Raw genomic sequence first — 56,946 nt, 5'->3', positions numbered from 1 at the left:
CAGGCCAGCCACGGGCCAGCCACAGGCCAGCCACAGGCCACGGGCCAGCCACAGGCCACAGGCCAGCCACAGGCCATGGGCCACGGGCCAGCCACGGGCCACGGGCCAGCCAAGGGCCAGCCACGGGCCAAGGGCCAGCCACAGGCCACGGGCCAGCCAAGGGCCAGCCACAGGCCACGGGCCAGCCACAGGCCACGGGCCAGCCAAGGGCCAGCCACGGGCCAGCCACGGGCCAGCCACGGGCCAGCCACGGGCCAGCCACGGGCCAGCCACGGGCCAGCCACGGGCCAGCCACAGGCCAGCCACAGGCCAGCCACAGGCCACGGGCCAGCCAAGGGCCAGCCACAGGCCACGGGCCAGCCACAGGCCACGGGCCATTCACAGGCCACGGGCCAGCCACAGGCCAGCCACAGGCCACGGGCCAGCCACAGGCCACGGGCCAGCCACAGGCCACGGGCCAGCCACAGGCCACGGGCCAGCCACAGGCCACAGGCCAGCCACAGGCCACAGGCAAGCCACAGGGCTTTATTTATCCCAGAGGGAAATTAAATGTTGATGTAGCTCAATTAAATCAAGGAGTTATTATAGATGCTGATGGCTGTGGGCAGGAAAGATTTCCTGTAGCGGTCCGTTTTGCATCCAAACTGAAGAAGCCTTTGACTGAAGAGACTCTGTTTTCTGATAACAGTCTCATGGAGAGGATGTTCAGGGTTGTCCATAATTCTCTTGATTTTATGCAAAATCCTTCTTTGCATTATTGTCTCCAGAGGTTCCACAGTCGTCCCCAGAACAGAACCAGCCTTCTTTATCAGGTTGTTGAGGCAGCCACAGGCCACAGGCCAGCCACAGGGCAGCCACAGGCCACAGGGCAGCCACAGGCCACGGGCCATTCACAGGCCACGGGCCAGCCACAGGCCAGCCACAGGCCACGGGCCAGCCACAGGCCACGGGCCAGCCACAGGCCACGGGCCAGCCACAGGCCACGGGCCAGCCACAGGCCACGGGCCAGCCACAGGCCACGGGCCAGCCACAGGCCACGGGCCAGCCACAGGCCACGGGCCATTCACAGGCCACGGGCCAGCCACAGGCCAGCCACAGGCCACGGGCCAGCCACAGGCCACGGGCCAGCCACAGGGCAACCACAGGCCACAGGGCAGCCACAGGCCACGGGCCAGTCACAGGCCACGGGCCAGTCACAGGCCACGGGCCAGCCACGGGCCAGCCACGGGCCAGCCACAGGCTAGCCACGGGCCACAGGCCACAGACCACTGGCCACTGGCCAGCCACGGGCCACAGGCCACAGGCCAGCCACAGGGCAGCCACAGGCCACGGGCCAGCCACAGGCCACAGGCCAGCCACAAGCCAGCCACAGGCCAGCCACGGGCCACAGGCCAGTCACAGGGCAGCCACAGGCCACAGGCCAGCCACAGGGCAGCCACAGGCCACAGGGCAGCCACAGGCCACGGGCCAGCCACAGGCTAGCCACAGGCCACTGACCAGCCACGGGCCACAGGCCACGGGCCAGCCACAGGGCAGCCACAGGCCACTGGCAAGCCACGGGCCACAGGCCACAGGCCAGCCACAGGGCAGCCACAGGCCACTGGCCAGCCACGGGCCAGCCACAGGCCACGGGCCAGCCACAGGTCACAGGCCACAGGCCAGCCACGGGCCAGCCACAGGCCACAGGCCAGCCACAGGTCAGCCACAGGCCAGCCACAGGCCAGCCACGGGCCAGCCACAGGCCAGCCACAGGCCACGGGCCAGCCACAGGCCACAGGCCAGCCACAGGCCATGGGCCACGGGCCAGCCACGGGCCACGGGCCAGCCAAGGGCCAGCCACGGGCCAAGGGCCAGCCACAGGCCACGGGCCAGCCAAGGGCCAGCCACAGGCCACGGGCCAGCCACAGGCCACGGGCCAGCCACAGGCCACGGGCCAGCCAAGGGCCAGCCACGGGCCAGCCACGGGCCAGCCACGGGCCAGCCACGGGCCAGCCACAGGCCAGCCACAGGCCACGGGCCAGCCAAGGGCCAGCCACAGGCCACGTGCCAGCCACAGGCCACAGGCCAGCCACAGGCCACGGGCCATTCACAGGCCACGGGCCAGCCACAGGCCAGCCACAGGCAACGGGCCAGCCACAGGCCACGGGCCAGCCACAGGCCACGGGCCAGCCACAGGGCAACCACAGGCCACAGGGCAGCCACAGGCCACGGGCCAGCCACAGGCCACGGGCCAGCCACAGGCCACGGGCCAGCCACAGGCCACGGGCCAGCCACAGGCCACGGGCCAGCCACAGGCCACGGGCCATTCACAGGCCAGCCACAGGCCACAGGCCAGCCACAGGCCACGGGCCAGCCACAGGCCACGGGCCAGCCACAGGCCACGGGCCAGCCACAGGCCACGGGCAAGCCAAAGGCCACAGGCCAGCCACAGGGCAACCACAGGCCACAGGGCAGCCACAGGCCACGGGCCAGTCACAGGCCACGGGCCAGCCACGGGCCAGCCACGGGCCAGCCACGGGCCAGCCACGGGCCAGCCACGGGCCAGCCACGGGCCAGCCACAGGCCAGCCACAGGCCACGGGCCAGCCACAAGCCAGCCACAGGCCAGCCACGGGCCACAGGCCAGTCACAGGGCAGCCACAGGCCACAGGCCAGCCACAGGGCAGCCACAGGCCACAGGGCAGCCACAGGCCACGGGCCAGCCACAGGCTAGCCACAGGCCACTGACCAGCCACGGGCCACAGGCCACGGGCCAGCCACAGGGCAGCCACAGGCCACTGGCAAGCCACGGGCCACAGGCCACAGGCCAGCCACAGGGCAGCCACAGGCCACTGGCCAGCCACGGGCCAGCCACAGGCCACGGGCCAGCCACAGGTCACAGGCCACAGGCCAGCCACGGGCCAGCCACAGGCCACAGGCCAGTCACAGGCCACAGGCCAGCCACAGGCCAGCCATGGGCCAGCCACAGGCCACGGGCCAGCCACGGGCCAGCCACGGGGCACGGGCCAGCCAAGGGCCAGCCACGGGCCAGCCACAGGTCAGCCACAGGCCAGCCACAGGCCAGCCACGGGCCAGCCACAGGCCAGCCACAGGCCACGGGCCAGCCACAGGCCACAGGCCAGCCACAGGCCATGGGCCACGGGCCAGCCACGGGCCACGGGCCAGCCAAGGGCCAGCCACGGGCCAAGGGCCAGCCACAGGCCACGGGCCAGCCAAGGGCCAGCCACAGGCCACGGGCCAGCCACAGGCCACGGGCCAGCCAAGGGCCAGCCACGGGCCAGCCACGGGCCAGCCACGGGCCAGCCACGGGCCAGCCACGGGCCAGCCACAGGCCAGCCACAGGCCAAGGGCCAGCCACAGGCCACGGGCCAGCCACAGGCCACGGGCCAGCCAAGGGCCAGCCACGGGCCAGCCACGGGCCAGCCACGGGCCAGCCACGGGCCAGCCACAGGCCAGCCACAGGCCACGGGCCAGCCAAGGGCCAGCCACAGGCCACGGGCCAGCCACAGGCCACGGGCCAGCCACAGGCCACGGGCCAGCCACAGGCCACGGGCCAGCCAAGGGCCAGCCAAGGGCCAGCCACGGGCCAGCCACGGGCCAGCCACAGGCCACGGGCCAGCCACAGGCCACGGGCCAGCCAAGGGCCAGCCACGGGCCAGCCACGGGCCAGCCACAGGCCACGGGCCAGCCACAGGCCACGGGCCAGCCACAGGCCACGGGCCAGCCACAGGCCACGGGCCAGCCACAGGCCACAGGCCAGCCACAGGCCACAGGCCAGCCAAGGGCCAGCCACGGGCCAGCCACAGGCCAGCCACAGGCCACGGGCCAGCCACAAGCCAGCCACAGGGCAGCCACGGGCCAGCACTTTTCAGCGCCACCATGAACAATTTACCTCCATTTCAGGCGGTTAGCAGGAGATGGCGGCTCGTCATGATAACAGATTATTTCTGTGGAAATGATCACAAAGCTGAGCTGCAACTATTTTTTCAAGAACTTTAGACATAAAAGGGAGATTGGATACAGGTCTATAATGAGCTAACACTTCTGAGTCAAGAGTAGGTTTTTTAAGTAAAGGTTTAATTACAGCAACCTTAAAAGTCTGAGGTACATATCCTGTCAACAAAGACAGATTGATCAAATCCAATATGGAAGTGTCAATTAATGGGAAAACCTCCTTGAACAGTATGGTTGGGATTGGGTCTAAAACACAAGTTGATGGTTTAGAAGAGACTATTGCTGTTGCGGTTTCCTGCCCATCTCCTCCTCACCTGCAGTCTATTTGCTCATTAGTTCCTCAGTGTATATATACTAGTCACTTTCACTTGTTTCCTGCCAGATTGTCTTGTGTTTGTACTTTGCCAAGATCTCCAGCATTTCCAGTCCTGCCTACCTGTTCTGACTCACTTTTGCCTTTCCTGGTTTCCTGATACCTGCCTGCCCCGTGTCGGATTTGTTCGCCTTACTCTGATCGCCTGGTTTTGACCCTGACTGTTTTTTGGACTAAGTAAACTGATCTTCCCTTACTAATCGTCTGCCTCATTGTCGTGTTTTTGGGTTCAGTGACCGTGACAGAACAATCTGGCCACCATGAACCCAACCGACACTGACTCAATCCGTAATGAGTTGAGAGCACAGGCCAGCCACAGGCCAGCCACAGGCCACGGGCCAGCCACGGGCCACGGGCCAGCCACAGGCCACGGGCCAGCCAAGGGCCAGCCACGGGCCAGCCACGGGCCAGCCACAGGCCAGCCACAGGCCACAGGCCAGCCACAGGCCACGGGCCAGCCACGGGCCAGCCACGGGCCAGCCACGGGCCAGCCACGGGCCAGCCAAGGGCCAGCCACAGGCCACGTGCCAGCCACAGGCCACAGGCCAGCCACAGGCCACGGGCCATTCACAGGCCACGGGCCAGCCACAGGCCAGCCACAGGCAACGGGCCAGCCACAGGCCACGGGCCAGCCACAGGCCACGGGCCAGCCACAGGCCACGGGCCAGCCACAGGGCAACCACAGGCCACAGGGCAGCCACAGGCCACGGGCCAGTCACAGGCCACGGGCCAGTCACAGGCCACGGGCCAGCCACAGGCCACGGGCCAGCCACAGGCCACGGGCCAGCCACAGGCCACGGGCCAGCCACAGGCCACGGGCCATTCACAGGCCAGCCACAGGCCACGGGCCAGCCACAGGCCACGGGCCAGCCACAGGCCACGGGCCAGCCACAGGCCACGGGCCAGCCACAGGCCACGGGCAAGCCAAAGGCCACAGGCCAGCCACAGGGCAACCACAGGCCACAGGGCAGCCACAGGCCACGGGCCAGTCACAGGCCACGGGCCAGCCACGGGCCAGCCACGGGCCAGCCACGGGCCAGCCACGGGCCAGCCACAGGCTAGCCACGGGCCACAGGCCACAGACCACTGGCCACTGGCCAGCCACAGACCACTGGCCACTGGCCAGCCACGGGCCACAGGCCACAGGCCAGCCACAGGCCACAGGCCAGCCACAAGCCAGCCACAGGCCAGCCACGGGCCACAGGCCAGTCACAGGGCAGCCACAGGCCACAGGCCAGCCACAGGGCAGCCACAGGCCACAGGGCAGCCACAGGCCACGGGCCAGCCACAGGCTAGCCACAGGCCACTGACCAGCCACGGGCCACAGGCCACGGGCCAGCCACAGGGCAGCCACAGGCCACTGGCAAGCCACGGGCCACAGGCCACAGGCCAGCCACAGGGCAGCCACAGGCCACTGGCCAGCCACGGGCCAGCCACAGGCCACGGGCCAGCCACAGGTCACAGGCCACAGGCCAGCCACGGGCCAGCCACAGGCCACAGGCCAGTCACAGGCCACAGGCCAGCCACAGGCCAGCCATGGGCCAGCCACAGGCCACGGGCCAGCCACGGGCCAGCCACGGGCCAGCCACGGGGCACGGGCCAGCCAAGGGCCAGCCACGGGCCAGCCACAGGTCAGCCACAGGCCAGCCACAGGCCAGCCACGGGCCAGCCACAGGCCAGCCACAGGCCACGGGCCAGCCACAGGCCACAGGCCAGCCACAGGCCATGGGCCACGGGCCAGCCACGGGCCACGGGCCAGCCAAGGGCCAGCCACGGGCCAAGGGCCAGCCACAGGCCACGGGCCAGCCAAGGGCCAGCCACAGGCCACGGGCCAGCCACAGGCCACGGGCCAGCCAAGGGCCAGCCACGGGCCAGCCACGGGCCAGCCACGGGCCAGCCACGGGCCAGCCACAGGCCAGCCACAGGCCACGGGCCAGCCAAGGGCCAGCCACAGGCCACGGGCCAGCCACAGGCCACGGGCCAGCCAAGGGCCAGCCACGGGCCAGCCACGGGCCAGCCACGGGCCAGCCACGGGCCAGCCACAGGCCAGCCACAGGCCACGGGCCAGCCAAGGGCCAGCCACAGGCCACGGGCCAGCCACAGGCCACGGGCCAGCCACAGGCCACGGGCCAGCCACAGGCCACGGGCCAGCCAAGGGCCAGCCAAGGGCCAGCCACGGGCCAGCCACGGGCCAGCCACAGGCCACGGGCCAGCCACAGGCCACGGGCCAGCCAAGGGCCAGCCACGGGCCAGCCACGGGCCAGCCACAGGCCACGGGCCAGCCACAGGCCACGGGCCAGCCACAGGCCACGGGCCAGCCACAGGCCACGGGCCAGCCACAGGCCACAGGCCAGCCACAGGCCACAGGCCAGCCAAGGGCCAGCCACGGGCCAGCCACAGGCCAGCCACAGGCCACGGGCCAGCCACAAGCCAGCCACAGGGCAGCCACGGGCCAGCACTTTTCAGCGCCACCATGAACAATTTACCTCCATTTCAGGCGGTTAGCAGGAGATGGCGGCTCGTCATGATAACAGATTATTTCTGTGGAAATGATCACAAAGCTGAGCTGCAACTATTTTTTCAAGAACTTTAGACATAAAAGGGAGATTGGATACAGGTCTATAATGAGCTAACACTTCTGAGTCAAGAGTAGGTTTTTTAAGTAAAGGTTTAATTACAGCAACCTTAAAAGTCTGAGGTACATATCCTGTCAACAAAGACAGATTGATCAAATCCAATATGGAAGTGTCAATTAATGGGAAAACCTCCTTGAACAGTATGGTTGGGATTGGGTCTAAAACACAAGTTGATGGTTTAGAAGAGACTATTGCTGTTGCGGTTTCCTGCCCATCTCCTCCTCACCTGCAGTCTATTTGCTCATTAGTTCCTCAGTGTATATATACTAGTCACTTTCACTTGTTTCCTGCCAGATTGTCTTGTGTTTGTACTTTGCCAAGATCTCCAGCATTTCCAGTCCTGCCTACCTGTTCTGACTCACTTTTGCCTTTCCTGGTTTCCTGATACCTGCCTGCCCCGTGTCGGATTTGTTCGCCTTACTCTGATCGCCTGGTTTTGACCCTGACTGTTTTTTGGACTAAGTAAACTGATCTTCCCTTACTAATCGTCTGCCTCATTGTCGTGTTTTTGGGTTCAGTGACCGTGACAGAACAATCTGGCCACCATGAACCCAACCGACACTGACTCAATCCGTAATGAGTTGAGAGCACAGGCCAGCCACAGGCCAGCCACAGGCCACGGGCCAGCCACGGGCCACGGGCCAGCCACAGGCCACGGGCCAGCCAAGGGCCAGCCACGGGCCAGCCACGGGCCAGCCACAGGCCAGCCACAGGCCACAGGCCAGCCACAGGCCACGGGCCAGCCACGGGCCACGGGCCAGCCAAGGGCCAGCCACGGGCCAGCCACAGGCCACGGGCCAGCCAAGGGCCAGCCACAGGCCACGGGCCAGCCACGGGCCAGCCACGGGCCAAGGGCCAGCCAAGGGCCAGCCACGGGCCAGCCACGGGCCAGCCAAGGGCCAGCCACAGGCCACGGGCCAGCCACAGGCCACGGGCCAGCCAAGGGCCAGCCACAGGCCACGGGCCAGCCAAGGGCCAGCCAAGGGCCAGCCAAGGGCCAGCCACGGGCCAGCCACGGGCCAGCCACGGGCCAGCCACGGGCCAGCCACAGGCCACGGGCCAGCCAAGGGCCAGCCACAGGCCACGGGCCAGCCAAGGGCCAGCCACAGGCCACGGGCCAGCCACGGGCCAGCCACGGGCCACGGGCCAGCCACAGGCCAGCCACGGGCCACGGGCCAGCCAAGGGCCAGCCACGGGCCAGCCACGGGCCAGCCAAGGGCCAGCCACAGGCCACGGGCCAGCCAAGGGCCAGCCACAGGCCACGGGCCAGCCAAGGGCCAGCCACAGGCCACGGACCAGCCAAGGGCCAGCCACGGGCCAGCCATGGGCCAGCCACAGGCCACAGGCCAGCCACAGGCCAGCCACGGGCCACGGGCCAGCCAAGGGCCAGCCACGGGCCAGCCACGGGCCAGCCACGGGCCAGCCAAGGGCCAGCCACAGGCCACGGGCCAGCCACAGGCCACGGGCCAGCCACAGGCCAGCCACGGGCCAGCCACAGGCCACGGGCCAGCCACAGGCCACAGGCCAGCCACGGACCAGCCACGGGCCAGCCACAGGCCACGGGCCAGCCACAGGCCACGGGCCAGCCACAGGCCACGGGCCAGCCACAGGCCACGGGCCAGCCACAGGCCACGGGCCAGCCACAGGCCACGGGCCAGCCACAGGCCAGCCACAGGCCACGGGCCAGCCACGGGCCAGCCACAGGCCACAGGCCAGCCACAGGCCACGGGCCAGCCACGGGCCACGGGCCAGCCACGGGCCAGCCACAGGCCACAGGCCAGCCACAGGCCACGGGCCAGCCACAGGCCACGGGCCAGCCACAGGCCACTTTTCAGCGCCACCATGAACAATTTACCTCCATTTCAGGCAGTTAGCAGGAGATGGCGGCTCGTCATGATAGGAGCATGGACAGCATTCAAGAACTTCTCCAAAGGTTCTCGCTGTCAGATGGTGATCCGGACCCTGCATCGGCTGTAAGCCCTCCTGTCCAGACTCCTCCAGTGTCGGATGCTGGTTTGCCTCCTCCAGAACGGTATTCCGGTGCTTCGGGTAGCTGCCAGCCGTTCCTCGTACAGTGTTCCCTCGCTTTTGAACTCCAGGCCTCCGCCTTCCCCACCGAAACACGGTGAAGTTCATCAAATTGTTCAGTTAGAGCCTCGTTATTTTAATTAGTTGGGCTGCGAGTCAGTGTAAAGGTCTGTATAGCTTCTTAATAACCTCTAGTGTAATGACTCAGTTGATCCACTCGTGTCAAAAGTCCTAATTCCCTTGTCAAAGTTAATTATTTGAACTAAAATGAGACTGAACAGTAATCAAGGAGTGCATCCAAAATACTAGAAAAGGTACAAAGATTGTTGTGAGAGCTTGGTACTAGAACAGTGGCCCCAAATGAGCTTCTTTAAACAGTGATGTAAGGCAAGGCAAGGCATCTTTATTTATATAGCGCATTTCATACCACAGGCAACTCAATGTGCTTTACATGAAGACAAGGCATTTAAAAGAACAGCATAAAGCAGCAATTTAAAGAGAAAAAAAATAGAATAAAAATTAAAAGCAATCAAAGAAGAGGGGAAAAAGAAAGATATAAACTCAACCATAAGCACACCGAAAGAGAAATGTTTTTAACCTGGATTTAAAAGTGCTTACAGTTGGGGCTGATTTCAGTTCTGCTGGTAGTTTGTTCCAGTTGTGAGCAGCATAACAGCTAAAAGTTGCTGGTAGTTTGTTCCAGTTGTGTGCAGCATAACAGCTAAAAGCTGCTGGTAGTTTGTTCCAGTTGTGTGCAGCATAACGGCTAAAAGCTGCTGGTAGTTTGTTCCAGTTGTGTGCAGCATAACGGCTAAAAGCTGCTGGTAGTTTGTTCCAGTTGTGTGCAGCATAACAGCTAAAAGCTGCTGGTAGTTTGTTCCAGCTGTGTGCAGCATAGCGGCTAAAAGCTGCTGGTAGTTTGTTCCAGCTGTGAGAAGCATAACGGCTAAAAGCTGCTGGTAGTTTGTTCCAGTTGTGTGCAGCATAACGGCTAAAAGCTGCTGGTAGTTTGTTCCAGTTGTGTGCAGCATAACGGCTAAAAGCTGCTGGTAGTTTGTTCCAGTTGTGAGCAGATAATCCATGATGTCAGGGAGGGGGCCACACCCATACCTAGCAGCTTGTCTTTCAGTATGGGAGGCCGTATGGTGTTGAAGGCACTGGAGAAGTCAAAGAACATGACTCTCACATATGAACCAGGCACATCCAGATAAGCATATGCCCGATGCAACATGTACAGAATCAGGTCTTCCACTCCTATGTGTTTCTGGTAGGCAAACTGGAGGGGGTCAAGATCCTCAGCAACCTGCAATCTCATGCGACGAACAAGAAGTCTCTCCAAGGTCTTCATGATATGATATGTCAGAGCCACCGGTCTGTAGTCATTCAGCTCCACCGGTTGCCCTAATTTGGGCACCGGTATGAGACAAGAAGTTTTCCACAGCACCGGGACTTTTTCCATCTGAATGCTCATATTGAAGAGCCTCTGAAGAGGGACTGCTAGTTGACCAGCACAGTCCCTCAGAAGCCTTGGACAGACTCCATCTGGGCCTGAAGCCCTCCCTGGCTTAAGTCTCCTGAGCTCAGCTCCAACCTCCTCTATAGTTAGACACAGAGGTTGTAGCAGAGGGATGGCAACAGGAGCGATGTTGCTATCAACCATAGAGATGGGGGTGGGGGTGCAGTTGGACAGAGGAGGCCAGGCGGTGGGAGCAGCCACAGAGGTGGATGTGCAGCTGGGCTCTGGATGCCTGGTGGTGGAAGCTGCCGCAGAGGTGGAGGTGCAGCTGGGCTGATGAGGCCAGGCGGTGGGAGCTGCCGCAGAGGTGGAGGTGCAGCTGGGCTGATGAGGCCAGGCGGTGGGAGCTGCCGCACAGATGGAGGTGTGGCTGGGTGCAGAAGGCCTGGCAGTGGAAGCTGCCGCAGAGGTGAAGGTGCAGCTGTGCTCAGGATGCCTGGTGGTGGAAGCTGCCACACAGGTGGAGGTGTGGCTTGGCTCAGGAGACCAGGCGGTGGAAGTTGCTGCAGAGGTGGAGGTACAGCTGGACAGAAGAAGCTTGTTGGTGACAGCAGAGGTGGAGGTGCAGTCAGGCGGAGGAGGAGGCTTGGCGATGCGAGTTGCCATTGAGGTGGAAGTACAGCAGGGCAGTGGAAGCTGTATAGAGGAAGCAGCTGTAGTGGTGCGGGTGGAGGGAGCAGCAGCAGAGGAGGGAAAAGCCACACTGTCAAACCTGTTGTAATAATGGTTGAAAGTATTGGCTCTGTCCACATCACCTTCTACAGACTGAGAGTTCTTCAGTCTGTATCCAGTGATGGTCCTCATGCCCCTCCACACCTCCTTGGTGTTATTGTTCTCCAGATGTCTCTCCACCTTTTTCTTGTAGTCCACCTTAGCTCGACGTAATGTCTTTTTAAGCTCCTGTTGTACACTCCTCCGCCTTTCTCTATCCCCATTCTGGAACGCCCTCTTTTTCTGCTTCAGGAGGTCTTTGAAGTCACTGGTGATCCATGGTTTGTTATTTGGATAGCACCTTACAGTCCTCACTGGAATCACAGTGTCCCTACAGTTAATGTAGTCTGTGATGGTGCTGACCCTCCTGTCCATGTCAATGTCCATTTCATCTTCCTCCAGCAGTACAGCCCAGTCTGTGACATCAAAGCAGTCTCTCAATGCATCACTCGCCTCTGGTGACCACTTCCTGAAAGATCTGGTAGTAACAGGAAGTCTTTGTACACACGGTCTGTATGTGGGTTGTAGATAGACCATGCTGTGATCAGATCTACCCAGTGGTGGAAGAGACACTGTCCTGTAAGCCTCCTTCACGTTAGCATAGAACAGATCTAATGTCTTTTCTCCACATGTTGGACAGTCCACATACTGTACAAAGCCAGTCAGGCAGGAGGATAGAGAGACGTGGTTGAAATCTCCTGTGATTGCAATGAATGCCTCTGGATGCTGGATCTGTATCCTAGCAACGGCGTCATGATGACGTCACACACCATTGTAGGTGCCGCCCTCAGTGGAATGTAAACAACGATGACAACTGTGTATGGGAACTCTCTGGGCGCATAGAACGCACGGAAACCAACTGACAGCAGTTCGATGTCTGGACAACAAACCCTCTCCTTAACGGTCACATTGCGGGGGTTTACCCATCTTTTTTTTTACTTTTTTTTTTTTTTGAAAAGAAAAAAAACAACAACAAAAAATAAATAAATAAAAAACAACAACAACAACAAAACTTCAAAAAACAAAACCCACCCACCCCACCCACCCACTCTCTCGATGTAATAATACATGCAGTAATATTAAATTTAGCATCAAACATATTTTTGAAAGGCCAGAGTTTTTTGTTTTTTTTTAAATTGACATAAGACGGTTAAGATTAAGACAGATCAGTCTCTCAGATCTAATCTGGTTAGAATGTCCAGGAAGGGTGTCCATATCCGGTCAAACTTAGCCAATGTCCCACGTATTGAATGGAGAATTTTTTCAGGAGTGCAATATGACAACAGTTCGTTGATCCAATGATTTTGGTTTGGTGGCTCCATAGCTTTCCAATTTTTAAGTATACACTTTTTTGCTGCAGATCATGCTAACAAAACAAAGTATTTTTTGCAAGGATATAAATTCAAGGACATAACATCTCCAAGTATCCAAATCCTGGGGTCAGCGTCTAAAGAAAGCCCACAAGCTGCTGAGGTTATCAGAATTACATTATTCCAGTAGGTTTGCAAGTGTAGACAACTCCAAAGCATATGAAGAAGATCACCTACAGATGTCTTACATCTCTGGCATTTGTCTGTGATACTGGCATTCATTTTATTCAATCTATATGGGGTATAATATATGCAGTGAAAAATATTAAATTGAATTTGCCTGTGTTTTGTTGATATTATTATTGTTTGGGATGAACTTAGCAATCTGTTCCAGCTTTTGTCATCATATTTGCAGTTTAAGTCCGATTCCCATTTTGATTTATTTGAGCACTTCTCATAAGCTGGTAAATAGTCAAGAGCAATTTTATAAACACAAGAAATAAGTCCTTTTGTATTGGCACGTTTGGAGTCTAATAAACATGTTTCAAACAGAGTTTCATCTGGTTTATTTGGAAATATTTCTAATGTTTGGCTCTTAATCCAGTGTCTGATCTGCAAATATTTGACGTAATTGTGCCTATGCAACTCATAGCATTCAGATAATTGACTGAAGCTGGCAAAGACTATTTTAATGCCTTTTCTAAGCCAAGTTTGTAGTATACCATCTGTTATAGGTTTGGGAATGTTAGGGTTACTTTTAAGTGGTATGTTAACCAACAATCGTATGTTTAGATTTAAGAGAGTGTGTATCTGAAGCCATGCATTGTAGGTAACTAAAATTAATGGATTTGATGTGATTGTAGACAGTTGCTTTTTTGAACTCAGGAAGGGGATAATTGCCAATGACATGGATTTTAATTCTTGTTGTTCTATCGAGACCCACCTCACATCATTGCCAGTCGAAAAAGTCCACATCCATAGAATACAGAACTGGGTAGCTAAGTAGTATATTCTGAAATTTGGAAGATTTAGTCCGCCTTTAGCGTAAGGAGCCTGTAACATAAGAAGCTTAACTCTTGGAACCTTCTTTTGCCATAAAAATAGAGAGTGCTTTATCCAAATCTTTAAAAAATGTCATTGGAACTTTTAAAGGTCCCATGGCATGAAATTTTCACTTTTTAAGGTTGTTTAACATTAATATGAGTTCCTCTAGCCTGCCTGCGGTCCCCCAGTGTCTAAAAATGACGATAGACCTAAACCATGCACTGGAAATTATTCTCTGCCTTTGGAAATGTGACCATGCAGAAGGCCTGATCGAGAAAGCCGCCGCTTATGACGTGTGCCCGCTTATGACGTGGAGGTTGTTTCCACCCAGAGCCAATAAACTGCCTTTCCCCGCCCACAGCTCTTTGGCCAGCTCATTGTAAAATCAGTTGAAAGTCTGCGCAACGCCATCTTGATTTTTCTGCGTAGGATATCTAACACACCATGGCTGATCGAAAGCATAACATTTGCTCTGTACATGGATGTACAACGGATCTAAAAAATCTTTTTAAAGCTCCTGCATCAGAACCCCTAAAGAGCCAGTGGTCAGATTTTGTTTTTTCTGGGAAAGTGACAAAAGAACAGAAGAGATTTGTGTATGTGTGCGCCAAACATTTCACGGAGGATTGTTTCCAAAACTTGGGCCAATACCGAGCTGGCCTTGCCGATCGTCTTAAAATGAACCCTGGATCAGTACCAACTCTCTTTGGCCCAACTACAGACCTCGGACAAGTAAGTAATTTAACGCTCTATAATTGTCTTGCTTTTATGTATGTACAGTATAGTTAAATAGCTTGTTACCACAAGAAAGTGTCCTGAAAGTATCGTTAGCTCTGCAGCTAATAGCTAATGCAGCTACTGTCGCTAATGTAACAGTAAATAGCATGAGGTATGCGAGTGGACACCTCATTTACTGTAACGCCAGTGTTGTGTACTTATTTGTTGTTTTGATAGCCGTCCTGCTGTTGGTGTTATGGCGCGCACGATATCTGCCTTTCCCCTGATTAAAATGACTAGCACTACGTCCATCTTTGCAAACCAGAGCAATCAGCTGAGAATGTCAAAATCGCGATTAGCGATTAGCATAGGGCTAAGTCTTCAAACTTGCATTTGGAAGATATACAAAGTAATAACTTGTACTAATTTGACCTTGTTGTATCTACACAGGCCAGCACATCAAGTGCTTTTATTCAGCTGCCTCTCTCAAGGGATGTTGCCTGCCAGACAGACCAACTGGAAACACATACTGTAGCCACACAGCTATCCTTTAGGACTTTGAAGGCCCACATCAGAAGTGAAGGTATTTTGACCCTGTATTTATTTTGCTTGAGAAAACAACAGAACAAAACTTTACTAAAGACCAGTGTTATATTTTGCATGTCTTACTAATGATCGCAAGAAAAATTATTACAATGCGTTGGATGCAGCCTGAGCCTCATACAGTGGCTCAATGGAGACAGAGGTGTAATCAAGTCCAAGTGATGGAAAATATGACTGCCATTCTACAGTTAAAATTACCCCTTTTCCTTAGGAGATGGACACCTGTCATTCTTTATATTGGTTAAGCATATAATTGTATAAGACGAATGTAACATAAGCTTGCAATCAAGGTGAACCTTTTTTTTTCTAATGTATTTTTATTTTAATTTTATTTTCAATTTTATTTGTATGTGTGTTTTATGTATAATATTGTTATTATTATTATTTGTCTGTTTCTGTGTGGTGTGTTTGTTTGTATTGCCTATACGTTATTGGCAATAAAGTAAAAAAAAGAAAGAAGTGAAGGTATGTTCTAGCCACCTTCAATAAGATGAGATTAACTTTATTGTCCCACATGTGAAATTGGGTTAGAAGAGTGCTGTCACTGTAGGAATACATCATATGTCATACACATGAATGACTTGACATATCAAACAAACATACATCCTGACGGTACAATGGTGATATTTGTTGCAGGTGTCCAGGCAACTGTCTCCTGCAAAGACTTTGGTGTTGGGACGTCCAATGTAGACCCTTTGTTCCTGTCATCAACACCAGTAAAGAGACCATCCAAAAGACCTCGATTGGATCTTGAGGAGGAGCAGGAAGATGATGCATTGGAGGGAAGCTCTTTAGTGGATACCCCAAAGGGACAGGATTCCACTTATGACCCTGCAGACTCTGTCACAGCGTCCGAAAACTCTACACTGAGGCTGTAAGTTATCATTATCTGTGTGTGAGTGTGAAGAAAATGTAGGGATTGTGAGAACTTTCATAATTTTTTTTTAATTGTATGGCATTCCAACATGAAGGATTGGTCTCAGCGAGACTGTTGTTGTTTATAGCATTACTTTTAGGATTATTTATGTGCATACAGATTATTCATCCGGCTTCAAGGAGTGTGCTGGTTTAAAGTACTGTCCAGATGAAAGCTCAATCTGATCAACTCAAAATGTGTTTTGCTTTCTTTGTGGTTTTATATAGAGAGGAGTCCTCCACTTCCACACACATCAAGAAGTACATAGTGTACGAGAACTGCATCATGCAGTTGTTTAATGCATGTCCGGTCTGCACACGGGCATGTGATGTGAAGACTCAAAGGCTGGGGACATTCCTGTCTGTGAAGCAGCGGTGTCCCCACTGCACATTTAGAAGACAATGGAATAGCCAGCCTATCCTGGGTAGCACGCCAGCTGGAAACCTGCACCTTTCTGCCGCTGTGTACCTGAGTGGTGCATCTTTCATACAAATAGAAAAGGTAAAGTATGTGCAACTGTAGATACCGTAACTGAAATACTTGTATTTATATCAAATTACATGTATTATTTCTCCCCTCCACACCCAGGTCTTCAAGGCAATGAAGCTGGAGTTGTTTCGGTATGAAACATTTCGCCGGCATGCCAGAGCCTTCATTGAACCTGCAGTTATTCACCACTGGAAAGTCACACAGGATGTGAATCTGCAGCGGCTTACTCGGGAGGAAAAAGTCATACTCGGTGGTGACATGAGGGCTGATTCTCCAGGTATTGTTACTTGACTGAAGTATTGTATTTTGTACAGTGATATTGTTTGAAGTTCAAAGGAATGACAGCAGGCAGGGGGTGGTTTTATCAAGGTCTTTAGCTCCAACTATCTGTAGCCAAAGGCCAGCAATCAGAGTGTAATAGTGCTGGCTCTGAGACACACAAAAGCCAGGGACCAGGTCTGATGGCTCTAAGCAGTGTGTTGTTATGTGAAGTTATGAATTGCACCTAAATATAAGAATACATAATATGTATTGAATAGTGATTCCAAGTGTCATTATTTAAACCCAATTTTTAACAGGTCACTCTGCAAAATATGGGAGTTACACCATGATGGATCTCCAAACTAACACCGTTGTGGACATTCAGTTGGTCCAGGTGAGTTGTTGAAATTGACTCTGTAAAGGGGTTATTTGTTGTAATTTAAAAATCAAGGTCCATAATACATTGTCTACTAATGTGTTTTTTTTTCTGTGGTGACAGAGCAACGAGGTTGGTGGTAGCTGCTATATGGAGAAAGAGGGCCTGACGAGGAGTCTGGCCTTGCTCGAGTCGTGTGACGTCAAACTGGATTGCATTGTCACCAATCGTCATCCTCAAGTTCAAAAGTTCCTCAGGGAGAGAAACATCACCCAGTACTACGATGTGTGGCACTTCGCAAAAGGTAACTATTCAGGTTTTCAGGTAACCTAAAGTACTTATGGCATCTGAGGTGGAAAAGACGCTGGCGTTCACTAGTGAATCAACATGTTTGGTCAAAGTCAGATGTTCAGAAATATCAACACCAAGATCTACTCTTTCCACCTCAGAGTCGTTAATCTGGACTGGTTGGTAGACTTTCTGCTGATATTGCCTGAAATCTATATATATCTCCTTAGTCTTGGTAACAATAGGAGTAGGTTGTTGTCTTGGCAACAGTTTGAAAGTCTATCTACCTCATTCAAGTAAGCCTGCTCATTGTTCTTAGAAATTAGGTCAACTACTGCTGTGTCATCAGAAAAATTGACAGCAGTGATGTTGGACAGTCAAATGCTGACATTATGAGTCAATATTATCAAATGCTTTGAAATTGTTTTTGAATTGCTACAGCATAGTTGTCACTCTTACTCTTTACTAAGTGGAATGTTGTTTGCTCTCATTTTAGGAATTTCAAAGAAACTGGAAGTCCTATGTAAGATGAAAGACTGTGAGAAACTGAACAAGTGGATGAAAAGCATCAACAACCACATATACTGGACTGCAGCTAATTCAACCTCAGGGCCAGAGAGAATTGCCAAGTGGAACGCGATCCTCAACCATGTGCAAGATATCCACACGCATGAGAATCCTCTTTACCCCAAGTGTGAGCATGCAATCCGCACAACAACGGACAAAAAGAAATGGCTCCAAGCAGGTATCTCAACCAATATGCAGGCAAAATGTTAAAACAGCAAACAGACAAGCAAACAACGAGGTCATTGCTGTGATATTTGTTACTGTATTGTTTTCTAATAAGATATTTTGTTATTGTTTGCAGCAACTCCAGCTTTCTACAAGTTGGAGTCTCTGCTGACAAAGAAAAGAACGCTGAAGGATGTGGAAAAACTGAGCCCCCACCACCAAACGTCATCTTTGGAGGCTTTCCATGCAGTCATCCTTCGTTTTGCTCCAAAAAATGTAGTGTTTCCCTTTATTGGAATGCTGTGCAGGTAAAACAAATCTTTACTCAATACTTTTAGGAATTTTAGTTTAAAATATCTGTCAATATGAACAAATATTTTTATCTTGTACTTCCAGACTCTACCTGGCTGCTATGCATTTCAATGAAAATGCGGATCGACCACAGGCCGAAACGGAGGAAGGTGTACCCCTCTTTAAACTCTCCTTTCCAAAGTCTCGGAAGGGAGAGTGCAGAGCTAAACCAGTAAAGACGAAGGCGACCTTTGGTAATGGTTCAAATCAATTAAAATGACACATTGTTTGGAATTTTAACATTTATTTCTCTCGAAGAAAAATGGATTACATACAAATGCACAGTAAAAACAAAACTCAACCAATTAAATGGAGATATTGCTTGTGCTTTATGATACAGGTTATGTTTCTGACATGATGGACCTAATCTTCGATGAAGTCTTTTTTAACCCGACACCATACAACGATGCGCTGTTGGCCATCTCTGTCCCAGAAAACTTATCAGCGCAGTATGAGAGGCCGGACAAGGAGGAGGTCATTGCCAGCTTTGTTTCAAGGTTCAAACAGGGGGCCGTTTAAACCCAACATAGTGGCCTTCCTCATCAGGAAACTCCGAGCGGATGCGCAGGACCACACAGGCTGGAATTACAACCCGGATTCTGCGTCCCAAGAAGCCCCAGCACCAGCTCACAAAACTGCGACAGGACAGATACCTGTAGCGACTGAACAATTGATTCAGAAATTTTAGATATTAAATTCTGAATGTATCATTGTGTGTGTGAAAAAATAATTCTATGCACCAATGGATCATATTCGGTCTGTTTTGTGTCCCCCCCCCCCCCCCACCCCATCCCTCGCTGTACAAAAATAAATAAATTATTGGAATACAAAGTCAAAACTCTAAACTTCTGTTATTAACTTATCTAACAATGCACAATTTACCAGTGTATTTCTCTGAACTGTAGAGGACCATAGTCTGCTCTGTATATTTGGCTGGCATTTTGAAGTGAGTAGACATTTAGGCAGACAGGCTCCAATCCAGGATGGTCTACCATGCATGGGAGCTGTTCTTCGACCTCCCGAAGTCGTGTAGTAACCTTTTTTAGAATTAGAAACGGTAAGTGACATTTATTAGCAAAATTAGTTGCCGAAAGAAGAGACAAATTATTTTCCAGTGAGGTGGTGAGAATGTTACCTGTGGTATCTCAAGGCAGCAAATATTCTCCACTTCTGTGGGCATAGTTGCACATTTTCCACAATGGCACCTATGTAAAAAATGTAGGTGGATATAAACAACATAAAAAGGTATAATGGCTTGTTAGTGTCTAGCTTGTGGCTGTTGAGTAAGTAAACATCAAATGTGCTCTGGAGTAAATCAAATATTATTTTTCATACGGTGAACATTTATCTTCAGGAGTAAATCATGAGTAATGTGCAACATGATTTACATGGATGTGAAGGCTGCATTGCTCTTTTTTATGACAAAGATTACTGATATAACTAGACATACAACTACTTCAGCATAGGTAGCTAAGCCCACATGATAATATCTGTAACAACACATAAGCAAAACAAACTAAATTAACGGCGAAATACTTAACTAACCATTCAGAGACGTCCTGCTGTAGTCGCTGATTTTCAACTTCTTCAACTTCTTCTCCATCTGGATCAGACTCTGGGTCAAATTGAAAAGCTTGAACGACTGCTGTTCTACGTGCCATAGCGATTCACAACGCATTTGCGCATGGTACCAAGGGCGGAAGTAAGGCCACACCCCCACCCTCCGCTTTGCCCCGTCTTTCTCCTCCTAATTTGCATTTAAAGCTGCAGGCCCTAAACAGCTCATTCTGAGGATCCTAAGAAAAACTCATTTTGGGACTGGCTGTAATTCTGCACCAAGGCAGAATGTTGCCTATATACAGTATAATACAGTATAAGGGGACCACTAAAGCCTCTAAAAATATATAAAAGCCTCCATTTATTTTCATGTCATAGGATCTTTAAAGGGACACATTGAAATAAGTAAATAAATTTAGGTAGTATAAACATTTTGATTGAGTTGCCAATTAAAGATGGGAGATCCATCCATCGTTTCAGCTCTGCTTTAGTTTTATTAATTAATGATATGAAATTCTTTTGGTAAATTTGATCATACGAGCAACTAATATTAATACCAAGGTATGTAAAACCATCCGGGCACCATTTAAATGAACCAGGTAATAATTGTGTCTCCTGTTCTGTCATATTAAGTGGAAACGCTTCACTCTTGGAATAATTAATTCTGTAGCCAGAAACTTTGCTGTACGTCCCAAGGCATGCCAGTAAAAATGGAAAGGATTTAGATGGCTGAAATATAAAAACCAACAAATCATCCGCATATAGCGCAAGTTTATGTTATTCTGTACCTACCCTCATACCTGCAATAGATAAGTCAGAACGGATGGCAATCGCTAATGGTTCTATAGCAATGGAAAATAGGCTAGGAGAACTTGGGCATCCCTGTCTACAGCCTCGGGAGAGCGGGAAGGCGTCCGACAAAACCCCATTAGTCAAAATCTGTGATCTAGGGCTATTAAAGAGTGTTCTTACATTTCAACCTGGAGAGACTCACACGGAGAGATAGGGAGACAATTGCAAGGTTTATTGTCAATATTTCTTTGGCGCTCGGGCCCTGGCGGAGGACATGCAAGCTGAACCGCTGTGAGCTTGCAAGTCCGGCATAGGGAGATAGATGCTGAATATCTTCCCCCAAAAAACTGAGCCGGGGCCGAGCTGGTGAGGGACTGGCTGAAAAGTGAGGAAGGATCCTGTGAGAAGGGTTGACTCCCCAAAAAAGAGAAGTGAGCCCGCCTGGGCTGCAGCAGATTGAGCCCGCCTGGGCTGCCTGAGGAGAGAGAGAAAGTGAGATTGAGCCCGCCTGGGCTGCCTGAGGAGAGAGAGAAAGGGAGAGTGACCCCGCCTGGGCTGCAGCAGATTAAGCCCGCCTGGGCTGCCTGAGGAGAGAGAAAGGGAGAGTGAGCCCGCCTGGGCTGCCTGCAGAGAGAGAGAAAGGGAGAGTGAGCCCGCCTGGGCTGCCTGCGGAGAGAGAGAAAGGGAGAGTGAGCCCGCCTGGGCTGCCTGCGGAGAGAGAGAAAGGGAGAGTGAGCCCGCCTGGGCTGCCGGAATAGCGAGCCCGCCTGGGCTGCAGGAACAGCGAGCCCGCCTGGGCTGCAGGGAAAGCGAGCCCGCCTGGGCTGCAGGAACAGTGAGCCCGCCTGGGCTGCAGGAACAGTGAGCCCGCCTGGGCTGCAGGAACAGTGAGCCTGCCTGGGCTGCAGGGGAAGTGAGAGAACGGGGAGAGTGAGCTCACTTGATTTGCCATAGAGATCGAAAGCCCCCTTTTCCTGCCAAGGAGATAGTGCTGCCAGAGAGAGAGAAGCGACAATTAGAGCTGAAGGACTCCACCACCAGTAGTTGCGAGAGCTTACCTATAAGCTGAGCGAGCGCTGAGCAGCGAGCACGGATTGAAGGTCTGGACAGATATAGGAGGAGTAGGCTGCCGAAGACCAGCAACCGAGCTGTTGGAGAGATGCCTCGGGAATACCTTGGACGGCTGCGGAGGTAGCTGCCCCAATCCGAAACGAATGTCCGGAGTATTGGAGAGGGGAAAGGCCAGCTAGAGCCATGGATTTCCTAGGGAACCTGATGAACCATGCTGCAGTCATGGGGCAGCCGTCGGGAGTGAGAAACGAGGGGCCAATGAAGGGGCGGAGCTTATGGCGTTTGTCAGCAAATTAAATCATGGCTAGGAAGGGACAAAAACGGGCCGCCGAGACAGGCTATGGAGATGACGGCAGGGCCTTTGCCCTTAGAATGTTTGAGGTGGAGGTCAAAGTGATCGGGAACAAAACCAAGTCGTCGAGCATCAGATCTACTGACGGGTTGAAGACGCCCTGAGATTTGAACTCGCCTACCCTGAGGAGTCCGTAGAAGGCCAAGAGAATACGCTTGACAGGAGTGCTTGAGGTACGAAGAAAAGGGGGACGACCTCAGGGTTAAAAGAAGGCTCTTAAGAATAGAAAAGTGATGGGTTTTCTGCCATCGAGCTGGGGAGGGGCGTGCTTAGCCATGCCCTTCAGGAGGAGCTTAATGGCATGGTTAGAGAACAGACTCGGGCATGGGCCCAGATGATAGAGTTTTGCATGGAAGTTAAAGCCAGCTGGGAGGGATCGAATATAAGGGAGCTTGAAACGTCGCTGGTCAAAGCTATGCAGGAGAGCCTAAAGAAACTATTAAATGTAAAATGTGTTTTTGTCCTTTACAAAAGGGGAAAATTCAAAGCAAAGGTTAGCAACCCTGCAACCACTGACATGGATGCAAAACACGAGCCGCTGAAAGACAAAGTAGAGCCAGCAGATCAGCTGCTACACGAAAGGACCCATTTACTTATTCAAATATTAACAGCTCCGAGTGGCTAAAATCTTTTAAATCAACAATATTTCATTGATCGGGGACAAAAGTCGCTGTGTGAGGTGTGCCCAGACACAATGAGAGATGACTGCTGTCACGCTGCCTTGGGAGCGGCTGATTGAGAATACGGTGGCGTCGGTGTAAAAACAACTAATAACAAACTCTATCATGGGGCACAATACTCTGCAAATGTCCCGCAGATCAGTGTGCCTTGTGCAGGAGGCAGAAGCGTCACAACATTCGAGCAGCTGCCAGCAATAAGATTAAAGCCCTGTCTAACGGGGCAGCAGCAGGGCGTGAGGCAGAGCCAAGGAGCATAGCAGAGCCGGCTACAGCAGAGCAGAACCGGGCAGAGCAGGGCACGGGAGAGCACAGCAGAGCAGGGCACAGCAGGGCAGAGCATAGCAGGGTACAGCAGAGCACAGCAGAGCAGGGCTCAGCAGGGCAGAGCAGGGCAGAGCACGGCAGAGCAGGGCAGAGCAGGGCAGAGCAGGGCAGAGCAGAGCAGGGCAGAGCAGGGCCTGAGCGGGGCGGGGATGTGAGCACAGTCACCCGCTGTGATGGCTACTGCTGTGGTTATGTCCAGCTGTAACAGCTTATGCTTCTTATGCTGCTCCAGAACACAGCAGCTTTAATGCTGCATAGAAGCAGCCGTCGCTTTGCATCGAGCTGTTGCATGTCATGAAACACTAAAACAAATGTGCTGCAGCCATAATCCTAACAACGCCAACAGCAGCCCCAGTGACAGCTATTTCATCTCAAGGCTGCACTCACAATCGCAGCTAGCTGTTCGAGGAGCTCCTCTATACATTTGAATGCAGTGGTGTAGCTTGTGTACATGCAGCCACGCTGAAGGACTCTTTATGTGGTCTGCAACATATCCGCATACCAAACGTATTGTGTCACGCGCAGCCCTGACTTCCCTTGTATTGTGGGAGATGCAATGTGAAGACCGTTTGAGGTAATGCGAACATTTCCTCCAATTGTAAAGTTCTGCCTTCCAGACAGCAAGAGAAAAATACGCCTACATTTCTCACTTAATACACGCACGACTGTTTTCACATCACAGTTTCACAGTTCCATCGTTATCGATATTTCGGTCACTTCCTGGTCTGATTTAGTCAATATCATTACAAGTTAATACTCTATCATAGTTGAGCTGCAACACTTTATGAAACATAGCGTCACCAACTTTACATGCTGATCATGTGTTAACAACGCCTTACCTAAACAGTTTGGTCAGTTCTTGGCTGGCTTTGGGCTGCGACATCATTTTGTTAGGCTAAGAAATAAATGGTCCTGGTTAGCAAGACATCATGGTTTGTGATCATTCAAAGAGGCACCACTGAGGATGCTGTGATGGTGGTAACAAGGCTGAACTTTGACTTTAAGTGCTGGATCGAACATCTGTTGATTATTAACTGCTACGCCCAACGTAGGCTCAAACCCACGACCCTGAGATTACCTGTCTCATGCTCTACCGACTGAGCTAGCCGGGCTGTTACCTGTACGGTGATCAGCTGGAGGAGCGGAGGGGGCCGGCTTAACGGAATGTAGGGACAGAGGGCGCTACTGTGGCCGACGGCTTGGCAGGAGAAGCATGGGTTGCGTGAGCCAACATGACCAGGAGCTCGGTGTCCAGGACGGACCAGTCCAGGCGAACACCCGACTGTGACAGAACAGAGGCGGCTTTTGAGTCCAGCTCGACTCGGCGCCAGTGGCACGGAAACTGGGGGTGCGGGAGGTGCGGCAGCACCCCCTGGTGGCGGAGCTTCGAAACTGACATGAAAATAAAGCTACGGCTATTTTTTTTTTTTTTTATTTCAAACTGTTGTTTTCCGCTCTGCTGATATGATATATTGTGTTCATGAAGTGGGATGGCAATATCTTAGCTCTTAAAATAATAAATAAATATTTAAATAAATACAATTTGTTGTGTGGACAATCAGATTTTCTTTTGTCCTGACGTGATTGAGATTCCTCGAAACAAAACCCGCGAGCCCGCTGTGTTAAGATTAGCAAAGAGAAGCAAACATGTCGCAGAAGAGGATTTCGTCTTTTTTTCAAAGCCTCCCCAATAACAAACTTTTGAAGAATAGTAATCCACAGCCCAACGCATCGGACGAAGAATATTACCAAGCACTGGAGCATCAGGACAAGGTAGCTGCTGCCGCTGATACTGATGTGATCCCTGTTAGCACTGCTGCTAGCCCTTCGCAGGATACTGAGGAGAGTGTCGGGGGAACAGGGACATCACCTCTGCCATCAGAGCCGTTTCAGCCGCAAGCTTTGGATTTTCCAGCAAAACAATTCGGGACTGAAACTTTTACCAGATCCTTCAAATCAGCATGGTTTGGAAAATGGAAGTGGCTGCATTACCTAAAAGATGTGGACAAAGCTTTGTGTTACACCTGCGTGTCTGCGGTCGAGAAAGGTCTTATACAGGAGGAGAAGACGAGAGCAGACGCGGTGTTCATTAGAGGGGGCTTTTCGAATTGGCGTAAAGGGCAGATTATAGTTCTGCGTCTATCGTCTTGACGTGTTGCTTTGCTCTGGTCGCGAACCACTTTTCATGTCATGGTTCTGCAACCATAACATGACTCTCGCGAGTCGCGAGAACTTCGGTGGGGGGAGTGTATATTCCGCTGACACGCTGATCCTGGTCAAAACAACAAAGGCGCGTCTGCAAGATACTATGGAGATGGATATGGAGAAAGGATTCTGCTATTGGAGTTGGCGAAAAGACGAAGGAGGAAGCGTAGGTGGTCTGTACGCCCGTTGAACCAGACCAGGGAAGAGACTGGGGAGTTTGCTACACTTGTTAAACCCGGAAAAGCACACCGACGACCAATCACAGCCGCTTTTGTCCGCGCACTTCCGTTGGTGGTCTGCGTGCGTCTGTCGCGTAGTCAGGATTTTTTTAAGGTGCACGAGAACGCGCGCAGAGCCTCTGCGTGGGGGAGTGGTCAAGATTTTGACGCTCGCAGAGGCTATGCGTCCGAGCGTCAGAGGCTTTGCGTCTGAAGCATAAATCAGGCTTTAAGCCACCAACAAATTCAGGGAGCATGAGAGATCGACATTTCACCTGGACGCCGTGAATAAAGTTGCTGCACTTAATAACACCCCAATCAGCGCTTTACTCTCCAACGTGGTGGCAAAAGATCAGAAAACTGCCAGGGTCGTTCTGAACGAGGCGTTCAGGTCGGTGCGCTATTTGCTCCGACAGGGCTTACCACTCCGTGGCCACGACCATCGGGACGGTAATTTTTGGGTAATGATGCTGGATCGCACCGAGTCTCTTCCTGAAGCTCGCCAATGGATGCTGCGGAGAGATAATTGGCTCTCGGATACGATCCAAAACTAAATGATTGACCAGCTTGCACATGCTGTGCAGCGAAAGTTGGTACAGGAGGCAAATTGTTCAAGTTACTTCGGGTTGACAGCTGATGGCACCACAGACATCAGCTCATCGGAACAGTTTTCCTGCCATCTACATTACGTGGATTCTGAAATGGGCAAACAAAGTGTTTTTTTGGGGTTCTACAGTGCACCAGATTCCACGGCAGACACTCTGTTCAGGTGCATTGTTGACATATTTTTGCGACTGAACCTGCCTATTGAAAAGCTGCAGGGCTACTGCTTTGACGGGGCAAGCAACATGGCCGGAAGAATAAGTGGAGTGCGGACGCGTCTGGCAGAACTTTGCCCTGGCTCATTGTTCGTCCATTGCTGTAACCACTCGTTAGACCTGGCGTTGCAAGAGGTGGCGCGGGATGTTTCTCTGATAGCGGAAATCTTCAACTTTGTGCAGAGCGCCTCCACTGTCATCCGGGAGTCTGCGAAACGAATGACTCTCTACCAGAGCCTGTTCTCAGAGGGGGAACCTGTCACCAACCTAGCAGCGCTGTGTCCCACAAGGTGGTGTGTGAGGACCAGGGCTTTAAGCAGACTGCTACAGGGTTACGGGCCGCTCCTCCAGACCCTACGCACTCTACAGGAGGACAGAACTGTTCGCGGCGAGACTCGCCAGAAAATATCTGGACTCCTGAAGCAAGCGCAGAAAGCCAGAACAGCGTACGGTCTGCTTTGCTGTGAAGCGATGTTTGGGCCATGCGAGACAGTGGCAAAGAGTCTGCAGGGTGACAACGCGAGTGTGTCCGGCGCACTTGAGTGCATCCTCGTTCTCAAGGAGCGCATGGGTAAGAATCCGATTCCTTCATTGTATAAGCCAACAATTATATTTGTGTTTTCATGACCAAACAAAATATAGGCCAATAAATAGGCCTACTAAGATATGGTATTTATAAATCATTCTGGCCTGAGTTTGACATCCCTGGCCTAGGCTAAATATAAATACTGTATATATGACACATTCTTTGTTATTATACTTGTAGGTGCACTGAGGGGAGATAGAGCTGTGGACACAATATTGCAGAACACCGTCCCGTTTTTGGGATACCGCCGCGGTGGAGGATCTAGCGGATTGTGCAGCAGAGGCGAAATGGAGACGGGAATTTTTCGAGGCGGTGGACTTGATGAATTCCGAGCTTGATCGCCGTTTTGACCAAGCAGGAATGTCAACAGCGGCAAGGAGAGAGAAGGTGCTGCTGGATTCTGCCAGGGGCCTCATGTCTGACAGTGATGATGTCAGTGCCCTTCAGCTGCCAATGCAGGATTTTGAGTCTATCGCCCTGCAACTGAAAATGCTGGGTGGCCTGACCAAGGACCAAGCATTTCACACAGTCAATGACCTGGGTCGCTTCATGGCAGCGCTTCATCCCCAAACTAGAGGCCTCTTCTCAGAAGTGGAGAAGCTTATCCACCTGTGCCTCTGTTTACCTGTGTCAACTGCATGCTCGGAAAGATCCTTTTCAGCTCTGCGCCGCCTGAAAACCTGGCTCCGCAGCACGGTCAGTCAGTGCAGACTGACCCACATGGCCCTACTCCACGTCCACAAAGACATCTTGGACGATTTAAATCTTCAGGATGTAATTGGAGAATTTATCCACCGCACTCCAGAGCGCAAATCTACGTTTGGAGTGAGTAAATGATGTTTACTTGAATGCTTACCTGAATTTTTCTTTAATGTTTTTTTAACTGCCGTGAAGTAATGCACCTTAATGATTGATGAATGTATTGTTTTGTTTAGGCCTATTTTTTTTTAAATATGATATGTGGGATATGTGTTTTTTTTTTATTTTACAACCACTGGGATCCTATTTGACCCCAATAAGGGAGTTTGTCTGCACTTAAACTGTCAATCAATAAAACCAGTGTATCCGTGGTCTATGGGTTCACTCAAAATGGAATGCTGTGTGCTGTGTGTTGTGTGCCACGTTGTAATAGAGTAGGCCTAATAGGTCTATAATAATAATAATGTGACAATGTATTTATTTTTATTTAATATCAGCTGCACTGAAAAGCAATACAGTAACTCTGCCGCAACAAAGGGGGAAATGGCAAGTCATTGGGTTATGCTATTTTCATGTATAGCACCGCCGAGTGCTTTGTGTTTAATTGCTATTTTCAGTGCCGTAGGTAGTGCTGGCAAGAGCGAGTTCATGAGTTGCTACCATTGATTCTGATTGCTACAGAAATGATTGTGTTGTGTGTACCAACTCTTTGGTGGATTCTGAAGGAGTGAGTCAGATGGGATTTGCCATGCCCTAAAATTGATTAGAATGCAGGAAATTGCATCTAAAAAAATTTTTTTTTCTGGGGGAGGGCCCCCAGACCCCCGTTCAAAAGTTTGCCACCCACTAACAGCACCCCCTGCCAAAAATGTCTTCCCGTGCCTCTGCTCGGCGCTCGGGATAAACAGAGCGGGATCGGCCGAGCGGAACACAGCCGTGAAATCAGAAGAAGGAGCGACCTGCCGGTGTTCTGTCGATTTCTCCTACTCGTCGAGAAATGCTACCTTGTGTTTTTGCGCATGCGCAGAGACAATTTTCTAAGTTTTCGTTGTCCCGCCCATCATGTTTTGCTACCCTTTCTCCTACTAAGGTAAGAGAAATCGAGGAGAAATTTTTCATTCGTTTTCGTTTTCACACCCATAATTATTTATAATTATTTGCTACCCTAACGGTGAGTAACATCCTCAAAATCCTGATTCCTTTTGGAAGACATGCAAAGTAATAAAACACTTATCGTATTAACAAGCAGTTAGCTTAACATGCACAAAATGCATTGTTGCTCATGTTGTGGGGGTAGTATGTGTGCAGTGTGGTTGTCGGTGTGATGTTGTGAGTGAGTTTATGCATGAATTGATTTGATTATTGATTTTATTATGTAAAGCACTTTGTGCTGCTTTTTTTTTATTATGAAAGGTGCTATATAAATAAAGTTTGATTTGAGTTTATTTGATTTGATTAATTAATAACAGCGATGCTGTTTTTAGAAATGGAAGAAAACTGGAGAAAAAATTACAAGCACCTTTCAGAGGGACTATACCCAGAAGGGTATAGTAAGTCCCAAAGACAGAACCTCAGAAGGTTCACCGGAAAATTCACACTCAAGGGTGAGTATCTGAAATGCATTCAAATGTAGCTATTGCGGTACATGGATTCATCTGTAATGATTTTTTTTTTTTTTAATGAATTTTCACTTCAGATGATGAGCTCTTTTTTGGACAGAAGAGGGCCATCAGAACCAAAGAAGATGCTCAAAAAATTTTCCATGAATTTCACAGTTCACCAATGGGGGGGCATTCTGGAATAATCAAAACCAGAAATGCCATTTGCTCCAGATTTTACTGGAAAGGAATGAGCTTGGACATTGATACCTGGGTATGTTCTCTCAAGTTTCTTTTCTATTTTTGTTATTTATGTCTTTCAACTTTTATTAAGCTATATAAATGTTAATTATTGAAGGTGCTGGAATGTGACAAGTGCCAGAGGGTTGGAAAACCCTTGGCAACTTCAGAGCCACTACAATGCATTAAGGTAACTCAGTAGACCTGTAGTAACACTCTTATTTAGTATACTGTCATTAAAGTGCCAACCCAACATTTCTCTAACTACTCTTTCTATGCATTTTTTTGTATTATCTCCTGCTTATATTATTCTTGAATACATTGTCTTCTTAAAATTATCCAGGTTTTGTATCCCCTCTTGTTTATATTGCTTGCTTGTATTTATTATTCGGTTTGATTGTGGTACAACGCTGTAAATTTTCTCAATCTGGAACTGAAAGTAATTTTGTTTTACTTCATAGGTGTCTGCTGTCTGGGAGCTGGTGGGGATAGATTTAACAGGGCCCTTACCCATAACTGGGGACGGGTTTAAATACATCCTCACAGCTACAGACTACTTCTCTAAATGGGTAGAGGCATTTCCGTTGAAGACGAAGACTGCAGCAGAAGTGGGACGCCATATTTGCACAATTGTATATAGACATGGTTGCCCAAAAAGAATTCTGTCAGACCAGGGAAGGGAATTTGTTAATGATGTATGTGCCTGTACAATCCTGAATTTGCAACTTTTTGGGGTTGTGTTTGTTTCTGTCTTTTTTTTTTCTTTTTTTTTTAATAATTCCTGTTATTTCAGCTGAACAGAAGCCTCTGCGAGTTGTTAGACATTGAAAGAAGTGTCACTGCAGCCTATCATCTTCAAACAAATGGCCTGGATGAAAAGACCAACCACAACATCAAACGGTAAGTTTATTTATCAGGTTTTTGTAAAGCCCAGAGCTTTTTCGTGAATGTAAATGAAAAATTGTTCTTAATTGACTCGCCTGTTTAAATACAGGTAAAAAAGCAGTTTGTACTCTGCACTGCATGTTGTATGCAGTGGATGATAGGTGTGATACGTGTGGCACTAAATTGTTGGTTTATCTTGCTTAATTTCACATCTTAGAGCCCTCACAAAGCTTGTTAATGAGAGGCAGGACAACTGGGACGTGTTCTTGGAGGCAACACTGTTTTCTCTGCGCTCAAAAGTCCATACAACAACAAAACAAACACCGTTTATGTTAATGTATGGACGAGAGCCAGTTTTTCCCTCCCAGGTTCCTGTTGACATTCCGGTAAGTTAGTTTCTTTGAGTTTCTTTTTTAAAATCTCACACCCCTAGTGTAAGGTTGTTTGGGGTATTTCATCTATGACTTGTGCTCAGCTTATGCTATATTCATGATATTTTGTGGACATGATTTTTATGGGCTGTGGGATGTTTTGTCAATTTGTCCAACCTATTGAAAAGTGCTTCATTGAGTGGGAGCATGATTAAAACTGTAAAAATGACATGTCCTAATATGCTGCCATTAATCATACAGTGACATTGAGGTGATTAGTATTATATGAATATGTTTAATGGGCTTCTGAGAGTATTAAATATTATGTTAGTTTGGTGCAAATTTATAGAAAAACCTATCCGTTTATGCAGTAGCACCAAAGTCATGTCATTTTTGACAATAAATATTCACTTTTGTATTCAAGTAACATTATTTATATTTTTTCATTTCAGCTTTCCACTATAGTTTTGCCAGATGCAAACAAGTGTGATGAGGTAGTTCAAGAAAAACAAAAGGCAATGAAGATTGCAAATACAAAAGCAGCAGACAACATAGCAAACAGCCAGGAATCTCAAAGGAAGGCTTATGCCAATCGAGTCCTTAAAAAGCACAAAGACATCTCGTACAGTGTTGGTGATGAGGTCCTGCTTTTTAATATGAGGAAACAGGGAAGGAAAGGAGGACAAATTGAGCCTGATTTCTTTGGACCTTATCAAATAATCAGTCTTAGTGGCAAGCTTCTTATGCTGTCAAATTCGGAAGGGAAAGTGTTGAAGAACAAGTACAGCATTAACCACTTGAAGCCGTACAAAAGGAGCCAGACTTCCCCCTGTCAGGAATCAGAGGATTCCACAACAACAGACAAAGTAAAGTATAAAAAAACACAGCATTAAAGACCTGCATACATGTGCCTTACGTGAAGTTCCTGCCTACCACTCTGATTAAAAAAATGTAGGACAACTTCATATGTCAATATAATTGTGCATGTCATTAAAGCCACAGCAGCTGCCGTCTAAAGAGGACAACATTAAAGAGAGAGGTTGTATTCAATAAACTTTGTGGGCCCTATTCTGACCGTCTGGGTATGAAGACTCAAGACTCTCATAATAGGGCCTTTTGTGTTCACTTTGACCTGTTGGCCATTTGTTCGGCCCACCTCCGTTCTTGTTTGCATGAGGATGGTGTTGCCTTGTTCAAAAATTGATCCTTTTAAGGTAACTGTATTTTCATCCATGGATGTATATTATTACAATATATTTTGAAAATCTAAATCAATACCCAGCCCTAATATATCTTCTAAAGTGCATTATGTCCTGATCTGTGGTGAAGAGGAAATGTTATTTATTACACGAATACTTCGGTGAATTATGTCGGCTTCTTTCACTCAGCAGCCAAAGTTTTTTGTTTTTTGTTTTCTGTATCCTGTATTCAAATAGATGGAAATATGTTTGAAACAAACTTAAATAAGTATGGCATTCAGATGTTCATGTATGTTAGATTAGCAATACAATGTTACTAAGAGTCTGTCTTTGGTTCACCATTTATTCTTTCAGTTCAAAAGTTGTGGGCAGCAAAGGATCAGGGCCAGGTGGAAGCAGTTGTTGGCCCATTCGAGCTGTACGACACATCTTTTGGCACACTGCATGGGACTGCATGGCTGGCTGATGATGTAAGAAAGCAAATTATATTGAGAAAAGCTCTGAATGAGATACAAAAACTTTTTAGAAATGTTCTATTTTTTTGTCTTTGGTTTGCATTGCAGGTTATTGATGCATACTTGTACAGTGTGATTGAAAAAAAGAAGGTAAGTTTGAATATTTTTGGTTCTCATTGGTTCTTCTCTCCCTGCACTTCAATCCATATGTTTTTCTAACTCTTTACCCTGTAAATATTCATTTTTAATACTTCGGCTCTGTCTGCATTCTGGCTGAAAGCACCATGATATTAATTTCAGATTGAATCTCTGTAACAACTAAAAAACTTTTTTTGACAGAAACCTATTCACCTGCTCAATTCCGCTGTGTCCACCTCATTGTTTTCAGGGCGATTCAACCCCCTCGAAAAGGTAATTAAGTTGTCACAGTTAATTATATTGACGTACTGTATGTTAAAAAATACATTAATGATAACTTGGTGTCGAATTGATTCCCCAGATGAAGTTTCCAGTGGAGGACATCTGGTTTTGTCCTGTGAATGTTGGGTCTCATTGGATTTTGGTGGTGTGTTTAAACCTCTTTGCTTGTTACTGTGTGCTGTGGAATATTTCACATGGATGAGAACATTACTTTAATGCCCTAAACATTTCCAGATTGTCAAAATGTTGGAGACAGTCCTTTTGCTGGTTGATCCTCTGGGAAATGAAGTTTCACATGAGAGAAAAGTGCTTCGAAACTGGACGTAATGCTTAGGTTTAGAAACACATTGGTGATCTTTGTAAGCTTAATCTTCAATTTTACAGATAGATAGAGACTTTATTGATCCCGAAGGAATACAGTCATTTTAAAGTGTTGGTAATGATGGCAGTTTTCGTGATATATGATCATCGTGTGTGAATTTGTGTTTTTTTTTTAACTCTTTTGACAATTAGAAACTAGACTGTCAACACAAGAAAACATGGACAGTCCAAAAAATGCCCCACAACATACAGCAGGATGCCTGGAGCTGTGGCGTTTTGGTGTTGATGGTAAAAAAATAAATTACTATTATAATAGAAAATTTCTAAAATTACTTTTTCCAACATACTAAAATCCTCTTCCTGTCTATTTGTGTAGAAAATCTCTTAACCTTTTTATTGTATTTTTCTCTTCTTCTTTTCTCTTTTCTTTTATGGGCGCCAGACTTGTGCTGACCTAACGTTTTTAGTGTAGACTTAATAAACATCACAAACAACTTGAAATTTCTTGACCACTAGCATATGAACTGTAATATCATTTTGCAGTTTGCTCAAGAATACATGGAGCATGGGAATGTTGCCATGACGGAGACATTGCCACAAGCTGTTGCACAAGCACAGTTTGATGTAGCTTGTGCACTGCTTCAGTCAAAAGGTGAGTGGTATCAAACACTGATTTAAGTTGACTGTATTTTATTACTATGTACGTTCAGTTCTAAATCTTACAAAATCCATGGGTTACAGGGAAAGCAGATGATTATTGTGTGGTGTGCTCCTATCTGGAAACTGATGCTGATACCAGCATGATCGAAATGGTAAAGTTCATGAAATTTATGCTTTGTAGGGCACAAAACCCACTTGATTATCGCTATGAAAAGATCATGGGTTGGGTTAAACAGATATGCAACCTTTACAGCCATAGTGCTTTGTATTGATTTTTCAATTTACATATATTATGATTTTTTTTTTTTTTTTTGTAGGTGCAGTGCGATCTCTGCAGTCGGTGGGCACATTTTCAATGTGCCAATTATAAGAAACACTGTGGCACAAAATACATGTGCCCAAAATGTGTTTGCGGGGCTTCCGGCAGTGCAGTGGCCTGAGTTTTGGGATCCCACATGGCTTGGCTGGCAGGTTTCCGGGCTGGCAGGTTTCCGGGCTGCAATTTGGCTTGCGAACCATGCAGCTTGGTACAAACGGGGAGATCCCAGGAAGGAGCACCTTATATGTGGATCTGGATGGTTGATAAGCGATTGCCAGCACCTGGTGAGTCTGCCATGTTGAATTTGCGGCTAGCCTTCATATCTAATAAAGGTTTCACCAAAATTCATAGCTCTCAGAGTCTCTAAAAGAAAATCAGGTTCAATTCTGTCAAACGCCTTCTCAGCATCCATAGAAAGTATTGCCAGGGGGTACCTCCTTCTTTTAGTAATATCGATAACATGAAACAACCTTCGAATATTGTCTGCTCCTTGTCGGTTCTTAACAAAACCTGTTTGGTCTGCATGAATAATTTTTGGAATTATTTTCTCCAGAGATGCTATTATTTTAGACAAGATCTTATAGTCGGAGTTGAGAAGACTGAGGGGTCTATAGTTACCGCACTTTTGTACATCTTTTCCAGGTTTAGGAAGTAATTTTATTGTTGCAAGTTCTAAAGATTGAGGAAGTGCTGTCTTTTCGAATGCTTCCTTGATCATGTTTGTAAGAGGGGTAAATAGTTTGTTTGAAAAGGTTTTAAAGTATTCAATTGGAAAGCCGTCTGGCCCTGGGGCTTTATTATTTTGAAACGATTTAACAGCAAGTCGAACCTCCTCTTCACTTATTTCACCCTCCAGTGTGTCTTTGTCAGTTGTGTTAATCTTGGGTAATTGTAATTGATTTAAAAATTGTTTTATATCTACATTATCTCTGCCAAGTTCAGATGTATATAACGATTGATAATATTTTTTGAATTCCAAATTTATGTCTTTTGTATTTTCTAAATATCTTCCTTCATCTGTTTTAATACTTTGAATAAATTTTTTATTATCCTCCTTTTTTATCTGCCACGCCAGTAATTTGCTTGTTTTATTGCCGAATTCGTAGTAGTGATATTTTGTTCTAGCCATTGCCGCCTCAGCTTTACTGGTACACAGGATGTCATATGAAATCCGCTTTTGTTTTAATACACTAAGTAATTCTGGTTGTTTTGTTCTTGAATGGTCAATCTCCAAAATCCTTATATCTTTTTCTTATTGAGAAATCTGTTCCCTTTTTTGTTTGTTTTTATATGAAACATATGAAATAATGTGCCCCCTCATATAAGCTTTGAGGGCTTCCCACAGGGCTCTCAAGTCTCACGCAATGAGCGTGAGACACACGCATTTCAACAAGTTCACACGCTCACACGCCACACATGCCATTTCTCACGCTGAGAAATGATCAACTTCGTCGCACAGAAATTCTAATGGCCGATACTATAAACGAGTCAATGGCAGGTTACTGTGCGCTGGTACAGCTCAGAATAGCTCTGGTACAGCTGTCTTGAGTTAGCAACCCATCGGCAAATCACGAAATAGAATTTCTCAGCCAATCAGAAAACAGAATTTCTTGTTGCCGGGTGTGAAATAGCTTTCAGCTGCAAGCACGCGTCCCATGAATGCACAGCGGACATAACCTATTATGCTTTGAATGCGTGCAGAAGTTGTAGACGAGCTGGAGGTGGAAGAGAACCGTCAGGATCATCAGCAGGTCATATCTTCATTTATTTGAATCTTTTATTAGTTACTATAGTTTTCCTACTCCTTGTAAAAGACCAATACCTGCCGATTAAAGTGTTCGTTGGAGTAGTAGACCTAAATATTCAGCACACACCCTTTGACATGAGCAACTTAATGAAAAATGAAAAATATGTAGGAGTGTAATTAGGCTTCCGTGGTTAATTCTTTTCAAAGGTGACTGGTATGAGCAGATTCCCAATAAGGCTATCTACAATTGCCAAACTGGTATTAGTTCTGCCACACTGAAATGCTGATGCAGAGAGGGTTTTTTCCATGGTGGGGCTCAATAAAACCAAGACCAGGAACATGTTGGCTCTGAATGGAACTCTGTCATCCATCATGACTGTGAAAATGGCTGACATTGAGCCACAGTGCTTTAAATGGGAGCCCCCAATATCAGTCATCAAGCATCAAAATCTGCCACAAACACTTACAACACTCATAAACAAACACACACAGAGAGGGACTGCTCAAGGGGCCCATTTGGGGTTATGTTTGTTTTTCTTAATTTAATTTGTCTGTTTTTTTGTTTGTTAAGACTTTGCATACCTAAAACAATTTATTTTAAAATATAGCAGAATTTAGTGTAAAAGTGAAGATTTGTGATTTTGGTATAAATAAAACAATTTATTTGTTCTTTAAGTAGCTAGTTTATGGCGATGGGATACTGCAAGGGACCCCCCCCCAAAAAAACCCGAAAGAAACCCCCCCACGCACACGGCCCGGCCCCTGCCCCGCCCGAATCTCACTCCAAGCAAACTTGAAAACTTGAGAGCCCTGGCTTCCCATATATTTGAATGTGAGGAGGAATTCAAATTTACTTCCAGATATATATCGATTTTGGTATTCATAAAAGTAACAAATTCAGGGTCTCTAAGAAGATATTCCCTGAATCTCCATCTAGGAGAAGTAGAAACAGGTTGATCAAATTCTAATTTTGTCACGCCCAGGGACTCATTTTTAGTTTCATGTTTTAGGTTATGTTTTTGTGTTCAGTTCATGTCTTGGTTTTGAGTTTTGAGTTTTTAGTTTTGCCATGGTTTTTCCCCTCACTTCCCTCACTCAGGTAATTAGTTCATTCCCCTCACCTGTCCATTGTCTCCAGCTGCACTCACTCTCCAATCACTCCCAGCCCTCTATTTAGTCTCTTGTCTCCCCTGTCTGTTTGTTGGTTCCTTGTTTGTCACCTGCCCTCCATGCCATGCCACAACCCGTATCGTCTCAAGTTAAGTATTTATTCCATGCCATGCTTAGTTCTTTGTTTATTTTTTCACAGCCTGTTTTTTTTAATCCAGCTAAGCCGCACCTTTCGTTTGAAAATTTGTTTGTTTTGTTTGTTAATAAACAAAGGTAAAACCTTTTGAAAAATCCACGTCCTCCATCCTCACCAAACCTGACAAATTTCATTTGTATGGGGTTATGGTCCGAGATCGTAGCTGCAAAATAAGTACAGGTTTTAATTTGTGACAAAAGTGAGTGTGAGGTCAAAAACATGTCAATTCTTGAATATGTGTTGTGGACATTGGAATAGAATGAAAAGTCTTTGCTGGTTGGATTACATAAACGCCATACATCCCCCAATCCTAATTCCTTCATAGCCACCGCCACCGCTGCTCCAGATAGCGCAGCAGGTTTAGAAGAAGAACGATCCATTGTTGGATTTAGAACCAGGTCATAATCGCCACCAAATATACATGGAGCTTCAACCGCTGCCAGATTTAGAATGAAATCATTAAAGAATTCTGGATTGTCTAAATTTGAGCCATATAAAGATACAAGTATTACCCTGCTTGTATTTATTACACAGTCTATCAAAACCAATCTGCCAGCTCTATCATTTTCCATATAATTTAACCGAAATCTGAGGTTTTTATTGATAAGTAAGGCTACACCTCGGGCTTTGGATGAAAAAGAAGAATAAAATACATGACCAACCCAATCCCTGCGCAACTTTAAATGTTCTAAATCTGTGAGATGGGTCTCTTGAATAAAGGCGATGTCTGTGTCTTGTTTCTTAAAGTATGATAGAACTTTCTTCCTTTTAATGGGGTTGTTAATCCCTCTAACATTCAATGAAATACAGTTTAGTAATCCTGTCTTATTCATTTAAGTATTATGAACAAATATTCTGGTTAAGTAACATGAGATGTTCATAATGATACGAAAGAAGAATGATACGATTGCGTTAATAGTCATGGTACATTGTCACCTTGCAAAGGAAATGTTCTATCCCTCATCCCGAACAGTGGACAGGAAGGTCTCCACCTCAGATGGGGTTGTAACAAGTTTAAATCCACCTCCGTGTCAGATTCTCAGTTTAGCAGGGTAGCGGCTCGCGTATTCAATATTTTTCTCCCGTAGTTTTTTCTTCACCTCGTTGAAAGCGAGCCTTTTGCGTTGCACCTCGACACTGTAATCTGGGTAAAATGAGACTCGATTATTATCCAACTGTACCGTTCCCTTGTCCCTGGCCAAACGGAGTACTTTGTCTTTGTCTCTGAAATTCAGAAATTTCACGAGGATCGGTCTGGTCCGCTCCGACGCTCTCCCCAGGCGGTGGGCTCTCTCGATGATAACCGGGGCTGGGAAGTGTTCCTCCCCGAGAAGTCGTAGGATTAGTCACTCCACGTAACCAACCATGTCGGTACCTTCGGCCCTTTCTGGGATGTTTATAATTTTAATATTTGATTTCCTGCTCCGGTTTTCCAAATCGTCCGTTTTCTCCTTCAGGAAAGTTATTTCCTTCTCCATTTTGTGTATGCGTACTTGTGCATAAGAGAGGTTGTCTTCGTTAGCTCCAATTCTGGTCTCCATTTCCTGCACTTGTTCAGCCAGCGTTGAAAATGACTGTTCTATCTTTGTTAATGATTGTTGGACACAATCTATTTTTTGATTTATATGCCCAGTGAGCTCTTCTTTCGATTCACGGATAGCCTTCATCAGGGATTTCAATGTTAGTTTCTCTTGATCAGCCGCCATCTTCCCCACGTGAGAGGACTCTTTCTTAAGCCGACAAAAAATTTCCAAAAACGACTAAGATTCGGTACCAAATTAGTCAGGTACCAGTAGTGAGTATTCGTCCACTGTTTCAGGAGTTAGTTCTATGTCTGGAGCAATATGATCGTTGGTATAAAACCATCTCCGCTGGGGTATACCTGGAGCTCACGGACACACGTCTGCCTGCAGCAGCTGCATCAATTAAGATGGTTTACCCATCTTTGATTAAAGAACAGTATAACACCCCCGCCTTTCCACTTACCGCCCCTCGTACTCAGGTCTCTATCCGCTCGTACGGCTGTGAAGCCGGGTGTGTCCACACATGAGTCTGGTGTGTTGTGGTTCAGCCAGGACTCAGACAGATCAAACTGCTCTCCTTATACAGCCGTTGGTTCCGCACAAGCGCCTCTAACTCATCACACTTGTTAGGCAGTGAGTTAGCGTTTCCCATGATCACCGAGGGCAGAAAAGGTTTGTACCTCCACCTCCTGTTGTGCCTCTTTGCCTTTAGTTTCGCTCCAGCTCTGCATCCACGGTACAGCTTTTTAAGCTCGGTCGGAATTGGATGTTTAATTCCGCGTCCAATCCTTGACAGTGCCACCAGTTCTTTTGTGTACACTGCTTTAGTAGTAGTGCACATTGTCAAAAAAATTTATTAAAACAAAAAAGCAGATCAATAAAAACTAACTAAAAATGTTTAGATAGAAACAAATAATTATATAAACGATGAGAAAAATTGAGAGCTACACAGACTTGCTGCCGATAAGGTCGGCGCATAGCAACCGCTATCTATATATATATATATATATAGAGTCATATATATATAACTTAATCTTTAATTGAAGTGAAGTTCACCTCACTAGAGTTGACTTTTTTGACCAACTCAAGCACTCAAGTGAATTGTTTTAAAATTTAGATTCTTTTGATTCAGACGCTGTCTTTTTGACCATAAGATGGCAAACTGGAGAGGAAAAAGGGTTCAACAACTTGCTAGACACACTGAAACACAGAATCAACGAACAATCAGCTGGACTCAAGACATGACCACTTGGGACATCGCTCGTCGAGACCGATGGTAAACAGATGTTACGAACAGGAGGACTGCGTCTCGGAACCACTTAAGCTCAAAATAAGATCCAATCTCTGTCAGGCCTTGGAGGTGATGTGCGTTTGGTTGGTGCCAAGAGATGCAGTAATATGATTATCAATTACTTCAAAGTTGTTAGCCATTAACCCATTGATAGTGAGGAGAATTAGGACCCAATTTTTAGAGAAATTCCAGTATATCTTTCTATTCTCTTGCCCTTACACAAATCCATAATTTGTTTCCTATACCACAATACATGTCCCACATGCAATCAAGTTCTTACAACCCACACTTTTCCTGTTTGTAACAAGTCATTATTGAATGTTTCTTTCTATCAGAACCAGACAGAGGACCACAAATGCGTCACGTTTAACAGTTTGAGTTACAGGGGAAAGGGAGTTGGGACCGACTCTGGTATCGAACCCGGGTCGCTGGCTTGGCAGGCTGGTGTGCTATCCACTGTGCTATGGTCCAGGTGCCTGTGTGTGTGTGTCCCCCAGTGGTCGAGCGGCGTCCCGTGTAGGTGGTGGTAGGTCCGAGCTCACTCGCCACGGGGCTGGGAGTCCTGGGGGGGGGGGGGGGGGGGACACACACAACAGGAAAGATGACCGAAGCGGCAGTAACAGTCAAGGGTAATCCAGAAATCTTGGTAGGTAGGCGGAAGGCAGGTCAACATACCAGGGCAGGAGATCAGGGAGGGTTTCAGGCAGAAGGCAGGTCGGGTTCTCAAGGACTGGAGATCAGGCAGGGTTACAGAGCAGGTCCGGGTTAGTCAACAGGAGTCAGAGTTCTTTTGCCAGGGAACAGGTATCAGGAGCATGTACGCAGACGGTCTGACAGGGTGGAACTGACAACCAGAGCTTTATATACAGGGGTTAACGGCAGATTGAATGCAGGTGTAGCAATTAAGCAGAGCAGAGTGAGAGTAATTGAAAGCACCAGTGCTTGTTACCAGGAGCCAGGGGAGAGACCATGACACTTTCTGTAACTTTGGTCAGTTCAAACAAGAACTGTTGAGTAACTGTGAAATGGGTTTAGGATTAGGTATAATAATTTTCTTTCTGTTAATGGATGGTGCCCCTTTATCAAGGTTTCTTTAATTGAATAGTGAGTATGCTTCACAAAGAACACATTTATCTTTGTTACAAGTTCCAAAAGTAGAATAGCAATAATATTAGTATTAATTATATTTAACTTTTAATCCAAAACTTGAAAACCAGTTTCCCAAGGTCTGCTATGACAAATGTGAGAGGCGGCGCCATCACACTTGCGTCAAGAGACCTCCAGTAGATGATGGATACCTCTGCCCTGTTTGCAACTAAAAGTGTACCTGATTATTTATTGTTATTATTTATACCTATTTATTGATTTTCTTGATTTTGTTTGTTTATTCATAACTATATATATTGTTATTCGTTTAATTTCCCCATTGTTTGCATGGCTAATAATATTTCTACATGTTTTCTTTTAGTTGTATTTAATTATTGACATTTTCATTTTTCTTAAAACCTGTTTCACTTCAAAATGTTTTTGTTTGTTGTAATGAAGGCTAGCCGCAAATTCAACATGGCAGACTCACCAGGTGTTGGCAATCGCTCATCAACCATCCAGATCCACATATAAGGCGCTCCTGCCTGGGGCTTTACCGGTTCATCGGCAAGCTGCATGCATTAGCTCTCGCTTGTTGGTCAACCCCACAGGATTATCATGTCTGACTCGGATTCTGACGCCGCTCAGAGGCCTCCGAGCCGTCATTCTGGCATTTCCAAACCTGCTTTCCCCGCTCCCTTTCGTCGGAGCGCCCGGCTCGCTCCTCTCTCTGCTGCCGGCTCTTCAGCATTTGTTCTCCGGTCCAAGGGCATCCGCCCAGCCGATGGCCTCGGCTCCGATCAGCTCGCTTCTTTGGCAGAGCTTCTCCAAACCGGCGATTCATCCACTCCTTCCCCACCCACAGCTGGTAAGGTCCAAGAAGCGATCCCCGCCTCCGGCTAAGCGAAGCCGAGGCCGTCCCCGTCCCTGCGGTTCCTCCGCTCCAGCTTCGGGGCCCACCTCAGCCGCGAGCCGCTCAGATTATTCCACCCCGGTTGGTTCTCCGCTGGCTTCGACTTCTGCCCTCCCCCTGCTCCTCGCTTCCCGGTCTTCAGCTCTGCCTCCCCTGGACGCCCAGCAGCTCATCTCCTCCATGGATATATTGCAACAATCCATCGCAGCTCTCTCCACAACACCTCCTGCCCGCCGCAGCAGCTAGCCGCGCAGCCCCAGCTAGCCGCACAGCCCCCCTCCGACTTCTTCGGAGCAGCCGAATCAACAGGCTTCTCAACTTCTCCAGGGTGCGTTTTCCCTCGCCGAAGCTCGCCCCGGCTCAGCATAGGGTAAGATGCGGGACTCTGTCTCCGTTGTTTTAACATGCCTCACCTGGTCTCCCTGTTTGCTTCCTCATGCTAGGCCGTCGGCCACAGTAGCGCCCTCTGTCCCTCCATTCCGTTAAGCCGGCCCCCTCCAGCTGATCACCGTGCAGGTAACAGCCCGGCTAGCTCAGTCGGTAGAGCATGAGACAGGTAATCTCAGGGTCGTGGGTTCGAGCCCTACGTTGGGCGTAGCTGTACAATCAACAGATGTTTGCACTTAAGTCAAAGTTCAGCTCTGTTACCACCATCACAGCATCCTCAGTGGTGCCTCTTTGAATGATCAAATAAAAAATGATGTCTTGCTAACCAGGACCATTTATTTCTTAGTCTAACGAAATGATGTAGCAGCCAAGAACTGACCAAACTGTTTGGTAAGGCGCTGTTAACACACGATCAGCATGTAAAGATGTTGGTGACACCATGTTTCATAAGTGTTGCAGCTCAACTATGATAGAGTATTAACTTGTAATGATATTGACTAAATCAGACCAGGAAGAGAAAAGATGACCAGAATATTGATAACGATGGAACTGACTATGATGTTGACTCTGATGTGAAAACAGTCGTGTACGTTTTAAGTGAGAAATGCAGGCGTATTTTTCTCTTGCTGTCTGGAAGGCAGAACTTTACAATTGGAGGAAATGTTCGCATTACCTCAAACGGTCTTCACATTGCATTTCCCACAAGGGAAGTCAGGGCTGTGCTGTGACACAATACGTTTGGTATGCGGATATGTTGCAGACCACATAAAGAGTCCTTCAGCGTGGCGACATGTACACAGCTACACCACTGCATTCAAATGTATAGAGGAGCTCCTCGAACAGCTAGCTGCGATTGTGAGTGCAGCCTTGAGATGAAATGGCTGTCACTGGGGCTGCTGTTGGCATTGTTAGGATTATGGCTGCAGCACATTTGTTTTAGTGTTCATGACATGCAACAGCTCGATGCAAAGCGACGGCTGCTGCAATGCAGCATTAAAGCTGCCGTGTCTGGAGCAGCATAAGAAGCATAAGCTGTTACAGCTGGACATAACCACAGCAGTAGCCATCACAGCGAGTGACTGTGCTCACATCCCTGCCCTGCTCTGCTCTGCTCTCCCGTGCTTTGCCGTGCTCTGCTGTACCCTGCTATGCTATGCTCTGCCCTGCTGTGCCCTGCTCTGCTGTGCCCTGCTCTGCTGAGCCCTGCCCTGCTGTGCTCTGCTGTACCCTGCTCTGCCCGGTTCTGCTCTGCTGTGCCCGGTTCTGCGCTGCGTGCCCTGCTCTGCAGTGTCCTGCTCTGCTCGGTTATGCTCCTTGGCACTGCCTCACGCCCTGCTGCTGCCCCGTTAGACGGGGCTTTAATCTTTACTGCTGGTAGCTGCTCGAATGTTATGACGCTTCTGCCTCCTGCACAAGGCCACACTGATCTACGGGACATTTGCAGAGTATCGTGCCGCATGATAGATTTTGTTATTAGTTGTTTTTAAACCGACGCCACTGTATTCTCAATCAGCCGCTCCCAAGGCAGTGTGACAGCAGTCGTCTCTCATTGTGTCTGGGCACACCTCACACAGCTACTTTCGTCCCCGATCAATGAAATATTGTTTTTAAAAGATTTTAGCCACTCGGAGCTGTTAATATTTGAATAAGTAAATGGGTCCTTTCGTGTAGCAGCTGATCTGCTGGCTCTACTTTGTCTTTCAGCGACTCGTGTTTTGCATCCATGTCAGTGGTTGCAGGGTTGCTAACCTTTGCTTTGAATTTTCCCCTTTTGTAAAGGACAAAAACACGTTTTACATTTAATAGTTTATTTAGGCTCTCCTGCATAGCTTTGACCAGCGACGTTTCAAGCTCCCTCATATTCGATCCCTCCCAGCTGGCTTTAACTTCCATGCAAAACTCTATCATCTGGGCTCATGCCCGAGTCTGTTCTCTAACCATGCCATTAAGCTCCTCCTGAAGGGCATGGCTAAGCACTCTCCTCCCCACCATCGATGGCAGAAAATGCATCACTTTTCTATTCTTAAGAGCCTTCTTTTAACCCAGAGGTCGTCCCCCTTTTCTTCGTACCTTAAAGCACTCCTGTCAAGTGTTTTCTCTTGGCCTTCTACGGACTCCTTCGGGTAGGCGAGTTCACATCTCAGGGCGTCTTTAACCCGTCAGATCTGATGCCCGACGACTTGGTTTTGTTCCCGATCACTTTGACCTCCACCTCAAACATTCTAAGGGCAAAGGCCCTGCCGACATCTCCATAGCCTGTCTCGGCGGCCCGTTTTGTCCCTTCCTAGCCATGATTTAATTTGCTGACAAACGCCATAAACCCCGCCCCTTCATTGCTGATGGTCATCCCAGCCGCTTCACACTCGGCTGCGAACCGCTCCAGTGAGAGCTGAAGGTCACGGCCTGACGACGCCAACAGAACCAAATCGTCCGCAAAAAGCAGAGACCCGATTCTGAGGTCGCCAAACCGGACCCCCTCAACGCCCTGGCTGCGCCTAGAAATTCTGTCCATAAAAATTATGAACAGAATCGGTGACAAAGGGCAGCCCTGACGGAGTCCAACCCTCACAGGAAACATGTCCGACTTACTGCCGGCAATGCGGACCAAACTCTGACACCGGTCATACAGAGACCGAACAGCCCATATCAAGGAGTCCGGCACTCCATACTCCCGGAGCACCCCCCACAAGAGTCCCCGAGGGACACGGTCGAACGCCTTCTCCAAGTCCACAAAACACATGTAGACCGGTTGGGCGAACTCCCATGCACCCTCCAGGATCCTGCGGAGGGTATAGAGCTGGTCCACTGTTCCACGGCCAGGACGAAAACCACACTGCACCTCCTGAATCCGAGATTCGACTATCCGGCGGATCCTCCTCTCCAGTACCCCCGAAAAGACCTTACCAGGGAGGCTGAGGAGTGTGATCCCCCTATAGTTGGAACACACCCTCCGGTCCCCCTTTTTAAAGAGGGGGACCACCACCCCGATCTGCCAGTCCAGAGGCACTGCCCCCGATGTCCACGCGATGCTGCAGATGCGTGTCAACCAAGACAGCCCCACAACATCCAGAGCCTTGAGGAACTCAGGACGGACCTCATCCACCCCCGGGGCCTTGCCACCGAGGAGTTTTTTGACCACCTCGGCAACCTCAGCCCCAGAAATGGGAGGTCCCACGTCCGAGCTCCCCAACTCTGCTTCCTCATCGGAAGGCGTGTCGGTAGGATTGAGGAGGCCCTCGAAGTACTCCCCCCACCGACTCACGACGTCCCTAGTTGAAGTCAGCAGAGCCCCGCCCTCACCATACACGGTGTTGACGATGCACCGCTTCCCCCCCCTGAGCCGCCGGATGGTGGACCAGAATCTCCTCGAGGCCGTCCGGAAATCGTTCTCCATGGCCTCCCCGAACTCCTCCCAAGCCCGAGTTTTTGCCTCAGCAACCGCCGAGGCTGCGTTCCGCTTGGCCTGTCGGTACCCATCAGCTGCTTCCAGAGTCCCACTGGCCAAAAAGGCCCGATAGGACTCCTTCTTCAGCTTGACGGCCTCCCTCACCACTGGGGTCCACCAGCGGGTTCGGGGATTGCCGCCACGACAGGCACCGACCACCTTGTGGCCACAGCTCCGGTCGGCCGCCTCAACAATGGAGGCACGGAACATGGCCCATTCGGGCTCAATGTCCCCCACCTCCCCCGGGACATGGTTGAAACTCCTCCTTACAGGGGATTCCGCCAGCCGTTCCCAGCAGACCCTCACAATACGTTTGGGCCTGCCAGGTCTGACCGGCTTCCTCCCCCACCAGCGGAGCCAACTCACCACCAGGTGGTGATCAGTTGACAGCTCCGCCCCTCTCTTCACCCGAGTGTCCAGGACATACGGCCGCAAGTCCGATGATACGACTACAAAGTCGATCATCGAGCTGCGGCCTAGGGTGTCCTGGTGCCAAGTGCACATATGGACACCCTTATGCCTGAACATGGTGTTCGTTATGGACAATCCGTGACGAGCACAGAAGTCCAACAACAAAACACCACTCTGATTCAGATCGGGGGGGCCGTTCCTCCCAATCACGCCCCTCCAGGTCTCACTGTCATTGCCCACGTGAGCATTGAAGTCCCCCAGCAGGACGAGGGAGTCTCCCGGAGGAGCACTCTCTAGTGCCTCCTCCAGGGACTCCAAAAAGGGTGGGTACTCTGAACTGCCGTTCGGTGCATAAGCACAAACAACAGTCAGGACCCGTCCCCCCACCCTAAGGCGGAGGGAGGCTACCCTCTCGTCTACCGGGGTAAACCCCAATGTACAGGCGCACAGCTGGGGGGCGATAAGTATGCCCACACCTGCTTTACGCCTCTCACCGCGGGCAACTCCAGAGTGGAAGAGAGTCCAACCCCTCTCGAGGAGGCTGGTTCCGGAGCCCAAGCCATGCGTCGAGGTGAGTCCGACTATATCTAGCCGGAACCGCTCAGCCTCGCGCACCAGCTCAGGCTCCTTCCCCAGCAGAGAGGTGACGTTCCACGTCCCAAGAGCCAGCTTCAGTAGCCGAGGATCAGACCGCCAAGGTCCCCGCCTTCGGCTGCCGCCCAGCTCACATTGCACCCGACCCCCATGGCCCCTCCCACGGGTGGTGAGCCCGTAGGAAGGGGGACCCGTGTCGTTTCTTCGGGCTGTGCCCGACCGAGCCCCACGGGCACAGACCCGGCCACCAGGCGCTCGCCGGCGGGCCCCACCCCTGGGCCTGGCTCCAGGGGGAGGCCCCGGTGACCCGCGTCCGGGCAAGGGAACACGGTGTCCATAAATATGAGACCATGGTCTTCAGCCGGAAAACGGTGGAATGCTCTCTTCGGGTCGGGAATGAGATCCTTCCCCAAGTGGAGGAGTTCAAGTATCTCGGGGTCTTGTTCACGAGTGAGGGACGAATGGAACAGGAGATTGACTGACGGATCGGTGCGGCGTCTGCAGTGATGCGGGCTCTGCACCGGCCCGTCGTGGTGAAGAAGGAGCTGAGCCAGAAGGCGAAGCTCTCGATTTACCGGTCAATCTATGTTCCTACCCTCACCTATGGTCACGAGCTGTGGGTAGTGACCGAAAGAACGAGATCGCGAATACAAGCGGCCGAAATGAGTTTCCTCCGCAGGGTGTCTGGGCTCTCCCTTAGAGATAGGGTGAGAAGCTCGGTCATCCGGGAGGGGCTCGGAGTAGAACCGCTGCTCCTCCGCATCGAGAGGAGTCAGATGAGGTGGCTCGGGCATCTGGTGAGAATGCCTCCTGGACGCCTCCCCGGTGAGGTGTTCCGGGCCCGTCCCACTGGGAGGAGGCCCCGGGGAAGACCCAGGACACGTTGGAGAGACTATGTCTCTCGGCTGGCCTGGGAACGCCTCGGGGTCCCCCCAGAAGAGCTGGAGGAAGTGGCCGGGGACAGGGACGTCTGGGTCTCTTTGCTCAAGCTGCTGCCCCCGCGACCCGATCCCCGGACCAGCGGAAGATAATGGATGGATGGATGGACAAACGCCATAAACCCCGCCCCTTCATTGGCCCCTCGTTTCTCACTCCCGACGGCTCCCCCATGACTGCAGCATGGTTCATCAGATTCCCTAGGAAATCCCTGGCTCTAGCTGACCTTTCCCCTCTCCAATACTCCGGACATTCGTTTCGGATTGGGCCAGCTACATCCGCAGCCGTCCAAGGTATTCCCGAGGCATCTCTCCAACAGCTCGGTCGCTGGTCTTCGGCAGCCTACTCCTCCTACATCCGTCCAGACCTTCAATCCGTGCTCGCTGCTCAGTGCTCGCTCAGCTTATAGGTAAGCTCTCGCAACTACTGGTGGTGGAGTCCTTCAGCTCTAATTGTCGCTTCTCTCTCTCTCTCTCTGGCAGCACTATCTCTCTGGCAGGAAAAGGGGGCTTTCGATCTCTATGGCAAATCAAGTGAGCTCACTCTCCCCGTTCTCTCACCGTTCCTGCCGCAGCCCGGGCGGGCTCACCGTTCCTGCCGCAGCCCGGGCGGGCTCACCGTTCCTGCCGCAGCCCGGGCGGGCTCACCGTTCCTGCTGCAGCCCAGGTGGGCTCACTCCCTCTTTCTCTCTGTCCGCAGGCAGCCCAGGTGGGCTCAATCCACGGCAGCCAGGCGGGCTCACTCTCCCGTTCTCTCTCTCCGCAGGGAGCCCAGGTGGGCTCACTCTCCCTTTCTCTCTCTCCGCAGGCAGCCCAGACAGGTTCTATCCACAGCAGCCAGGCGGGCTCACTCTCACGTTCTCTCTCTCCTCAGGCAGCCCAGGCGGGCTCAATCTGCCGCAGCCCAGGCGGGCTCACTCTCACGTTCTCTCTCTCCGCAGGCAGCCCAGGCGGGCTCAATCCACGGCAGCCAGGCAGGCTCACTCTCACGTTCTCTCTCTCCGCAGGCAGCCCAGGCGGGCTCAATCTGCTGCAGCCCAGGCGGGCTCAATCCATGGCAGCCAGGCGGGCTCACTCTCCCTTTCTCTCTATCCGCAGGCAGCCCAGGCGGGCTCACTCTCCCGTTCTCTCTCTCCGCAGGCAGCCCAGGCGGGCTCAATCCACGGCAGCCAGGCGGGCTCAATCCACGGCAGCCAGGCGGGCTCACTCTCACGTTCTCTCTCTCTCCTCAGGCAGCCCAGGCGGGCTCAATCTGCCGCAGCCCAGGCGGGCTCACTCTCACGTTCTCTCTCTCCGCAGGCAGCCCAGGCGGGCTCAATCCACGGCAGCCAGGCAGGGTCACTCTCACGTTCTCTCTCTCCGCAGGCAGCCCAGGCGGGCTCAATCCATGGCAGCCAGGCGGGCTCACTCTCCCTTTCTCTCTATCCGCAGGCAGCCCAGGCGGGCTCACTCTCCCGTTCTCTCTCTCCGCAGGCAGCCCAGGCGGGCTCAATCCACGGCAGCCAGGCGGGCTCACTCTCACGTTCTCTCTCTCCTCAGGCAGCCCAGGCGGGCTCAATCTGCTGCAGCCCAGGCGGGCTCAATCTGCTGCAGCCCAGGCGGGCTCAATCTGCTGCAGCCCAGGCGGGCTCAATCTGCTGCAGCCCAGGCGGGCTCAATCTGCTGCAGCCCAGGCGGGCTCAATCTGCCGCAGCCCAGGCGGGCTCACTCTCATGTTCTCTCTCTCCTCAGGCAGCCCAGATGGGTTCTATCCACAGCAGCCAGGCGGGCTCACTCTCCCGTTCTCTCTCTCCGCAGGCAGCCCAGACGGGCTCAATCCACGGCAGCCAGGCGGGCTCACTCTCACGTTCTCTCTCTCTCTCCTCAGGCAGCCCAGGCGGGCTCAATCTGCCGCAGCCCAGGCGGGCTCACTCTCACGTTCTCTCTCTCCGCAGGCAGCCCAGGCGGGCTCAATCCACGGCAGCCAGGCGGGCTCACTCTCACGTTCTCTCTCTCCGCAGGCAGCCCAGGCGGGCTCAATCTGCCGCAGCCAGGCGGGCTCACTCTCACGTTCTCTCTCTCCGCAGGCAGCCCAGGCGGGCTCAATCCACGGCAGCCAGGCGGGCTCACTCTCACGTTCTCTCTCTCCGCAGGCAGCCCAGGCGGGCTCAATCCACGGCAGCCAGGCGGGCTCACTCTCACATTCTCTCTCTCCGCAGGCAGCCCAGGCGGGCTCAATCTGCTGCAGCCCAGGCGGGCTCAATCTGCTGCAGCCCAGGCGGGCTCAATCTGCTGCAGCCCAGGCGGGCTCAATCTGCTGCAGCCCAGGCGGGCTCACTCTCACGTTCTCTCTCCGCAGGCAGCCCAGGCGGGCTCAATCCATGGCAGCCAGGCGGGCTCACTCTCCCTTTCTCTCTATCCGCAGGCAGCCCAGGCGGGCTCAATCTGCTGCAGCCCAGGCGGGCTCACTCTCACGTTCTCTCTCTCCGCAGGCAGCCCAGACGGGCTCACTCTCCCGTTCTCTCTCTCCTCAGGCAGCCCAGGCGGGCTCAATCTGCCGCAGCCCAGGCGGGCTCAATCTGCCGCAGCCCAGGCGGGCTCAATCTGCCGCAGCCCAGGCGGGCTCAATCTGCCGCAGCCCAGGCGGGCTCAATCTGCCGCAGCCCAGGCGGGCTCAATCTGCCGCAGCCCAGGCGGGCTCACTCTCACGTTCTCTCTCTCCGCAGGCAGCCCAGGCGGGCTCAATCTGCCGCAGCCCAGGCGGGCTCAATCTGCCGCAGCCCAGGCGGGCTCAATCTGCCGCAGCCCAGGCGGGCTCAATCTGCCGCAGCCCAGGCGGGCTCACTCTCACGTTCTCTCTCTCCGCAGGCAGCCCAGGCGGGCTCAATCTGCCGCAGCCCAGGCGGGCTCAATCTGCCGCAGCCCAGGCGGGCTCAATCTGCCGCAGCCCAGGCGGGCTCAATCTCAATTCAATTCATTTTTTATTTATATAGCGCCAAATACAACAAATGTCATCTCAAGGCACTTAGATAGTAAGTCCAATTCAAGCCAATTGGAATTCAATTAATTAATAATAATCATAATTCATAAAATAATCCAATTCGTTCATATAGAGCCAATTCAAAAACAATTTCCTAGCTAAGAAAACCAACAGATTGCACTGAAAACTTTTTGTTTTTCGGTCCAATCTCCCGGCCTGAGCGGCGTGCCTGAGGCGACTGTGGAGAGAAACGACTCCCTTTTAACAGGAAGAAACCTCTGGCAGAACCAGACTCAGGAAGGGTGGCCATCCGCCTCGACCAGCTGGGGTTTGAGAAGACAGAAAGGGGGGGGGCCGCGGCGGCACTGTAACACCATTCAAAGGATATCTGTTGGAACAGGGAAACACGAGTTAATGACCACAATAATATCACATATACATAAAGAGAGTAAAGTGAGGAAAGGTGTGACAGATGAGGCCCCCCAGCAGTCTGGGCCTATAGCAGCTTAACTATGGGATGTTTCAGGATCACCTGAGCCATCCCTATTCAAGGTAAACACAAGAAACTTGTGATAACGAAAATAAATAAATAAATAAAGGACCAGACTCAGTGAGTAATTCCCTATACTCCCTATATAGAACCATCTTTTACAGCCACAAGCTACCTCAGCCTCTCACCAACTGCACACCAGTCACAGCGGGGTGGGGATGCAAACCCTGGTTCGGGTAGGGGGAGAAATAAAAGAGGTAAGATAATCGGGAATGGGATTCAAACCCTGGTTCGGGTAGGGGGTAATGAAAGTATAGAAGGTGCCAGAGGTGGAGGCAGGACAAGACACACTAGCAGACACACTATCAGATTCAACAGACCTAACTATAAGCTTTATAAAAAAGGAAAGTTTTAAGCCTGGTCTTAAAAGTGGAAAGGGTGTCTGCTTCCCGGACATTTACTGGCAGCTTATTCCACAAGAGAGGGGCCTGATAACTGAAGGCTCTGCCTCCCATTCTACTTTTAGAAACTCTGGGAACCTCAAGTAAACCTGCAGTTTGGGAACGAAGTGCTCTGTTAGGAAAATATCTTACAATGAGATCTTTAAGATATGATGGAGCTCGGTCATTAAGAGCTTTATATGTGAGGAGAAGAATCTTAAATTCTATTCTGAATTTAACAGGGAGCCAATGAAGAGAAGCTAAAACTGGAGAAATATGATCTCTCCTGTTAGTTCTCATCAGAACTCTGGCTGCAGCATTTTGGATCAACTGGAGGCTTTTCAGAGAATATGTGGGACAGCCCAATAATAAAGAATTACAGTAGTCCAATCTTGAAGTAACAAATGCATGGACCAGTTTTTCTGCATCACTCTGAGACAAGATGTTCCTGATTTTAACAATATTACGAAGATGAAAGAAGGCAGTCCTAGAAACCTGTTTTATATGCGAGTCAAATGATAAGTTCTGGTCAAAAATAACTCCAAGGTTCCTCACTGTAGAACTAGAAGCCAAGGAAATACCATCTAGAGTAACTATATAGCTAGACAATTTCTCCCTGAAACGCTCAGGTCCAAAGATAACGACTTCAGTTTTGTCTGAATTTAGAAGCAGACAGTTCTGAGTCATCCAGGTCTTTATGTCTTTAAGACATGCTTGTAGTCTGACCAACCTATTGGGTTCATCTGGTTTTATAGATAAGTACAGCTGAGTATCATCAGCATAGCAATGGAAATTTATGCCATGCTGTCTAATAATGTTACCTAATGGAAGCATGTATAAAGTGAAAAGAATCGGTCCAAGCACAGAACCCTGGGGAACTCCATGACTTACTCTGGTGTGTGAGGAAGATTCTTCATTTACAAGAACAAACTGAAATCTATCAGATAAATATGATTTAAACCAGCCTAATGCAGTTCCTTTAATCCCAATAACATGTTCAAGTCTGTGTAATAAGATACTGTGATCGACCGTATCAAATGCAGCACTGAGATCCAACAGGACAAGCACAGACACAAGTCCGCTATCAGAGGCTAAGAGGAGATCATTGGTAACTTTCAGCAGTGCAGTTTCTGTGCTATGATGCACTCTGAATCCTGACTGAAACTCTTCAAACAGATTATTTCTGTGTAAGTGATCACAAAGCTGAGCTGCAACTATTTTTTCAAGATCTCTCACGTTCTCTCTCTCCGCAGGCAGCCCAGGCGGGCTCAATCTGCTGCAGCCCAGGCGGGCTCAATCTGCTGCAGCCCAGGCAGGCTCACTCTGCTGCAGCCCAGGCGGGCTCACTCTCCCGTTCTCTCTCTCCGCAGGCAGCCCAGGCGGGCTCACTCTCCCGTTCTCTCTCTCCGCAGGCAGCCCAGGCGGGCTCAATCTGCTGCAGCCCAGGTGGGCTCACTCTCACGTTCTCTCTCTCCTCAGGCAGCCCAGGCAGGCTCACTCTGCTGCAGCCCAGGCGGGCTCACTCTCCCGTTCTCTCTCTCCGCAGGCCGCCCAGGCGGGCTCAATCCACGGCAGCCAGGCGGGCTCACTCTCACGTTCTCTCTCTCCGCAGGCAGCTCAGGCGGGCTCAATCCACGGCAGCCAGGCGGGCTCACTCTCACGTTCTCTCTCTCTCCTCAGGCAGCCCAGGCGGGCTCAATCTGCTGCAGCCCAGGCGGGCTCAATCTGCTGCAGCCCAGGCGGGCTCACTCTCACGTTCTCTCTCTCCGCAGGCAGCCCAGGCGGGCTCAATCCACGGCAGCCAGGCGGGCTCACTCTCACGTTCTCTCTCTCCGCAGGCAGCCCAGGCGGGCTCAATCTGCTGCAGCCCAGGCGGGCTCAATCTGCTGCAGCCCAGGCGGGCTCAATCTGCTGCAGCCCAGGCGGGCTCAATCTGCTGCAGCCCAGGCGGGCTCACTCTCACGTTCTCTCTCCGCAGGCAGCCCAGGCGGGCTCAATCCATGGCAGCCAGGCGGGCTCACTCTCCCTTTCTCTCTCTCCGCAGGCAGCCCAGGCGGGCTCACTCTCCCTTTCTCTCTCTCCGCAGGGAGCTAAGGCGGGCTCAATCCACGGCAGCCAGGCGGGCTCACTCTCACGTTCTCTCTCTCCTCAGGCAGCCCAGGCGGGCTCAATCTGCTGCAGCCCAGGCGGGCTCAGTCTGCCGTTCTCTCTCTCCTCAGGCAGCCCAGGCGGGCTCACTCTCCCGTTCTCTCTCTCCTCAGGCAGCCCAGGCGGGCTCTCTTCTTTTTTTTTTTTTTGGAGGGTGGGCAACCCTTCTCACAGGCTCCTTCCTCACCTTGCAGCCAGTCCCTCACCAGCTCGGCCCCGGCTCAGTTTTTTGGGGGAAGATATTCAGCATCTATCTCCCTATGCCGGACTTGCAAGCTCACAACGGTTCAGTTTGCATGTCCTCCGCCGGGGCCCGAGCGCCAAAGAAATATTGACAATAAACCTTGCAATTGTCTCCTATCTCTCCGTGTGAGTCTCTCCAGGTTGAAATGGTGTTTCAGTGTTTTGAAAGTGGTTTAAGTACAGTTTTATTTAAACTTGTCATTTGAATAGTTAATTCAATTCAGTTTTTATTTACATTTCATATTGCCAAATCACAACAAATGTCAAGGAATTTCAAAGATACAGTCCAATTCAAGCGATTTAGAATTCAAATCTGTCATGATCGCATTTGGCTGTGGTGTTTTGGTTTTGTTCTAGGCGGGGCTGAGCAGGTATCCAGGAAGTCCTGGGTGGAGTCTGGACTGCTCCTGCCAGCACACCTGCTGCTCATTTAGAGCTGGCTTCTTAAGGATCTGCAGGAGTTCCAGTATTCCCCCGATTGTCTCAGTGGTAATCAGGCCAAGCAGTGTTCCACAATGTTGGAAGAAAGCTTTCTTTGTTTAACTGTACCTCTCCCTGTGCTCTCAGTGCAACCTTGCTTCTCCTGAGATCTTGGATATTTCTGCTGACTCCATCTCAGTGTCTGGACTGACAACCTGCAAACATACCATTTTCCTGCTTTTTGTACCTCCCTGCGCACCCCGCAGCCATTTCTTGGACAAACCACACCGCAGCCTGCATCACTCACTTACGCTGGACCCCTGCTGGAAAGATAGGAAGCGCTCACTGAGCTAAACAGATTGTCATTATTGAATTCTCCTGGACCAATCTAATGATCCCCTCTTTTCACAGACATAATCACTAGACTGGATTCTCTGTGGACTCACTTTGCAACCCACTTCTATTAATAAACCGGTTTTCCTTCATATCTCTGTGTCAGTCTGCTTCTGGGTTCCATCTTGTGTGTATCAGCTATTTCATAGCCCTGCCAAAATCATTGTAATACAGTCATAACCCACTCAACTCAATGTCATTAAATTAAAATTAGTCCAGTTCATATACCATTTTTAAAAGAAATGGGAAATAAAAAAAAGTTGCCTAGCTAAGGAAACCAACAGATTGCATGAAAACATCTAACTCCTCCTCGGTTCAGTCCCCCATCCTGAGCATGCACAAAGTGACAGTCGAAAGAAAAAACTTCCTTTTAACAGGAAACAACCTCCAGCAGAACATCTGCCTTGACCTAAAAGCTGTATTTACATATATATATATATAAACACACAAATATATATACATTTTATTATATTCATTTAGAATTTTGAAATCACAATTATAGATAATGCAGGAATATGCATGTTCGGTCAACTTGTGATCCTAAATTGAGGGATGTTTGTTTGTCTCTGTATGGAAGCCATCCACGGTGTACCCTGCCTCTCACCCAATGGCAGTTGTGATAGGCTCCAGGTGTAGGGAGTAACAGGGCCTTGACCAGAGGTGGGTAGTAACGAGTTACATTTACTTGATTATGTTTTTGAAAAATTATACTTCTAGGAGTAGTTTTAAATCACTATACTTTTTACTTTTACTTCAGTAGATTTGAGTAGGACAGAAGAAACTGTCCTCTTACTCCGCTACATTAGGCTACAATGAGCTGGTTACTTTTCTTCTTACCTCTTTGGTATTCTACGCCTCATTATTTTTATCCCCCCGCGTACGCCTCATTTTAATGTTTTATTCTGACAGAGACAGAGACCTCCGCCAAAGGCTCTACCACCTGACTGTGTTCCACCAATCAGACGCAGCCGTGCAGTCTGGTCACGTGACCGTACTCAATCTCAGCGGCGGGACGGGTTAGCTTTAGCATTAGCAGTCGTAGCAAACAAACAAAGAAACAGATGAAAAATGTCAGAACCAACGGTGGGAAATGAAGACGCAGACGAGGCCTCATACTGAAAGCATGTTTACCTTACAAAGAGTGAGAAACAGCAGCTACATTATGTGTCTTCTGTGTCAACCAAAACAAACGCACATTTCAGCAGAAACTCAACATCTAACTTGAGGAAACATGTAGCGCTAAGTTTCCTAAACTCGTTTTTCCCCCATGGATAGATGAATGTTTGTTTTTTAGGTTACATATGGGTTACATATGTTTTAAACATTTCCTAAGTCTCTTTTATTTTTTATTGAAGTTCTTGAATTTACCTGGATTATTTTAATTTAAGCTATTTTGTAATTAATTCATTCATTTTAATTTATTTTAACAATTGGATGAACTCTAATTTGCCTAAAGATGATTATTTAGTATTTTTGTCTGTCTGATTGAATGCTTGTGTTAACAAATAAATCAGAAGTTACTCAACAGTTACTCAGTACTTGAGTAGTTTTTTCACCAAGCACTTTTTTACTCTTAAGGCTCTAGCATGGTTGCCGCGTCTGCTCGCGCGAGCGGTGTTGATGACGTCACGAGTTCGTGCCCGCCATAGGACCCTATATAGTGGCGCAAGTCGTTGCGCCAGTAGTTGCAATTTTGTCCGTCACAGAGGTGGCGCTGCCAGGTGAAGGTTACCGCTACTCTACAACCACGAAAGTGGAGAAGAAAACAATGCCGCTGTCAAGAGCAAGAATACTGTAATTAATGATACTGCTGCAGTTTTCAGATCATTTAAATTTTTTAATTCAGTTAATAGAGGTGAAGGTTTGAAGCCCGCGGCATCAACAGAGTCTCTGCCCTCTTCTTTGCCTTCACGTATCTGTCCCGTAGCTTCTTCCACACATTCTTACAGAACTCTCCCTCTTTCCCCAAAGTTCTGCCCATCTCTGCCCACCAGTTTTGGGAGTTTACGTGCTCCCTGTGCTGTTTCACTGCAGTGTCGTACAGCTGCCTGTACAAACGCACCTCCTGACTGAGCCGGTCTCACATTGGTCCATCCGGTTCGTTGTGCTCGGCGCCGCCAAGTTACAAAAATCGACTGGTG

The 56,946-nt window shown here is 49.9% G+C and overlaps 1 protein-coding gene, 2 long non-coding RNA genes and 2 other non-coding genes across 5 annotated transcripts; 3 read left to right on the top strand and 2 right to left on the bottom strand.

Annotated features, from left to right (window-relative positions):
- The first annotated feature begins 13,510 nt into the window (after positions 1-13,510).
- On the top strand, positions 13,511-19,052 carry LOC142379603 (uncharacterized). The gene is made up of 10 exons (XM_075464649.1): positions 13,511-14,871; positions 15,528-15,765; positions 16,035-16,308; positions 16,396-16,573; positions 16,875-16,951; positions 17,057-17,237; positions 17,718-17,966; positions 18,090-18,261; positions 18,350-18,498; positions 18,645-19,052. Exons 3-10 carry the CDS (start codon positions 16,093-16,095, stop codon positions 18,821-18,823), a joined length of 1,401 nt encoding a protein of 466 aa, XP_075320764.1. The 5' UTR covers positions 13,511-14,871; positions 15,528-15,765; positions 16,035-16,092; the 3' UTR covers positions 18,824-19,052.
- Positions 17,454-21,065, bottom strand: LOC142379604 (uncharacterized). The gene is made up of 3 exons (XR_012769782.1): positions 19,440-21,065; positions 19,187-19,341; positions 17,454-18,966 (listed from the first exon to the last, which is right to left on the bottom strand). It is a non-coding gene; the product is annotated as an uncharacterized LOC142379604 (long non-coding RNA).
- Positions 21,066-24,120: 3,055 nt separating this feature from the next.
- trnat-ggu (transfer RNA threonine (anticodon GGU)) lies at positions 24,121-24,192 on the bottom strand. Its single transcript has one exon. It is a non-coding gene; the product is annotated as a tRNA-Thr (tRNA).
- A 9,526-nt stretch (positions 24,193-33,718) lies between these two features.
- Positions 33,719-34,192, top strand: LOC142379602 (uncharacterized). Its single transcript, XR_012769781.1, has 3 exons — positions 33,719-33,747; positions 33,837-33,907; positions 34,073-34,192. It is a non-coding gene; the product is annotated as an uncharacterized LOC142379602 (long non-coding RNA).
- An 8,270-nt stretch (positions 34,193-42,462) lies between these two features.
- On the top strand, positions 42,463-42,535 carry trnat-ggu (transfer RNA threonine (anticodon GGU)). The gene has a single exon. It is a non-coding gene; the product is annotated as a tRNA-Thr (tRNA).
- Positions 42,536-56,946: the final 14,411 nt, after the last annotated feature.

This window comes from Odontesthes bonariensis, chromosome 5 (assembly GCF_027942865.1).
Source record: "Odontesthes bonariensis isolate fOdoBon6 chromosome 5, fOdoBon6.hap1, whole genome shotgun sequence".
NCBI lineage: Eukaryota > Metazoa > Chordata > Actinopteri > Atheriniformes > Atherinopsidae > Odontesthes > Odontesthes bonariensis.
This window is presented reverse-complemented; position numbering and strand designations above follow the sequence as displayed.

Bases quoted from the DNA above. Each gene is read 5' to 3' on its own strand.
- LOC142379603 (XM_075464649.1), top strand. From the start codon at position 16,093: ATGCAGTTGTTTAATGCATGTCCGGTCTGCACACGGGCATGTGATGTG. The intron at 16,574-16,874 runs GTATTGTTACTT...AATTTTTAACAG, and splicing joins CATGAGGGCTGATTCTCCAG to GTCACTCTGCAAAATATGGG. The intron at 17,967-18,089 runs GTATCTCAACCA...TATTGTTTGCAG, and splicing joins AAAGAAATGGCTCCAAGCAG to CAACTCCAGCTTTCTACAAG.